The sequence below is a fragment of the Syngnathus typhle genome, linkage group LG15 (genome assembly GCF_033458585.1).
Source record: "Syngnathus typhle isolate RoL2023-S1 ecotype Sweden linkage group LG15, RoL_Styp_1.0, whole genome shotgun sequence".
Taxonomy (NCBI): domain Eukaryota; kingdom Metazoa; phylum Chordata; class Actinopteri; order Syngnathiformes; family Syngnathidae; genus Syngnathus; species Syngnathus typhle.
This window is the reverse complement of record NC_083752.1, coordinates 10,903,556-10,975,644: the sequence shown is the minus strand read 5'-3', so window position 1 is coordinate 10,975,644 and position 72,089 is coordinate 10,903,556. Positions and strand designations below refer to the sequence as shown.

At 43.8% G+C, this 72,089-nt stretch overlaps 1 pseudogene; it reads right to left on the bottom strand.

Moving 5' to 3' along the window:
* Positions 1–32,720: 32,720 nt before the first annotated feature.
* Positions 32,721–57,469, bottom strand: LOC133168079 (nonsense-mediated mRNA decay factor SMG9-like; annotated as a pseudogene).
* Between the last annotated feature and the right edge of the window lie 14,620 nt (positions 57,470–72,089).

Genomic DNA, 72,089 nt, shown 5'->3' with positions numbered 1-72,089 from the left:
TGTAGAAGTTAGAGGTGAAAAACGAAATTTTGTGAAATGTGGAATGTGCCATTAAGAATGGATGGGGAAAAATTTGTCGGAATTTTGGGAATTTTGCGGAATCGGAAAATTTTCGGAATGAGAAAAATACAAGCGCTCATGTCGTGAATATTTGGAATACGTGAAAAGTGGAATGGAGTGAATCGGATGAATTTTGTGGAAGAAGAAGCGGGACAAAAAAGTGGCGGGAATAAAATAGAATAATAATAATAACTAGAATTTTGCAATTTCTGGAGAAATTGCGTGTGAAGGCGAAATGTATGAATAACTTTTTCGGGGAATGCTGCCGAACGATGTTGAAACGTGTTGAATTACTTGAGAAATGTAGAATATTTGGAGAATTTGTGGTGAATTTCAAAATTGAAAGTTTGGAATATTTGGTAAGTGGGAAGTTGTGGAATAGGTAGGCAAAAGATGAACAGTTGAAAGTTGGAATGGGTTGAATCGGTAGAAAAATGTAGAAGTTAGAGTAGAAAAACGAAATTTTGGAGAATTTGGTTGAATTTTAAATTTGGAATTGTTGGTAAGTGGGAAGTTGTGGAATAGGTAGGCAAAAGATGAACAGTTTAAAGTTGGAACGGGTTGAATCAGTTAAAAAATGTAGAAGTTAGAGCAAATGTTGAATCCCCATAGAGAATGAATGGGAAAATAAAAAAAAGCAATTGCGCCAAAATCTTTCTAAATTTGGAACAAAACCAAAAAAAACGGCCTCAGGAGGTTCACTTTTGGGGTAAAAATGTTGAAACGGGTTAAATCGGACAAAAAACGAAGACGTTAGCGCAAATGTAGCCATTTGGGGCACTTAGTGTTGAAATAAGGTCACTTCCGGCTTGATTCGGGTCATTTCCGGTGTAATTTGGGTCACTTCCGGTTTATTTGGGTCACTTCCGGTTTAAAATAGGTCACTTCCGGTTTAGCTGAGGTCACTTCCGGTTTATTTGGGGTCATTTCCGGTCTAAAAAGGTCACTTCCGGTTCATTTTGGGTCACTTCCGGTTTGATTTGGGGTGACTTCCGGTTTACCAGAGGTCACTTCCGGTCTATTTGGGGTCACTTCCGGTCTATTTGGGGTCACTTCCGGTTTATTTGGGTCACTTCCGGTTTAAAACAGGTCACTTCCGGTCTAGCTGAGGTCACTTCCGGTTTATTTGGGGTCATTTCCGGTCTAAAAAGGTAACTTCCGGTTCATTTTGGGTCACTTCCGGTTTGATTTGGGGTCACTTCCGGTTTACCAGAGGTCACTTCCGGTCTATTTGGGGTCACTTCCGGTCTATTTGGGGTCACTTCCGGTTTATTTGGGTCACTTCCGGTTTAATTTGGGTCACTTCCGGTTCGTCTGAGGTCACTTCCGGTTTATTAGGGGTCATTTCCGGTCTAAAAAGGCCACTTCCGGTACATTTGGGGTCACTTCCGGTTTGATTTGGGGTCACTTCCGGTTTACCTGAGGTCACTTCCGGTCTATTTGGGGTCACTTTCGGTTTGATCTGGGGCACTTCCGGTTCATTTTGGGTTCATTGGGGGCACTTGAGGGTCAATCCAAGATGGCCGCCACACTGGAATTGGGGGTCAAGGGTTGAATGTGTAGGCGTAGTGGAAGTGGGGGTGAATGGGAGTGAATGTGGGAAGCATAAGGTGAATGCATTTGGAATGGGTTGAATCGGTTGAAAAATGTAGAAATTAGAGTGGAATAACGGAATTTGAGAGAATTTTGGTTGAATTTCAAATTTGAGAATTTGGAATTTTTGGTAAGTGGGAAGTTGTGGAATAGGTAGGCAAAAGATGAACAGTTGAAAGTTGGAATGGGTTGAATCGGTTGAAAAATGTAGAAGTTAGAGGTGAAACACGAAATTTTGTGAAATGTGGAATGTGACATTAAGAATGGATGGGGAAAAATTTGTCGGAATTTTGGGAATCTTGCGGAATCGGAAAATTTTCGGAATGAGAAAAATACAAGCGCTCATGTCGTGAATATTTGGAATACGTGAAAAGTGGAATGGAGTGAATCGGATGAATTTTGTGGAAGAAGAAGCGGGACAAAAAAGTGGCGGGAATAAAATAGAATAATAATAATAATAATAAAGTAAATGGAGTAGAATAACATATGTGTGAAGGCCTTCGCCTTCACACAATAATAATAATAAAGTAAATGGAGTAGAATAACATATGTGTGAAGGCCTTCGCCTTCACACAATAACTAGAATTTTGCAATTTCTGGAGAAATTGCGTGTGAAGGCGAAATGTATGAATAACTTTTTCGGGGAATGCTGCCGAACGATGTTGAAACGTGTTGAATTACTTGAGAAATGTAGAATATTTGGAGAATTTGTGGTGAATTTCAAAATTGAAAGTTTGGAATATTTGGTAAGTGGGAAGTTGTGGAATAGGTAGGCAAAAGATGAACAGCTGAAAGTTGGAATGGGTTGAAAAATGTAGAAATTAGAGTAAAAAACGAAATTTGGGAGAATTTGGTTGAATTTCAAATTTCGAATTTTTGGTAAGTGGGAAATTGTGGAATAGGTAGGCAAAAGATGTACAGTTGAAAGTTGGAACGGGTTGAATCAGTTAAAAAATGTAGAAGTTAGAGCAAATGTTGAATCCCCATAGAGAATGAATGGGAAAATAAGAAAAAGCAATTGCGCCAAAATCTTTCTAAATTTGGAACAAAACAAAAAAAACGGCCTCAGGAGGTTCACTTTTGGGATAAAAATGTTGAAACGGGTTAAATCGGACAATAAACGAAGACGTTAGCGCAAATGTAGCTATTTGGGGCACTTAGTGTTGAAATAAGGTCACTTCCGGCTTGATTCGGGTCATTTCCGGTCTAATTTGGGTCACTTCCGGTTTATTTGGGTCACTTCCGGTTTAAAACAGGCCACTTCCGGTTTAGCTGAGGTCACTTCCGGTTTATTTGGGGTCACTTCCGGTCTAAAAAGGTCACTTCCGGTTCATTTGTGGTCACTTCCGGTTTGATTTGGGGTCACTTCCGGTTTACCAGAGGTCACTTCCGGTCTATTTGGGGTCACTTCCGGTCTATTTGGGGTCACTTCCGGTTTATTTGGGTCACTTCCGGTTCGTCTGAGGTCACTTCCGGTTTATAAGGGGTCATTTCCGGTCTAAAAAGGTCACTTCCGGTACATTTGGGGTCACTTCCGGTTTGATTTGGGGTCACTTCCGGTTTACCTGAGGTCACTTCCGGTCTATTTGGGGTCACTTCCGGTTTAATTTGGGTCACTTCCGGTTCGTCTGAGGTCACTTCCGGTTTATTAGGGGTCATTTCCGGTCTAAAAAGGTCACTTCCGGTACATTTGGGGTCACTTCCGGTTTGATTTGGGGTCACTTCCGGTTTACCTGAGGTCACTTCCGGTCTATTTGGGGTCACTTTCGGTTTGATTTGGGCCACTTCCGGTTCATTCTGGGTTCATTGGTGGCACTTCAGGGTCATCCAAGATGGCCGCCACACTGGAATTGGGGGTCAAGGGTTGAATTGTGTAAGCATAGTGGAAGTGGGGGTGAATGGGAGTGAATGTGGGAAGAATAAGGTGAATTAAGTGAATAAATTTGGAATGGGTTGAATCTGTTGAAAAATGTAGAAATGAGAAGGGAAAAAGGAATTGGGTGTGAATTTCAAAATAAAAGATGTGAAGTTTTTGGTAAGTGGGAAGTTGTGGAATAGGTAGAAAAATGATGAACAGTTGAAAGTTGGAATGGGTTGAATCGGTTGAAAAATGTAGAAATGAGAAGGAGAAACGGAAATATTGGAGAATTGGGTGTGAATTTCAAAATAAAAGATGTGAAGTTTTTGGTAAGTGGGAAGTTGTGGAATAGGTAGAAAAATGATGAACAGTTGAAAGTTGGAATGGGTTGAATCGGTTGAAAAATGTAGAAATGAGAAGGGAAAAGGAATTGGGTGTGAATTTCAAAATAAAAGATGTGAAGCTTTTGGTAAGTGGGAAGTTGTGGAATCAGTAGAAAAATAATGAACAGTTGAAAGTTGGAATGGGTTGAATCGGTTGAAAAATGTAGAAATTAGAGTAGAAAAACGAAATTTTAGAGAATTTTGGTTGAATTTCAAAATAAAAGATGTGAAGTTTTTGGTAAGTGGGACGTTGTGGAATAGGTAGGCAAAAGATGAACAGTTGAAAGTTGGAACGAGTTGAATCGGTTGAAAAATGTAGAAGTTAGAGGTGAAAAACGAAATTTTGTGAAAATTTGTCGGAATTTTTAACGTGAAAACGTGAAATTTTCGAATTTGGGAATTTTGGGAATGTCGAGAATCCTTCCGAATGTGATTAGAATGTGCTGAATGATGTGAATTTCAAATTGGAACGACGTAAATGTGAAATGTCGAATGTGCCATTAAGAATGAATGGGGAAAAATTTGTCGGAATTTTGGGAATTTTGCGGAATCGGAAAATTTTCGGAACGAGCAAAATACAAGCGCTCGTCGCGTGAATATTTGGAATACGTGAAAAGTGGAATGGAGTGAATCGGATGAATTATGTGGAAGATGAAACGTGTCAAAAAAGTGTGGAGAAACGTAGAGAATAATAATAACTAGAATTTTGCAATTTCTGGAGAAATTGCGTGTGAAGGCGAAATGTATGAATAACTTTTTCGGGGAATGCTGCCGAACGATGTTGAAACGTGTTGAATTACTTGAGAAATGTAGAATATTTGGAGAATTTGTGGTGAATTTCAAAATTGAAAGTTTGGAATATTTGGTAAGTGGGAAGTTGTGGAATAGGTAGGCAAAAGATGAACAGTTGAAAGTTGGAATGGGTTGAATCGGTTGAAAAATGTAGAAGTTAGAGTAGAAAAACGAAATTTTGGAGAATTTGGTTGAATTTTAAATTTGGAATTGTTGGTAAGTGGGAAGTTGTGGAATAGGTAGGCAAAAGATGAACAGTTGAAAGTTGGAACGGGTTGAATCAGTTAAAAAATGTAGAAGTTAGAGCAAATGTTGAATCCCCATAGAGAATGAATGGGAAAATAAAAAAAAGCAATTGCGCCAAAATCTTTCTAAATTTGGAACAAAACCCAAAGAAACGGCCTCAGGAGGTTCACTTTTGGGGTAAAAATGTTGAAACGGGTTAAATCGGATAAAAAACGAAGACGTTAGCGCAAATGTAGCTATTTGGGGCACTTAGTGTTGAAATAAGGTCACTTCCGGCTTGATTCGGGTCATTTCCGGTCTAATTTGGGTCACTTCCGGTTTATTTGGGTCACTTCCGGTTTAAAACAGGTCACTTCCGGTTTAGCTGAGGTCACTTCCGGTTTATTTGGGGTCATTTCCGGTCTAAAAAGGTCACTTCCGGTTTATTTTTGGTCACTTCCGGTTTGATTTGGGGTCACTTCCGGTTTACCAGAGATCACTTCCGGTCTATTTGGGGTCACTTCCGGTCTATTTGGGGTCACTTCCGGTCTATTTGGGGTCACTTCCGGTTTATTTGGGTCACTTCCGGTTTAATTTGGTTCACTTCCGGTTCGTCTGAGGTCACTTCCGGTTTATTAGGGGTCATTTCCGGTCTAAAAAGGTCACTTCCGGTACATTTGGGGTCACTTCCGGTTTGATTTGGGGTCACTTCCGGTTTACCTGAGGTCACTTCCGGTCTATTTGGGGTCACTTTCGGTTTGATTTGGGGCACTTCCGGTTCATTTTGGGTTCATTGGGGGCACTTGAGGGTCATCCAAGATGGCCACCACACTGGAATTGGGGGTCAAGGGTTGAATGTGTAAGCGTAGTGGAAGTGGGGGTGAATGGGAGTGAATGTGGGAAGCATAAGGTGAATAAATTTGGAATGGGTTGAATCGGTCGAAAAATGTAGAAATGAGAGTTGAAAAACTGAATTTTTGAGAATTTGGTTGAATTTCAAATTTGAAAATGTGGAATTTTTGGTAAGTGGGAAGTTGTGGAATAGGTAGGCAAAAGATGAACAGTTGAAAATTGGAATGGGTTGAATCGGTTGAAAAATGTAGAAATGAGAAGGGAAAAAGGAATTGGGTGTAAATTTCAAAATAAAAGATGTGAAGTATTTGGGAAGTTGTGGAATAGGTAGAAAAATGATGAACAGTTGAAAGTTGGAATGGGTTGAATCGGTTGAAAAATGTAGAAATTAGAGTACAAAAACGGAATTTGAGAGAATTTTGGTTGAATTTCAAAATAAAATATGTGAAGTTTTTGGTAAGTGGGAAGTTGTGGAATAGGTAGAAAAATGATGAACAGTTGAAAGTTGGAATGGGTTGAATCGGTTGAAAAATGTAGAAATGAGAAGGGAAAAGGAAATTGGGTGTGAATTTCAAAATAAAAGATGTGAAGTTTTTGGTAAGTGGGAAGTTGTGGAATAGGTAGAAAAATGATGAACAGTTGAAAGTTGGAATGGGTTGAATCGGTTGAAAAATGTAGAAATGAGAAGGGAAAAGGAATTGGGTGTGAATTTCAAAATAAAAGATGTGAAGCTTTTGGTAAGTGGGAAGTTGTGGAATCGGTAGAAAAATGATGAACAGTTGAAAGTTGGAATGGGTTGAATCGGTTGAAAAATGTAGAAATTAGAGTAGAAAAACGAAATTTTAGAGAATTTTGGTTGAATTTCAAAATAAAAGATGTGAAGTTTTTGGTAAGTGGGACGTTGTGGAATAGGTAGGCAAAAGATGAACAGTTGAAAGTTGGAACGAGTTGAATCGGTTGAAAAATGTAGAAGTTAGAGGTGAAAAACGAAATTTTGTGAAAATTTGTCGGAATTTTTAACGTGAAAACGAGAAATTTTCGAATTTGGGAATTTTGGGAATGTCGAGAATCCTTCCGAATGTGATTAGAATGTGCTGAATGATGTGAATTTCAAATTGGAACGACGTAAATGTGAAATGTCGAATGTGCCATTAAGAATGAATGGGGAAAAATTTGTCGGAATTTTGGGAATTTTGCGGAATCGGAAAATTTTCGGAACGAGAAAAATATAAGCGCTCATGTCGTGAATATTTGGAATACGTGAAAAGTGGAATGGAGTGAATCGGATGAATTATGTGGAAGATGAAACGTGTCAAAAAAGTGTGGAGAATAAAATAGAAGAATAATAATAATAACTAGAATTTTGCAATTTCTGGAGAAATTGCGTGTGAAGGCGAAATGTATGAATAACTTTTTCGGGGAATGCTGCCGAACGATGTTGAAACGTGTTGAATTACTTGAGAAATGTAGAATATTTGGAGAATTTGTGGTGAATTTCAAAATTGGAAGTTTGGAATATTTGGTAAGTGGGAAGTTGTGGAATAGGTAGGCAAAATATGAACAGTTGAAAGTTGAAATGGGTTGAATCTGTTGAAAAATGCAGAAATTAGAGTAGAAAAACGAAATTTTGGAGAATTTGGTTGAATTTCGAATTTGGAATTTTTGGTAAGTGGGAAGTTGTGGAATAGGTAGGCAAAAGATGTACAGTTGAAAGTTGGAACGGGTTGAATCAGTTAAAAAATGTAGAAGTTAGAGCAAATGTTGAATCCCCATAGAGAGAATGAATGGGAAAATAAAAAAAAGCAATTGCGCCAAAATCTTTCTAAATTTGGAAAAAAACAAAAAAAACGGCCTCAGGAGGTTCACTTTTGGGGTAAAAATGTTGAAACGGGTTAAATCGGACAAAAAACGAAGACGTTAGCGCAAATGTAGCTATTTGGGGCACTTAGTGTTGAAATAAGGTCACTTCCGGCTTGATTCGGGTCATTTCCGGTCTAGTTTGGGTCACTTCCGGTTTATTTGGGTCACTTCCGGTTTAAAACAGGTCACTTCCGGTTTAGCTGAGGTCACTTCCGGTTTATTTGGGGTCACTTCCGGTCTAAAAAGGTCACTTCCGGTTCATTTGGGGTCACTTCCGGTCTATTTGGGGTCACTTCCGGTCTATTTGGGGTCACTTCCGGTCTATTTGGGGTCACTTCCGGTTTATTTGGGTCACTTCCGGTTTAATTTGGGTCACTTCCGGTTCGTCTGAGGTCACTTCCGGTTTATAAGGGGTCATTTCCGGTCTAAAAAGGTCACTTCCGGTACATTTGGGGTCACTTCCGGTTTGATTTGGGGTCACTTCCGGTTTACCTGAGGTCACTTCCGGTCTATTTGGGGTCACTTCCGGTTTAATTTGGGTCACTTCCGGTTCGTCTGAGGTCACTTCCGGTTTATTAGGGGTCATTTCCGGTCTAAAAAGGTCACTTCCGGTACATTTGGGGTCACTTCCGGTTTGATTTGGGGTCACTTCCGGTTTACCTGAGGTCACTTCCGGTCTATTTGGGGTCACTTTCGGTTTGATTTGGGCCACTTCCGGTTCATTCTGGGTTCATTGGTGGCACTTCAGGGTCATCCAAGATGGCCGCCACACTGGAATTGGGGGTCAAGGGTTGAATTGTGTAAGCATAGTGGAAGTGGGGGTGAATGGGAGTGAATGTGGGAAGAATAAGGTGAATTAAGTGAATAAATTTGGAATGGGTTGAATCTGTTGAAAAATGTAGAAATGAGAAGGGAAAAAGGAATTGGGTGTGAATTTCAAAATAAAAGATGTGAAGTTTTTGGTAAGTGGGAAGTTGTGGAATAGGTAGAAAAATGATGAACAGTTGAAAGTTGGAATGGGTTGAATCGGTTGAAAAATGTAGAAATGAGAAGGAGAAACGGAAATATTGGAGAATTGGGTGTGAATTTCAAAATAAAAGATGTGAAGTTTTTGGTAAGTGGGAAGTTGTGGAATAGGTAGAAAAATGATGAACAGTTGAAAGTTGGAATGGGTTGAATCGGTTGAAAAATGTAGAAATGAGAAGGGAAAAGGAATTGGGTGTGAATTTCAAAATAAAAGATGTGAAGCTTTTGGTAAGTGGGAAGTTGTGGAATCAGTAGAAAAATAATGAACAGTTGAAAGTTGGAATGGGTTGAATCGGTTGAAAAATGTAGAAATTAGAGTAGAAAAACGAAATTTTAGAGAATTTTGGTTGAATTTCAAAATAAAAGATGTGAAGTTTTTGGTAAGTGGGACGTTGTGGAATAGGTAGGCAAAAGATGAACAGTTGAAAGTTGGAACGAGTTGAATCGGTTGAAAAATGTAGAAGTTAGAGGTGAAAAACGAAATTTTGTGAAAATTTGTCGGAATTTTTAACGTGAAAACGTGAAATTTTCGAATTTGGGAATTTTGGGAATGTCGAGAATCCTTCCGAATGTGATTAGAATGTGCTGAATGATGTGAATTTCAAATTGGAACGACGTAAATGTGAAATGTCGAATGTGCCATTAAGAATGAATGGGGAAAAATTTGTCGGAATTTTGGGAATTTTGCGGAATCGGAAAATTTTCGGAACGAGCAAAATACAAGCGCTCGTCGCGTGAATATTTGGAATACGTGAAAAGTGGAATGGAGTGAATCGGATGAATTATGTGGAAGATGAAACGTGTCAAAAAAGTGTGGAGAAACGTAGAGAATAATAATAATAATAATAGAGAATGGTGTAGAATAACATATGTGTGAAGGCCTTCGCCTTCACACAATAACTAGAATTTTGCAATTTCTGGAGAAATTGCGTGTGAAGGCGAAATGTATGAATAACTTTTTCGGGGAATGCTGCCGAACGATGTTGAAACGTTTTGAATTACTTGAGAAATGTAGAATATTTGGAGAATTTGTGGTGAATTTCAAAATCGAAAGTTTGGAATATTTGGTAAGTGGGAAGTTGTGGAATAGGTAGGCAAAAGATGAACAGTTGAAAGTTGGAATGGGTTGAATCGGTTAAAAAATGTAGAAATTAGAGTATAAAAACGAAATTTTGGAGAATTTGGTTGAATTTCAAATTTGGAATTTTTGGTAAGTGGGAAGTTGTGGAATAGGTAGGCAAAAGATGTACAGTTGAAAGTTGGAACGGGTTGAATCAGTTAAAAAATGTAGAAGTTAGAGCAAATGTTGAATCCCCATAGAGAATGAATGGGAAAATAAAAAAAGCAATTGCGCCAAAATCTTTCTAAATTTGGAAAAAAAAACAAAAAACGGCCTCAAGAGGTTCACTTTTGGGGTAAAAATGTTGAAACGGGTTAAATCGGACAAAAAACGAAATAGTTAGCGCAAATGTAGCTATTTGGGGCACTTAGTGTTGAAATAAGGTCAATTCCGGCTTGATTCGGGTCATTTCCGGTCTAATTTGGGTCACTTCCGGTTTATTTGGGTCACTTCCGGTTTAATTTGGGTCACTTCCGGTTCATCTGAGGTCACTTCCGGTTTATTAGGGGTCATTTCCGGTCTAAAAAGGTCACTTCCGGTACATTTGGGGTCACTTCCGGTTTGCCTGAGGTCACTTCCGGTCTATTTGGGGTCACTTCCGGTCTATTTGGGGTCACTTCCGGTTTATTTGGGTCACTTCCGGTTTAATTTGGTTCACTTCCGGTTCGTCTGAGGTCACTTCCGGTTTATCAGGGGTCATTTCCGGTCTAAAAAGGTCACTTCCGGTACATTTGGGGTCACTTCCGGTTTGATTTGGGGTCACTTCCGGTTTACCTGAGGTCACTTCCGGTCTATTTGGGGTCACTTTCGGTTTGATTTGGGGCACTTCCGGTTCATTTTGGGTTCATTGGGGGCACTTGAGGGTCATCCAAGATGGCCACCACACTGGAATTGGGGGTCAAGGGTTGAATGTGTAAGCGTAGTGGAAGTGGGGGTGAATGGGAGTGAATGTGGGAAGCATAAGGTGAATAAATTTGGAATGGGTTGAATCGGTCGAAAAATGTAGAAATGAGAGTTGAAAAACTGAATTTTTGAGAATTTGGTTGAATTTCAAATTTGAAAATGTGGAATTTTTGGTAAGTGGGAAGTTGTGGAATAGGTAGGCAAAAGATGAACAGTTGAAAATTGGAATGGGTTGAATCGGTTGAAAAATGTAGAAATGAGAAGGGAAAAAGGAATTGGGTGTAAATTTCAAAATAAAAGATGTGAAGTATTTGGGAAGTTGTGGAATAGGTAGAAAAATGATGAACAGTTGAAAGTTGGAATGGGTTGAATCGGTTGAAAAATGTAGAAATTAGAGTACAAAAACGGAATTTGAGAGAATTTTGGTTGAATTTCAAAATAAAATATGTGAAGTTTTTGGTAAGTGGGAAGTTGTGGAATAGGTAGAAAAATGATGAACAGTTGAAAGTTGGAATGGGTTGAATCGGTTGAAAAATGTAGAAATGAGAAGGGAAAAGGAAATTGGGTGTGAATTTCAAAATAAAAGATGTGAAGTTTTTGGTAAGTGGGAAGTTGTGGAATAGGTAGAATAATGATGAACAGTTGAAAGTTGGAATGGGTTGAATCGGTTGAAAAATGTAGAAATGAGAAGGGAAAAGGAATTGGATGTGAATTTCAAAATAAAAGATGTGAAGCTTTTGGTAAGTGGGAAGTTGTGGAATCGGTAGAAAAATGATGAACAGTTGAAAGTTGGAATGGGTTGAATCGGTTGAAAAATGTAGAAATTAGAGTAGAAAAACGAAATTTTAGAGAATTTTGGTTGAATTTCAAAATAAAAGATGTGAAGTTTTTGGTAAGTGGGACGTTGTGGAATAGGTAGGCAAAAGATGAACAGTTGAAAGTTGGAACGAGTTGAATCGGTTGAAAAATGTAGAAGTTAGAGGTGAAAAACGAAATTTTGTGAAAATTTGTCGGAATTTTTAACGTGAAAACGAGAAATTTTCGAATTTGGGAATTTTGGGAATGTCGAGAATCCTTCCGAATGTGATTAGAATGTGCTGAATGATGTGAATTTCAAATTGGAACGACGTAAATGTGAAATGTCGAATGTGCCATTAAGAATGAATGGGGAAAAATTTGTCGGAATTTTGGGAATTTTGCGGAATCGGAAAATTTTCGGAACGAGAAAAATATAAGCGCTCATGTCGTGAATATTTGGAATACGTGAAAAGTGGAATGGAGTGAATCGGATGAATTATGTGGAAGATGAAACGTGTCAAAAAAGTGTGGAGAATAAAATAGAAGAATAATAATAATAACTAGAATTTTGCAATTTCTGGAGAAATTGCGTGTGAAGGCGAAATGTATGAATAACTTCTTCGGGGAATGCTGCCGAACGATGTTGAAACGTGTTGAATTACTTGAGAAATGTAGAATATTTGGAGAATTTGTGGCGAATTTCAAAATAAAAGATGTGAAGTTTTTGGTAAGTGGGAAGTTGTGGAATAGGTCGAAAAATGATGAACAGTTGAAAGTTGGAATGGGTTGAATCGGTTGAAAAATGTAGAAATGAGAAGGGAAAAAGGAATTGGGTGTGAATTTCAAAATAAAAGATGTGAAGGTTTTGGGAAGTTGTGGAATAGGTCGAAAAATGATGAACAGTTGAAAGTTGGAATGGGTTGAATCGGTTGAAAAATGTAGAAATGAGAAGGGAAAAGGGAATTGGGTGTGAATTTCAAAATAAAAGATGTGAAGTTTTTGGTAAGTGGGAAGTTGTGGAATAGGTAGAAAAATGATGAACAGTTGAAAGTTGGAATGGGTTGAATCGGTTGAAAAATGTAGAAATGAGAAGGGAAAAGTGAATTGGGTGTGAATTTCAAAATAAAAGATGTGAAGTTTTTGGTAAGTGGGAAGTTGTGGAATAGGTAGAAAAATGATGAACAGTTGAAAGTTGGAATGGGTTGAATCGGTTGAAAAATGTAGAAATGAGAAGGGAAAAGGAAATTGGGTGTGAATTTCAAAATAAAAGATGTGAAGTTTTTGGTAAGTGGGAAGTTGTGGAATAGGTAGAAAAATGATGAACAGTTGAAAGTTGGAATGGGTTGAATCGGTTGAAAAATGTAGAAATGAGAAGGGAAAAAGGAATTGGGTGTGAATTTCAAAATAAAAGATGTGAAGTTTTTGGTAAGTGGGAAGTTGTGGAATAGGTAGAAAAATGATGAACAGTTGAAAGTTGGAATGGGTTGAATCGGTTGAAAAATGTAGAAATGAGAAGGGAAAAGGAATTGGGTGTGAATTTCAAAATAAAAGATTTGAAGCTTTTGGTAAGTGGGAAGTTGTGGAATCAGTAGAAAAATAATGAACAGTTGAAAGTTGGAATGGGTTGAATCGGTTGAAAAATGTAGAAATTAGAGTAGAAAAACGAAATTTTAGAGAATTTTGGTTGAATTTCAAAATAAAAGATGTGAAGTTTTTGGTAAGTGGGACGTTGTGGAATAGGTAGGCAAAAGATGAACAGTTGAAAGTTGGAACGAGTTGAATCGGTTGAAAAATGTAGAAGTTAGAGGTGAAAAACGAAATTTTGTGAAAATTTGTCGGAATTTTTAACGTGAAAACGTGAAATTTTCGAATTTGGGAATTTTGGGAATGTCGAGAATCCTTCCGAATGTGATTAGAATGTGCTGAATGATGTGAATTTCAAATTGGAACGACGTAAATGTGAAATGTCGAATGTGCCATTAAGAATGAATGGGGAAAAATTCGTCGGAATTTTGGGAATTTTGCGGAATCGGAAAATTTTCGGAACGAGAAAAATACAAGCGCTCGTCGCGTGAATATTTGGAATACGTGAAAAGTGGAATGGAGTGAATCGGATGAATTATGTGGAAGATGAAACGTGTCAAAAAAGTGTGGAGAATAAAAGAGAATAATAATAATAATAGAGAATGGTGTAGAATAACATATGTGTGAAGGCCTTCGCCTTCACACAATAATAGAGAATGGTGTAGAATAACATATGTGTGAAGGCCTTCGCCTTCACACAATAACTAGAATTTTGCAATTTCTGGAGAAATTGCGTGTGAAGGCGAAATGTATGAATAACTTTTTCGGGGAATGCTGCCGAACGATGTTGAAACGTGTTGAATTACTTGAGAAATGTAGAATATTTGGAGAATTTGTGGTGAATTTCAAAACTGAAAGTTTGGAATATTTGGTAAGTGGGAAGTTGTGGAATAGGTAGGCAAAAGATGAACAGCTGAAAGTTGGAATGGGTTGAATCGGTTGAAAAATGTAGAAATTAGAGTAGAAAAACGAAATTTTGGAGAATTTGGTTGAATTTCAAATTTGGAATTTTTGGTAAGTGGGAAGTTGTGGAATAGGTAGGCAAAAGATGTACAGTTGAAAGTTGGAACGGGTTGAATCAGTTAAAAAATGTAGAAGTTAGAGCAAATGTTGAATCCCCATAGAGAATGAATGAGAAAATAAAAAAAAGCAATTGCGCCAAATCTTTCTAAATTTGGAACAAAACAAAAAAAAACGGCCTCAGGAGGTTCACTTTTGGGGTAAAAATGTTGAAACGGGTTAAATCGGACAAAAAACGAAGACGTTAGCGCAAATGTAGCTATTTGGGGCACTTAGTGTTGAAATAAGGTCACTTCCGGCTTGATTCGGGTCATTTCCGGTCTAATTTGGGTCACTTCCGGTTTATTTGGGTCACTTCCGGTTTAAAACAGGTCACTTTCGGTTAAGCTGAGGTCACTTCCGGTTTATTTGGGGTCATTTCCGGTCTAAAAAGGTCACTTCCGGTTCATTTTAGATCACTTCCGGTTTACCAGAGGTCACTTCCGGTCTATTTGGGGTCACTTCCGGTCTATTTGGGGTCACTTCCGGTTTATTTGGGTCACTTCCGGTTTAAAACAGGTCACTTCCGGTTTGGCTGAGGTCACTTCCGGTTTATTTGGGGTCATTTCCGGTCTAAAAAGGTCACTTCCGGTACATTTGGGGTCACTTCCGGTTTGATTTGGGGTCACTTCCGGTTTACCAGAGGTCACTTCCGGTCTATTTGGGGTCACTTCCGGTCTACTAGGGGTCACTTCCGGTTTATTTGGGTCACTTCCGGTTTAATTTGGGTCACTTCCGGTTCGTCTAAGATCACTTCCGGTTTATTTGGGGTCATTTCCGGTCTAAAAAGGTAACTTCTGGTACATTTGGGGTCACTTCCGGTTTGATTTGGGGTCACTTTCGGTTGACCAGAGGTAACTTCCGGTCTATTTGGGGTCACTTCCGGTCTATTTGGGGTCACTTCCGGTTTATTTGGGTCACTTCCGGTTTAATTTGGGTCACTTCCGGTTCGTCTGAGGTCACTTCCGGTTTATTAGGGGTCATTTCCGGTCTAAAAAGGTCACTTCCGGTACATTTGGGGTCACTTCCGGTTTGATTTGGGGTCACTTCCGGTTTACCTGAGGTCACTTCCGGTCTATTTGGGGTCACTTTCGGTTTGATTTGGGGCACTTCCGGTTCATTCTGGGTTCATTGGTGGCACTTCAGGGTCATCCAAGATGGCCGCCACACTGGAATTGGGGGTCAAGGGTTGAATTGTGTAAGCATAGTGGAAGTGGGGGTGAATGGGAGTGAATGTGGGAATCATAGTGGAAGTGGGGGTGAATGGGAGTGAATGTGGTAAGCATAAGGTGAATAAGGGGAATAAATGTGGAATGGGTTGAATCGGTCGAAAAATGTAGAAATTAGAGTAGAAAAAGAAGAATTTTGGTTGAATTTCAAATTTGAGAATTTGGAATTTTTGGTAAGTGGGAAGTTGTGGAATAGGTAAGCAAAAGATGAACAGTTGAAAGTTGGAACGGGTTGAATCGGTTGAAAAATGTAGAAATTAGAGTGGAATAACGGAATTTGAGAGAATTTTGGTTGAATTTCAAATTTGAAAATTTGGAATTTTTGGTAAGTGGGAAGTTGTGGAATAGGTAGGCAAAAGATGAACAGTTGAAAGTTGGAATGGGTTGAATCGGTTGAAAAATGTAGAAGTTAGAGGTGAAAAACGAAATTTTGTGAAATGTCGAATGTGCCATTAAGAATGGATGGGGAAAAATTTGTCGGAATTTTGGGAATTTTGCGGAATCGGAAAATTTTCGGAATGAGAAAAATACAAGCACCCCTTTCCTGAATATTTGGAATACGTGAAAAGTGGAATGGAGTGAATCGGATGAATTATGTGAAAGATGAAACGGGACAAAAAAGTGAGGAGAATAAAATAGAAGAATAATAATAACTAGAATTGCAATTTCGGAAGAAATTGCGTGTGAAGGCGAAGGCAGATGTTAATTTACAAACGTTAAGCGTTAAAAATGATGAGCGGGAAGAATACAAAGGGAAAATAGATAATTGTGAAATAAATGGGAAAATGTTACAAATACATGTTACAAAAAGGTACAAATGATAAACGTTAAAAATGAAACGTTACAAATGTTACAAAAAAGGTACAAATGATAAGCGTTGAAAATGATAAAGGGGAAGAATAAAGAGTAAAATAATTTATGACTCCCAATGTGAGAATCGAACCCACTACAGGAAACTGGCTCGGGTTGACATTTCCATTGTGTTTCCGACTGAGCTAATGAGGATCCTTCCTTCTTGCTGGCTGAATTTGGTTAATGTAATGAATGTGTTTGTTGAATGCGAATGCGTAATCAAAGTGGTGGAAATTGCTTAATGTAATGAATGTTGAATGCGAATGACAAAAGTTACAAATGATAACCGTTGAAAATGATAACCGTGAAGGATAAAGAGTAAAATAAATAATGACGCCCAATGTGGGAATCGAACTGACGCGGGTTTTGATACCACTCGGGAATGATGCTCGTGTACTGGAATCACTTGTGTTTCCCACGAGCTAATTGAGTCCCTTACTATGTCGTGGTTGAAATTGGTTAATGTAATGAATGTGTTTGTTGAATGCGAATACGTAATCACAGTGGTGGAAATTGCTTAATGTAATGAATGTTGAATGCGAATGTTAGTTACAAATGATAAGCGTTGAAAATGATAAGCGGGAAGAATAAAGAGTAGAATAATTAATGACGCCCAATGTGGGAATCGAACCCACTACAGGAAACTGGCTCGGGTTGACATTGCCATTAAGAATGAATGGGGAAATAAAAGGCACAAATTTGCTAATTACTTAAAAACGGTAAATGTTATGAACGCGAAAAATACTGGCAAGCGTGCCATGAATTTTTGGAACGTGTGAAAGTTTGAACGAGGTGAATCGGTTGAAGCATGTGGGAGTAGTTAGATGTCAAAAAAGTGGGAGGAATAAGTTGTTTAATAATAAAGTACAATATCAATGTGTGAAGGCCTTCGCCTTCACACAATAAAGTAAATGGAGTAGAATAACATATGTGTGAAGGCCTTCGCCTTCACACAATAATAGAGAATGGTGTAGAATAACATATGTGTGAAGGCCTTCGCCTTCACACAATAATAATAATAGAGAATGGTGTAGAATAACATATGTGTGAAGGCCTTCGCCTTCACACAATAATAGAGAATGGTGTAGAATAACATATGTGTGAAGGCCTTCGCCTTCACACAACTAGAATTTTGCAATTTCTGGAGAAATTGCGTGTGAAGGCGAAATGTATGAATAACTTCTTCGGGGAATGCTGCCGAATGATGTTGAAACGTGTTGAATTACTTGAGAAATGTAGAAAATTTGGAGAATTTGTGGTGAATTTCAAAATAAAAGATGTGAAGTTTTTGGTAAGTTGTGGAATAGGTAGAAAAATGATGAACAGTTGAAAGTTGGAATGGGTTGAATCGGTTGAAAAATGTAGAAATGAGAAGGGAAAAAGGAATTGGGTGTGAATTTCAAAATAAAAGATGTGAAGTTTTTGGTAAGTGGGAAGTTGTGGAATAGGTAGAAAAATGATGAACAGTTAAAAGTTGGAATGGGTTGAATCGGTTGAAAAATGTAGAAATGAGAAGGGAAAAAGGAATTGGGTGTGAATTTCAAAATAAAAGATGTGAGGTTTTTGGGACGTGGGAAGTTGTGGAATAGGTAGAAAAATGATGAACAGTTGAAAGTTGGAATGGGTTGAATCGGTTGAAAAATGTAGAAATGAGAAGGGAAAAGGGAATTGGGTGTGAATTTCAAAATAAAAGATGTGAAGTTTTTGGTAAGTGGGAAGTTGTGGAATAGGTAGAAAAATGATGAACAGTTGAAAGTTGGAATGGGTTGAATCGGTTGAAAAATGTAGAAATGAGAAGGGAAAAAGGAATTGGGTGTGAATTTCAAAATAAAAGATGTGAAAATTTTGGTAAATGGGAAATTGTGGAATAGGTAGAAAAATGATGAACAGTTGAAAGTTGGAATGGGTTGAATCGGTTGAAAAATGTAGAAATGAGAAGGGAAAAAGGAATTGGGTGTGAATTTCAAAATAAAAGATGTGAAGTTTTTGGGAAGTTGTGGAATAGGTAGAAAAATGATGAACAGTTGAAAGTTGGAATGGGTTGAATCGGTTAAAAAATGTAGAAATTAGAGTACAAAAACGGAATTTGAGAGAATTTTGGTTGAATTTCAAAATAAAAGATGTGAAGTTTTTGGTAAGTGGGAAGTTGTGGAATAGGTAGAAAAATGATGAACAGTTGAAAGTTGGAATGGGTTGAATCGGTTGAAAAATGTAGAAATGAGAAGGGAAAAGGGAATTGGGTGTGAATTTCAAAATAAAAGATGTGAAGTTTTTGGTAAGTGGGAAGTTGTGGAATAGGTAGAAAAATGATGAACAGTTGAAAGTTGGAATGGGTTGAATCGGTTGAAAAATGTAGAAATGAGAAGGGAAAAGGAAATTGGGTGTGAATTTCAAAATAAAAGATGCGAAGTTTTTGGTAAGTGGGAAGTTGTGGAATAGGTAGAAAAATGATGAACAGTTGAAAGTTGGAATGGGTTGAATCGGTTGAAAAATGTAGAAATGAGAAGGGAAAAGGAATTGGGTGTGAATTTCAAAATAAAAGATGTGAAGCTTATGGTAAGTGGGAAGTTGTGGAATCGGTAGAAAAATAATGAACAGTTGAAAGTTGGAATGGGTTGAATCGGTTGAAAAATGTAGAAATTAGAGTAGAAAAACGAAATTTTAGAGAATTTTGGTTGAATTTCAAAATAAAAGATGTGAAGTTTTTGGTAAGTGGGACGTTGTGGAATAGGTAGGCAAAAGATGAACAGTTGAAAGTTGGAACGAGTTGAATCGGTTGAAAAATGTAGAAGTTAGAGGTGAAAAACGAAATTTTGTGAAAATTTGTCTGAATCTTTAACGTGAAAACGTGAAATTTTCGAATTTGGGAATTTTGGGAATGTCGAGAATCCTTCCGAGTGTGATTAGAATGTGCTGAATGATGTGAATTTCAAATTGGAACGACGTAAATGTGAAATGTCGAATGTGCCATTAAGAATGAATGGGGAAAAATTTGTCGGAATTTGGGGAATTTTGCGGAAACGGAAAATTTTCGGAACGAGAAAAATGGAAGCGCTCTTCGCGTGAATATTTGGAATACGTGAAAAGTGGAATGGAGTGAATCGGATGAATTATGTGGAAGATGAAACTGGACAAAAAAGTGAGGAGAATAAAAGAGAATAATAATAATAGAGAATGGTGTAGAATAACATATGTGTGAAGGCCTTCGCCTTCACACAATAATAATAAAGTAAATGGAGTAGAATAACATATGTGTGAAGGCCTTCGCCTTCACACAATAATAGAGAATGGTGTAGAATAACATATGTGTGAAGGCCTTCGCCTTCACACAAATATGTTGTCTTTGTAGTATATTCAATTGAATATGGGTTGAGAAGGATTTTCAAATCGTTGTGTGTGTTGGATGTGAGGAGGGATCATAGCAGCAATCATGGGGAGGAGTGTATTTCCTGGAGCAAAGATATTGTTTGCTAGCGCATGGTTCATACCTCTAATATGCGCATGCCAATGTGCACGCAGCAGTGTGTAGCATCGAGCCTCCCGCCACCGCAGTACGCAGCGTGATGAACGACAACATTTGGATATACTTCAAGGAAAAGCACATGTGCGTGCGCATGTGCAAAGCGAATGGAAAAGGACGAACTAGGCCAGCATGATTTGAAAATCAGCCCTACAGGGCAATGATGTGGGCTACAAGAGGGAATATCTCTATAATAACTTTCCTTGCTCTCTCCCTTGCCCCTTGCTCTCTCCCTTGCTCTCTCCCTTGCCCCTTGCCCCTTGCTCTCTCCCTTGCTCTCTCCCTTGCCCCTTGCTCTCTCCCTTGCTCTCTCCCTTGCCCCTTGCTCTCTCCCTTGCTCTCTCCCTTGCCCCTTGCTCTCTCCCTTGCCCTCTCCCTTGCCCCTTGCTCTCTCCCTTGCCCTCTCCCTTGCCCCTTGCTCTCTCCCTTGCCCTCTCCCTTGCCCCTTGCTCTCTCCCTTGCCCTCTCCCTTGCCCCTTGCTCTCTCCCTTGCCCTCTCCCTTGCCCTTTGCTCTCTCCCTTGCCCTCTCCCTTGCCCCTTGCTCTCTCCCTTGCCCTCTCCCTTGCCCCTTGCTCTCTCCCTTGCCCTCTCCCTTGCCCCTTGCTCTCTCCCTTGCCCTCTCCCTTGCCCCTTGCTCTCTCCCTTGCCCTCTCCCTTGCCCCTTGCTCTCTCCCTTGCCCTCTCCCTTGCCCCTTGCTCTCTCCCTTGCCCTCTCCCTTGCCCCTTGCCCTCTCCCTTGCCCCTTGCTCTCTCCCTTGCCCCTTGCTCTCTCCCTTGCCCCTTGCTCTCTCCCTTGCCCCTTGCTCTCTCCCTTGCCCCTTGCTCTCTCCCTTGCCCCTTGCCCTCTCCCTTGCCCTCTCCCTTGCCCTTTCCCTTGCCCTCTCCCTTGCCCTCTCCCTTGCCCTCTCTCTCTCTCTCTCTCAGAATCTGAGGACACATGCCACAGAATCAATCCCCATCCCCACGCCCCCCGCGGCATACATTTGAACACAATAGTTTGGAAAGACTGACACTTAAGGAGCTAACAAGAAGCTTAGCGCTACTTTGTGCTTAATGTCTACGCAGCTCACCGCTAATGTAGCATTATTTACGGTTGGTGCATCATCGTGAACATGAATGGCTATAAAGTACTCCTCCTACTGTATCCAATCCAAGCTGAAAATGTGAAATAGGCAAATACGTAGTGGACAATATTCCCCAATGGAGGCTCGGCGCTGTTTCATGTCGCCTTTAAGCGGCTTAATGCTAACGTGTAGAGGAAAACATCATCTAAAAAAAGACATGATGTGATGGGAGAGTTGAAATTTACCGTGTTTTCCCATGCATAATGCGCAAAATTTAACTAATGTATTGTCCTAAAATCTGGGGGGCGCATTATGCATGGGTACAACAATTTTTGAAGAAAATCTCCCTTGAAATAAAACTTGAGATCACACCTTTCTTCTTGTTTGTTTTCAATCGCGCATCGCATTCAGCCATCCTGCCCAACACACTTAGTCAGTAAAATTCATAATTGACGACACATCGTTTGATGCGATGATGCAATCCTTGATGGTGTGTTATTGTCAAATATTGTTTGTTTAATCTCCATCGCAGACCGGATATCATATGGAGGCCGCCATGACAGTATGCGCAGAACGGATGCGCAAGACACATCACAGGGCTCGAAGCTTATTTTTTGCCCAAGTTGCCCTCGGGCAAGTTGGAGAAAATTTTACTTGCCCGAAACAAAATTTTACTTGCCCGAATTTTTTTGGAGTGGATTTTTACTTGCCCGACACATTTTTGCAATAAAAAAGACAACACTATAAGTTTTGCCTTCATATGCCTTCGTATCCGCCAACCGGAAACAAGCTCTGCTGGTGCGCAGGCGCAGAAGAGCCAGGGACGAGTGAGGGAGCATGCATTTAATTACGAAGCGCTTTGCCGTTATCAATGTATTGCAGACTTACACGAGAAACTAACCGCTCCCTAGAAAACAAAATGTCGGACCAGAAGCGGCAGAAGTTGCGAGAAATTATGCACAAAATCGTGTTTTTACAGCTTGAAAACATGGTATTATGGCAGGGCAAGTTCGGGCAAGTGAGGAAAAATTTCTACTTGCCCCTCTGCCATCGCTACTTGCCGCGGGCAATCAGGCAATCGTTAGTTTCGAGCCCTGCACATCAGCTATATAAAGAGCGAGAGTTCAGTTCTCTACCTATTAGTTTCAATTCACAGTTTAATTAGCAGTTTCAATAAGCAAATAACAAAATGCGTATTACAGGTAATATTTTATTTCACAACACTTTGCCTTGTTCCTTTCTTCTCTGCTGTTCACTTCAAACACGCTCCATACGAACACAATGCTCCCGTATCAGACGCTTGCTCGATCACCTGCTCGTTTGCTGTCACAATGTACCCTACAAAAATCCGAAACATTTGTTGCGGCTCCGAGTCATGCGCAGTGATACTGACCGCCAGAATAACATCCGGTTGTTCCCAAAGATGATCTTTTTTCTGAAATAATTTTACGTTTACGGACTTAAGTAAGAGTCAAAATTTGGGTGCGTATTATACATGGGTACAGGTTTTTTTCCCGCATCGACATGCCATTTTTAGGGGGCGTATTATGCACGGGGGCGCATTATGCATGGAAAAACACGGTAAATGTAAATTTACTGAAAAAAGGCAAAGTTTGTTATTTCATTGAGGCCGCATGCTTTGCATTGCGAGTTGCAAGCGCAATGACGGAACTGGCACGTCGAGGTGCCGCCATACTCTGCCGTATGGTGGCCGCCTATCGCCGTTTGGTGAGTGCGTTTGTGGGCAACCTTGGCGTGGGGAGAGAGTGCACGGGGATAGCCAGACCCACAGCAGGAGGAGGTGGCCTCCTGCGGAATCGACGCACAGCAAAGTCACCGGCGCCGAGTCCTTTTTTCACATCTAAAAATACACACTGCTCGAGTTTGATGTTTAAAAACACTTCCAAAGCGAATGCAGAGAGGCCAACAAAAATCAGAACACGCGCTACATGACATAAGAGGACAGGACCGTACCATTATATGCGAGGGTGGGGGGATAACTCAAAAAGAGAAATTCCTGGATCAAACCTGAACAATAAAACAGGAGACTAACTAAGGTCACCCAGAAGAGTGAGTGCTAAGGCTACATGGAGACTGTGGAGTTTAAGACTGCAATCTCTTGTAACATTTCCGTCAAGAAATGGAGGACAGCAAGGAAGCGGCCGCTGCAACCAACAGGAGACAAGTGTCAGCGTCCAGTGTCTGCGTCAGCTTTTGCGACATTTTTTCCCTCATTTTAACCAAGACGAGACAAAGGGCAGTGCAAGAAGTGAGGGCTTCTGCAAAAAAGACAAGCAGTTTGAACAATAGATACAGCGCCTACTTAGCCAAGAGGAGATTAAGCGCCTTTTTCAGCAAAAACAGCAGCGCAGAACAGCAGCGAGTGACCCGCCGTCCGCTCATGAGCACGCTGAGAGCACGGTTGCCATGACAACCGGGATGCCAACAATAATAGCTAACTGCGTGCAGGGGGGGGGGGCTTTACCTTTTTTTCTTCCTTTGCGCTCAGCCACACGTTGCACGGCGAGCATATCGGACGGGCCATCGGTTACGCCGCCGTGACACAATCGATACGGCGGTCGGCGGCGCCTCTGTGGTCTTGGGCCTAGCGGATTTGAGGGTTTCCCTCCGCTTTGTCTTAATTAAGAAAGCGATTCATGAGCAAGTGGACACAGGCGGTTCGTCGCTGCCCTGTTTGGGAGGAGCGGCGCTCATTCTGGGAACGTGAACTCGGGAAGAACTTGGCATGCATGTGGCAATCGAGTAGAGGAGCGCATGGTGGTTCCTGGCTTCCTGGCTCCGCTTATCAGCTTTGCCCCCCCCCCCCCCCCCGTCTTCTTTTCCAGGTGTGACTGGACTGTGCGAAAGGGACCCACAGGGTCAGGATGACAGAGGGGCAGGTTTTGAACGGCGTAGCCCATTTTTTCCCATTTTGCTCAGAATTTGGTCACCCGTCTATTATGGTAACGCAAGTCGCTCCCCTTTCACGCTTTTGTGTCGCCGGCGACACAGAACGGAAGGCACGCGTTTCTCGGATTCTGAGGACTGACTGGCGTATCACGTAGCACACAGTACACCGTGTTCTTATGGGCCCGCTTCCAAGCGCGTTACGAGCGCAAAGCTGGGCATCCAACAACATTTTGCATGTGGACGCTAGCAACAAGGCAAAGTGACTGTTCAATCAGGCAGGCACGGGAGGAGACTCAGCATCAGCGCACCTCTCCAAGCTGCCATTTGCGAGCACTCAGATGACATTTAGCCGTAAGCAGCCTCGTCCCTGCGCTTCCTCTGCATGATTTGAGGCACACTGCAGCATCCTTCCACCTACAACCCCCCCCCCCCCCCCAGACACCCCCACTTTCTCCCTAGAGCCCCTACTCCACCGCTTTCCCACCTGCTTTTAAATGCACGGCACAGCCCTGGTCGACCGGCGCTTTGGATTAGCCTGTGCAGCGTTTTTCTGTGGGGGGGACACAGGGAGGGGGTTGTCGGTCTATCTGGGAGGAGCAGAGCAAGGGGGGGCGGCAGTGGCAGAATGGTAGAGTCCAGCTGTTTGCTGGCTGTCCTTCACTTAAATAGGCCACAGTGGCAAAAGAGGAGATAAAAACAGCAAGAAACATGGCTGGCCTGAGGTCAGCTCTTGAGCTAAAAACAACATGGCCGCTCACATGCATGTATGATGCACGCATGCATGCATGCATAGAGGAAGGGGAGTAGCATAGCTTAGCAGCAGCGCCTGTTTCGTGAGCCAAAAAAGCGGGATTCAAATCTGATAGGGTGACGGCTGCATTACAAGCTCCACTTTAACAATGACGGGGTGGGGGTTGTACACGTGTCCATGTGTGCCACCCTGAACCTCACTTTTTGCCATGAATGGGGCCTTGTGCAATCCCCCCTCCCTAGCCAAAAACCCTACGAGCCTCCTCCTATCAACCACAATGGATGCATAACGATGGATAGCGTCGTCATGCTAAGTGGGCCTTTGTTCATTTTGGTGCCATTTTGACACCACCTGCACCAGGCAGCAGGAAAAAATGGGGGGGGGGTCTTTTATCGGCGCCATTAAGGATTAAGGATGAGGAAGAGGAGGATGAGAGGGGAGCGAGGGAGGGACGCAAAGGTTCACTTGATCAATTAAAATTCACATTAAATGGTTGAACTCCATGAACAGAAGAAAAAACAAATGACATCATCCCTTCAACGAGAGTCAAGAGGCGTCAAATAAAACATGGAGGATTCATTGTGTGTGATGGAGGTGGTGTTGGGGGGGTGGGGGCGGGCGGCCATCCACTCACCAGGTTGAGAACAGTCTCCACGATGTCCCGGTTGCTCACTTCGCCGACCTGGATGAGGCCCACCAGCACGGCGAATTTCATCTGGATATTCCTGATCGGGACGGTGGGGTTGATGACACCGGCCGGAAGCACCACGGGACCCGCGGCGGACGACGGCATCCTCTCCCCCGGAAGAGGCGGTGGCGGCGGTGAAGAGGAGGCTGAGTCTGCGGCCGCCAGCGAGCAAGCCGAATGCGGCTTGTCGCTCGACATTTTCCACCCCTCTCTTCAGAGGAGGGGACGGGAACGGGTGTCTAGCACCTGCCCTACAAGCTGAGGCTCCGCGGCGGCGGAGACAAACACATCCACCACGCGGGAGGAACCGCACTGGGAGCGGGCGAACGTTCACAAGCGACGCGGCTGTCCTTGCACCGTGCTTGGGTTCATACGGATGGGTGATGGTGGTGTGGGGGGTCGGGCTCTCTCTCCTCCCGGCCGCGTACGACTCACTTGCTCGCTCTCTCGCTCGCTCGCTCTCTGTCAGTCAGTTAGCGTCCAACAGCGCCATGTTGACGCCCCCTGGCTGCTGTGGGCCGCCGTTGACCGCCCATGCGCACTCGGACACCCTACTGGGAGCTCGCGTCCTCAGTCCCATGCGCACTCGGACACCCTACTGGGAGCTCGCATCCTCAGTCCCGAGGCGCGCGTGCACGCGCACGTAGCTGCACTAGTGCGAATGATGCAGTTGTTGATTTGGTTCCCCCGTGAGATTTTGTTCCCCCTGCCGCGGGAGCGCGCACGCCTTATTTGGAACGCAAAAACCAATGTCGTACGGCGTCAGCACTACGTTGTTTTCAATAAAAACATGAAGAACTCACGTTTGCGTCAGTGAATTTTAATTTTTATAAAGGATTATTCTCATTTGGTGTCTTTAAATTCATCCGCGTTCTGCCATTGAAGCGGGGTGCATTCAAAGACCAGTCGTACAGGCGGAGTACTCATCCACTTCACCAAAACGCAACAATGCAAAGAAACTCCTCTTTTTGGGTACAGGCTACAAGGAGTATATATCACAAAGGAGACTTTATACTTAATTGTGATCATCATTCATCCATCCATCCATTTTATTTTATTACTCAGGTATTTTCAAAGCAAATTAATATTGTTGCATTTATTAATTTGCTTTAACATGACATCCATCCATCCATCCATTTTCTGTACTGCTTAGTCCCCACTGGGGTTGCGGGCGTGCTGGAGCCTATCCCAGCCGTCATCGGGCAGTAGGCAGGGGACACCCTGAACCGGTTGCCAGCCAATCGCAGGGCACACAGAGACAAACAACCATTTGCACTCGCACTCACACCTAGGGACAATTTGGAGTGTTCAATCGGCCTACCAAGCATGTTTTTGGGATGTGGGAGGAAACCGGAGTGCCCGGAGAAAACCCACGCGGGCCCGTGGGAGAACATGCAAACTCCACACAGGGAGGGCCGGAGGTGGAATCGAACCCGCACCCTCCTAACTGTGAGGCGGACGTGCTACCCAAGTGCACCACCGAGCCGCCCGCTTTAACATGACAGCGCAATATAATTAAAAGCTGACACTATAGCAATGTCAACCGTGTTCATTTAAGAAATAGCCACACACGTTTTGTGATCAAATCTTTCATAACGAGAATGATTTGAGTGAATTGATTTGAATGAATAATAGAGAAGAAGTTTCAGTTCTGAAGGCTCCTTTTGTCCCAAGCAAAGTGACAGATGGTTGGGAGGGGGGATAAAAATTGTAACATTCCTAGGCCAAATTACAGGGGGGGGGGAACAAATCCTCACAGCTGGCCCGTGAGGATATGTCCCCCCCCCCCCCCCTCCTTATTTTGAGAACCGTGAGTGCTGGAACTCTATAAAAAATGTCAAGCCGTGAGAATTTGTGCCCCCCTCCCATTTTGAGAACGGTGAGTCCTGGACATCGACTGGCTTTTTTTCTATCTTCCTGGGGGTCTGTTCAGGTTGTGTGGAAAATTTGAACAGGTTCCCTCATTCCTAGGCCAAATTACAGGGGGGGAACAAATCCTCACAGCTGGCCCGTGAGGATATGTTCCCCCCCCCCCCTTATTTTGAGAACGGTGAGTGCTGGATTCCAGCTGTTTTTTTTCTGTCTTCCTGGGGGTCCTTTCAGGCTGTGTGCCAAATTTGAACAGGTTCCCTCATTCCTAGGCCAAATTAGACTCCAGCTCTTTTTTTTCTGATGATTTGTACAGTGATACCGTTATTACTGCACTTTATCAATTTCTTTGGCCTTATTTTGGTCAAACAACTTTGTGTCTTAATAATATAACATACATAAAAAATTATAACTTTGAACTTTATTAAGAAAAATAAATAAATATTAATTTTTTAAAATAATAATAAAATAAAATGAAAAAATACAAAGTGTAATTAAAAAAAAAAGCAAAATGGTCTTCAAGCAAGCTTCAAATATTTAGCATTTAATTTCTGTACATGCTGTACACAAGAAAGGGGGGGAACAAATCCTCACAGCTGCCCTGTGAGAATATGTCCCCCCCCACACATTTAAAACGGTGTATATGTAAATAAATGATTTGTGCACTGATAACTATACAATATTGGATGTTAAATAAATAAATAAATAAGAGATAGATAGATAGATAGATAGATAGATAGATAGATAGATAGATAGATAGATAGATAGATAGATAGATAGATAGATAGATAGATAGATAGATAGATAGATAGATAGATAGATAGATAGATAGATAGATAGATAGATAGATAGATAGATAGATAGATAGATAGATAGATAGATAGATAGATAGATAGATAATAGGGGTGTAAATCACGGGTTTTGTCACGATACGATATCATATCGATACAAAGAACTACGATACGATATTTGCCGATATCTTAAAGCCTGCTGCGATTCATTCACGATATATCGCGATATAGTGCTCTACGATCGATATATACATATTTTTTTTAAATAAAAAATATAGAACAATATCCTGATTTATAACAATTCATACGCAAAATCAACAAGGTACTGCAAACTCTTTATTTAGGAAATTACAAGAGTATTGTAGTATACAAAGTGCTTATTTTAACACTGAACTTTGATGTCGTGATTTTTCTTTAAATGTGCGGCGAGATTTGTCCTCCCTGAATATTTGATCACCGCATGGCAGGATTTACAAACTGCACGTGTCTTGTCCGTTGAGCCATCTTTTCTTTGGAATCCAAAGTGCTTCCAAACGAATGACTTGAAGCCTAAAGGGGAGCAAACTTTCTCGTCTTTTTGGACACTAGCCATAGCACCAGCCCAGGAGCCGCTTACTAGTTGTCGACTCCCCTTTCACGTGCCTGCTCTCCTCACAACACAACAACGCCGCGCGCACTGCTCCCGGAAAGAGGAAGCGAGCAACAATGAACTGGATTTCAAAATAAAGTCGCGTCTAATGTCCGAGGTCAAACACGGCGATATGAATCGATGTTTACGTTTAGCATCGATGCCAATAAATCGTAGAGCATTATATCGATTAATCGATGTGTATTGATGAATCGTTACACCCCTAATAGATAATAATGTTTTCTTTCCTTTGTTGGTCAAACAATATTGTCTTGAATTCAAACTTGTCACCAAAGCACCCATTTTACCCCACCTTGTAAGTGCGCACTTCGCGTTATTTCGCCATTGATTTCTGACAACAATACGCTGCCGCACAATGGACCCAACTATTTACCAACAAATTATTGCCTACAAAACAAAACAAGAATACCCAAATGGTATTACGAAGAAGGAGAAGTACGTATTGAGACGAAAAACTTCTTTTTACGACGTTGAGGGTAAGATATACATCGTACATAAATCAAGCGAATTAGATCCAGAGACGCACCAATAATTCTCATTGCAGAACCTGGTAATTTCTACACTAACGTCAGAAACTTAAGTTTTAGAGTAATTACTCTATAAGACAAATACCGTTTTTTCCGTGTATAGTGCGCAAAATTTAACTAATTTATTGTCCTAAAATCTGGGGTGCGCATTATACATGGGTACAAAAAAATTTTAATTCTTTTTTTTTTAATTTTTTTTTTTTTTTTTTAAAGAAAGTCATGGTACAACAAAACCAACAACAGGACTGACCGACAAAGTCGTGGAACAAAAAGACAGGGTGACATTACCAAAGACAGGAACAGAAACCAAACAGACATCATGACAGTAACACATGCAATGATCCGACGGTGAGCGAGGGGCAGACAGGACTTAAATACAAAACACGTTACATCGATTGAGGTGACACAGGAAGAGAGGGGCGACGCGAACAGAAACTATGGCAACCTAGACACATAGCAAAACTGGGGACGATACATGACAAATCTCCCTCGAAATAAAACTTGAAATCACCTTTCTTCTTGTTTGTTGTCAATCGCGCATCGCATTCAGCCATCCTGCCCAACACACTTAGTAAAATTCATAATTGACGACACATTGTTTGATGCGATGGTGCAATCCTTGATGGTGTGTTATTGTCAAATATTGTTTGTTTTTTAATCTCCATCGCGGACCGGACGTCATACGGAGGCCGCCATTACAGATGCGCAGAACGGATGCGCAAGACACGTCAGCTATATAAAGAGCGAGAGTTCAGTTCTCCACCTATTAGTTTCGATTCACAGTTTAATTTGCAGTTTCAATTAGCAAATAACAAAATGCGTATTACAGGTAATATTTTATTTCACAACACTTTGCCTTGTTCCTTTTGTCTCTGCTGTTCACTTCAAACACGCTTCATACGACCGCAAAGCTCTCGTATCAGACGCTTGCTCGATCACCTGCTCGTTTGCTGTCTGTCACAATGTACCCTACACAAATCCGAAACATTTGTTGCAGCTCCGAGTCACGACGAGGGGCAAGTTTTGGTTTCCAAATCAACGCCAACAAAAAAAATTACATCCAGCCTAGTTAAGACCATACCAAAGACTATAAAAATGGGACCCATTGCCTCCCTGCGTGTAGGACGATCATTGGGACTTAAAAAAAAAAAAAAAAAAAAAAAAAAAAGAAGAAAATTCTTAAAAATTGGGTGCGTATTATACATGGGTACAGGCTTTTTTCCAGCATCAGCATGCCATTTTTAGGGTGCGTATTATACATGGGGGCGCACTATACACGAAAAGAAACGGTAATTGACTTGTAAAATGTTGGAAGCAATATATATATATATATAACTCAAGCTATGTTTTTTTTCTTTCAAGTAACTATTTGTGTATCTATTGAGTAGATATTTGATAAATTATCAAACTAAAGTAACATATTTGGTTGTAGACCCATTGAGTGAACATTTGATATATTAACTAATGGAAATATATCTAATTATTAAACATTATTAACTAATGTTTTTTTTTTGTCCAAGTAGTAAATTTGTAATTAGGTGTATTGAGTGAGCACTTGATGAATTACCACAAGTATGGTGCTAATTCAACGTTTTATTTTTACTTCTACTCAGGAGGGGCGCTGTATTATTGCCGCAAAAAGGCACAGACCAGGCAGTCCAAGTGAAGGTTGTCTGTGGTGCTGAAGAGGCAAATGAAATTTTTAAAAGTTTTCATGCCAGCCCGGCAGGGGCACACACCGGGCAAAATAAAACAAGACACAGCATCTCTCTGAGATATTACTGGCCAGCGATGTCTGTTGACATTAATGAGTGGGTATGTAAACAATACAAAAAGAGTATACTTGTTTGTTCATTTTTTTTAGCCTGCAAACATAATGAATGAAACTATTCCTTTCTATCTTTTGCAAACAATTCAAAATCATTATCTAAGATTTCGCCCTTTTTGCATGCATTTATTAACAATGACTACTTTTCCACAAAACTTGCCATTGTCAGGTGTCTCAGTGCACCGAGTGTCAGGCAGCCGGCATATCAATAAAAAGCCCAACAAAGGTCATGCCTATACAGGTCAGTTAATCCAAATAATGTTCTCTATTTTGACTCAAGGTCTATATAGTATTTTCTATGTGGCATATTTTATATAACTATTTTCTCAGCAACATCAGTTTAACACAATTTGTTTTTATAAATATTTATTTATTAGGTGTCTCAGCCATTCGAACTCTTGGGGATGGACCTCATTGGCAAACTGGCTCAGACAAAAGATAGATACCAATATATTTGCGTGATGGTCGATTATTTCACAAAATGTCCTCAAGCCTATCCATTGAGGTCGAAGTCTGCTGCTGATGTTACCGCCTGTATCCTAAAATTCGTCTACCAATTTGAGTCGCCAAAAACAGAACACTACGAGGTAAGATTTTGGCACATCAAGATCCATGATCCATTACAAGGATATACAGTATCATGGAGAAGTTTTTATACGATCAAGGACAATTTGCTTGTTGAATTTGTTTAGTTACATCTTAATTGTAAAACACAAATATAAAACTAAAACTTGTTGACACTTTAATCATGACAGCAAATGTTTGCTTTTTCTGAAGGTTGATGGCACTGTGGAGGATGTGGTGGGGATGGAAGTTATGGCACAAGACCATAACGAACAAGACTAACTATTTGAGCAAGTTAGAGAGCACATTAGAAAAGCGCAGGAAAAAACAAGGCACCCAAAAACAACCTCAGGGACCACACCAACTGTACACATCGGAGATCTTGTTCTAAGACAAAATATCAGGTCTCAACAAAGAAAGGGAGGAAAATTGAACCCCAATTTTTTGGGCCCATACAAAATTGTGGCGATTGAGGGCAAGACAGCTGACCTCCAGGATGAGAATGGAGCCTCGGTCCCCAAAATAAACATTGACTACCTAAAACCATACAAGGAAAATAAACCAAGAGTGCCTCATAGATATGAAAACAAAAAAGGAGCATCCTCCTGGATGACACAGTCACCATCCCCACCAGCCTCAGCTCCTCCAGCCACTGCTCCTCCAGTAAACATATTAAAACATACATTATGGATATGTGGCACATAGGTCTTGTACTCACAAAGTGTTTTATAAATGCCACTTGCTGCTATCGAATGAACCACATTTCCAATTGTATTTTGAGGTATTGTTCTGACTTATTTTTGGCAGACGTTCAAGATGCCTGGAAGGGAAAGCACGTCCATGTTCTCCTATCAAAAATCGGGGCGTACAAATTGTTGTTTTGGGACATTATGAACGTTAGACCCAATTCTGAGCTAGAATCGGAGGTAAAATTATGTTTTCATATCTGAAACTTAGGTTTGTCTTAATTGGCAGCACTGTATATTTTTGTGTGTGGGGGGGGGTAATATTTTCTGTTTCAATTTGTTTGCCGTTTCAATTACAGGTTATAAACGCATACCTCCTGTTGTTGGTGAACAAAAGCAACCAAATCAGCGTGGAAAAGGTTTCCTATATAGACTCATTTGCAATGACAAATTTATGGAATGGAAAGAGCCAGAGACTCAAGGTGTGTCTGTATTAGTACTGTTTATTGAATTATATCTTGCAAAATGATCAATGAAGTTAAGAAGTTAAATGTCTTAATATTGTTGTCGAGCCAATTAGTGGCCCAACAACGTTATTAAGACATAACATTTTTATTAAAAAACTCAATTGGCATTAATTTTGTTCTTTACGCATTTTACTGAAATTATTGACAGACGTATTTTTTTCTTCTGTTTATTTTTAGATCAACCTGGTGGAATACAAACTTATTGTTGGCATTATCAATGAGCATAAGCATTGGAAGCTGTCTGTAAGGGATTGGAGAGTACAGCCAAGTGCGTGACGATAAAGAGGTTTATTGCGGGTGGGGGGTAAGGTGGGCGAAGCTGGAGCCGGAGCTGGATTGGCGATCTGCTTCGACGAACAAGCGGTTCTTCTGTTTACTCGAATTCTCCACTGACGTCAGATCGTCGTGGACCGGAGAGCGACACAACATCTCGGGACAGACGGACAATCGGGTCTGCGCTGGCGGCGTTTATATAGCGCCGTCCATGCGGCTGTGGCAGGTGGCGGCGATTCCGCTGATGGGGGGGCGTGGTCCTGTCACAGGTGGCGCCAGTACGTGACACTGGCGGCAAAGAAATGTTTTAAGGCCACAAGAGGAGTAACATTACAGCAAAAAATATATAGTTATTTGCAAAATGTTTAATAATTCATGCATATGAATAATAAAACCTCATTTTTTGTGTTTAAAATATAGGCAATCATGCCAGGAGAAAAAAGGTCCTTACTTAGGGGTGTAAATCGCGGGTTTTGTCACGATACGATATAATATCGATACAAAGAACTACGATACGATATTTGCCGATATCTTAAAGCCTGCTGCGATTCATTCACGATATATCGCGATATAGTGCTCTACGATCGATTTTTTTTTTTTTAATAAAAAATATAGAACAATATCCTGATTTATAACAATTCATACGCAAAATCAACAAGGTACTGCAAACTCTTTATTTAGGAAATTACAAGAGTATTGCAGTATATAAAGTGCTTATTTTAACACTGAACTTTGATGTCGTGTTTTTTCTTTAAATGTGCGGCGAGATTTGTGCTCCCTGAATATTTGATCACCGCATGGCAGGATTTACAAACTGCACGTGTCTTGTCCGTTGAGCCATCTTTTCTTTGGAATCCAAAGTGCTTCCAAACGAATGACTTGAAGCCTAAAGGGGAGCAAATTTCTTCGTCTTTTTGGACACTAGCCATAGCACCAGCCCAGGAGCCGCGTACTAGTTGTCGACTCCCCTTTCACGTGCCTGCTCTGCTCACAACACAACGCCGCGCACTGCTCCCTGCTCCCGGAAAGAGGAAGCAAGCAACAATGAACTGGATTTCAAAATAAAGTCGCGTCTAATGTCCGAGGTCAAACACGGCGATATAAATCGATGTTTACATTTAGCATCGATGCCAATAAATCGTAGAGCATTATATCGATTAATCGATGTGTATCGATGTATCGTTACACCCCTATCCTTACTAGTTGATCCTCTTGGTGAGTCTCAAATGGACATTAAAAAATGCCTGGAATCAACCCGGTAAGCACAGCTTCTAAAAGTCAGAGTACTATTGTGATATCAACATTTAACTGAAGATGTGCGCTTTCTTTTGAAAGTGGACTAGGTTTTTGTTTTTACCAATATACGTAAATTATGTAATTGATGGATAAAACTTGAAATTTGTGATAATATGTACTGGCTCTTATTTTTCAGGACGTTCATGCGCAAGAAAGGGTGCAATGTTTCCAGCTGGACTTGTGGCACCGTCGCCCCATCCCAGGCAACAAGATTCAACCTCTTGTGGTGTATTTGCTTTGAAAGTATGCATTTGATTTACAGACTAGATTTACCAAACTCATATCACTCAATGATGCAAAAACTTAATCAAACATTACTCAAAACTAAAAAAACTAATTTAGAGTTCATACAACAAAGGAGTAAAACAAATTATTGTCTGACATTAGAATTTTTTGTATGATATATAGGCTAAAGATGGCAAACATTTAAAGCATTCTTTATGCACTGTAAACATCTGACATTGTCTTTTTCAGTTTGCAGAACATCTTTCAAATGAAGAAATAGATTTCTCAGAACGCGGATGAATATAAAGACATCACATGAGAATAATCCTTTTTAAGAATTAAAATTGACTGACGCAAACGTGAGTTATTCATGTTTTTATTGAAAACAACGCAGTCCTGACGCCGTACGATGCCGTACGACATCGGTTTTTCGCTTTCCAAATAAGGTGTGCGCGCTCCCGCGGCAGGGGAAACAAAATCTCGCGGGGGGGAACCAAATCAAGCACAACACCGTCACTATGAGAAATGTTCAAAATACTGTTACACAATTGGACACAATAAAAGATACAGTACTTATTTCACTTAACCACGTTGAATCTATTAATTACCGTTTTTTTTCCGTGTATAATGCGCAAAATTTTACTAATTTATTATGCATGGGTACAAATTAAAAAATATATATATATTTTTTTTTAAGAAAATCATGGTACAACAAAACCAACAACAGGACTGACCGACAAAGTCGTGGAACAAAACGACAGGGTGACATTACCAAAGACAGGAACAGAAACCAAACAGACATCATGACAGTAACACATGCAATGATCCGACGGTGAGCGAGGGGCAGACAGGACTTAAATACAAAACACGCTACATTGATTGAGGTGACACAGGAAGGGAGGGGCGACACAAACAGAAACTATGGCAACCTAGACACATAGCAAAACTGGGGACGAGACATGACAAATCTCCCTCGAAATAAAACTTGAAATCAACTTTCTTCTTGTTTGTTGTCAATCGCGCATCGCATTCAGCCATCCTGCCCAACACACTTAGTCAGTAAAATTCATAATTGACGACACATCGTTTGATGCGATGGTGAAATCCTTGATGGTGTGTTATTGTCAAATATTGTTTGTTTTTTAATCTCAAAGTCAAAGTCAAAGTCAAAGTCTGCTTTATTGTCAACGTCTTCACATGCCGAGACACACAAAGAGATCGAAATTACGTTTTCTCTATCCCACGGTGACAAGACATATTACACGATAGACATACAAGTAAACGACGCAATATAAAAAACAAGAAGGCACAAACAATAAATAATAAGAGTAATAATAAATAATAAATAAATAAACAGATAAATAAACAGATAAATAAACAGATAAGAGCCAATGTGCATACAGACAGTAAAAAAACAGGACGCTACGCAGAACGGGGAAGCGAGTTCAGGGTCCTAACAGCCTGGAGTATGAAGCTGTTTGAGAGTCTGGTGGTGCGGGAGCGAAGGCTTCTGTACCTCTTCCCAGAGGGCAGAAGCTCGAACAAAGAGTGAGCGGGGTGACTCACATCCCTCACAATTGTGGTCGCCTTGCGGGTGAGATGGGAGGTGTAAATGTCCTTCAAGGAGGGGAGCGAAGCACCAATAATCTTACCAGCCGTGTTCACTATGCGCTGCAGGGCCTTCAAGTTGTAGTCAGTGCAGCCGCCACCCCAAACAGCAATACAGCTGGAGAGGACGCTCTCAATGGTGCCGCGGTAAAATGTAGTCATGACGGCCGGAGGAGCGCTTGCTCGCCTGAGTTTCCCTTGGTGACGAGACCCACCAGAGTCGTGTCGTCAGCAAACTTCACTATATGGTTGTCGCTGTAGGTTGCAGTGCAGTCATGCGTCAGGAGGGTGAAGAGCAGCGGACTGAGCACACAGCCCGTGCTCAGCGTGATGCTGGCGGAGATTTAGGCGCCAACACGTACTACCTGTGGCCTCTGACAGAGGAAGTCCAGTAGCCAGTTGCAGAGGTAGGTACTGAGGCCCAGCGTGTAAAGTTTGCTGATGAGGCGTTGTGGCACAATGGTGTTGAAGGCAGAACTGAAGTCCACAAACAGCAATCTCACATACGAGTCCCTTCTCTCCAGGTGGGTGAGGGCCGAGTGGAGGGCAGAGCAGATGGCATCCTCAGAGGACCGTTTGGCTCGGTACGCAAACTGGAAGGGGTCAATGGTGGGGGGGAGAACGGATCGGATGTGCTCCATGACAAGCCGCTCAAAGCACTTCATGATGATGGGCGTAAGTGCCACAGGGCGGTAGTCATTGAAGCAGGACGGAGCGGGTTAGGGTTAGGGTACGATGGTACGATGGTGGCAGCTTTGAAACATGACGGGACGATGGCCTGCTGCAGGGAAGTGTTAAAGATGTCTGTGAAGACATCTGTCAGCTCACCAGCGCAGTCCTTCAGCGCTCGACCCGGGATGTTGTCAGGGCCCGCCGCCTTACGGATGTTGATAGCGGCAAGCGCCCTCCTCACGCTGTCGGTGGAGAGGCACAGGGGCAGCTCGTGTGAAGGGGCAAGTGCTGTTCTGAGCGTCGAAGCGAGCAAAGAAGCGGTTGAGGTCATTGAGCAGACGGACGTCGCCTTCACAGCTCTGCGGCGCGGTCTTGTAATCCGTGATGGTCTGAATGCCCTGCCAAAGGCTCCGTGCGTCCCTGCTGTCCCTGAAGTGGGCGGTAATTTTGCACGAGAACGCCTTCTTTGCATCTTTGATGCCCCGGGACAGGTCAGCCCGCGCAGTCCTCAAGCCAGCCTCATCCCCCGCTCTAAAGGCTTTGTCCCTGGCCCTCAGCAGCCTGAAGACAGCCCCCGTCAGCCATGGCTTCCGGTTAGCCCGAGTGACGATGGATTTTGAGTGAGTCACATCATCAATGCACTTCCTGATGTAGAAGGAAACAGAGTCAGTATACTCCTCAATGTCTGTCCGATCGTCGCAAGTGGCAGCCCTCCTAAACATGTCCCAGTCAGTAGAGCCAAAGCAGTCACGCAGTGCATCAGAGGCACCCTCAGGCCACACCCGTACCTGCTCGCGAACTGGCCTGGACGCTCTCACCATTTGTCTGTATGCAGGCAAAAGCATAACAGTGATATGGTCAGAAAGTCCAAGATGGGGCAGGGGGGCGGCTTTGAAAGCTCCTTTATGCGAAGAGTAGACCAGGTCCAGGTCTACTCAAGCGAGGCCGTGCTGATATTGTTTCATCATAGTTTCTCTAACCAACTTAAACACACCATCGTCCACTCCTTAATTTCCTTATTATCGCTCAACAGCCTCCTGAACATTCTCCATTACTGATTTCTTTCATAGGACACACATCACACAAACACTCATATACACACCAGCACAAAAGGATGACGCACAACATATAAAACACACATCGATCCCACTAACAGACTTTTTTGTTCGTCTTAATTTTCTGATTTATTCTCTATTTCACTTTTAGAAGCTATTTGTAATTCTTTTCCATTTATTTAGCAAATTTTAACTTTAGTGTTTATTTATCTTACTTTATCCTTTTAACACAAATATCTCCTGTATATTTAAGCTAATTTCTCTTTAATTTTGGCAGCCGGGTTCCCACTTCATTACATGGAAATCTGATTTGATTTTGGCCTGGTCATAACTGTCTTTGTTCATTTGTGCAGTCACGTGCCATGTGACCGTTTTCCCCGCAACTCCAGCATTCTATTGGAGGTTGCACAACTCCTCTTCCTCTGCCTCTAAAGCCTTCTCTGTTGGGTATTGCTCGCGCTCTCTGGCCTTTCTGTCCTCTGCCTGCATTTTGGTAAAAAGTGTCACTATCCTGGTCTACCAAAAAAGTGTCTTTTGAAGCTTTCATTTGTTTTTGTTTTTGTTTGTCTATTACTACTCTTTCTGCATGGAGGGCGTGACTTATGTATTCCTCCAAAGTTCCGGTGTTCATTCCTATATAAGTATTGATCAACCTAATTCGTATTGCAGGCCTGGACCCCACGTGGATGGCATTTTTTAATTGCTGTTGATAAGCACCTTGGGGTGCATTATCTTCTACCAGTCCATTGTGTAATTTAAATACTTCTGTCATGCGCACTCAATATTCATCAAAGGTTTCATCATCATTTTGCTTTGCTCTCCCTATTTCTGTATATTTTGCTCTCATTTCCTTATCTTTTGGTACCCGATTAATCAGCCCTTCCACTTGATTAATTAATTCTGGGCTGTTACAGGGCAAGGGTTACCGTTTTTTTCCGTGTATAGTGCGCAAAATTTAACCCTAAAATCTGGGGTGCGCATTATACATGGGTACAATTTTTTTTATTTTATTTTTTTTTTAAAGAAAGTCATGGTACAACAAAACCAACAACAGGACTGACCGACAAAGTCGTGGAACAAAAAGACAGGGTGACATTACCAAAGACAGGAACAGAAACCAAACAGACATCATGACAGTAACACATGCAATGATCCGACGGTGAGCGAGGGGCAGACAGGACTTAAATACAAAACACGTTACATCAATTGAGGTGACACAGGAAGAGAGGGGCGACGTGAACAGAAACTACGGCAACCTAGACACATAGCAAAACTGGGGACGAGACATGACAAATCTCCCTCGAAATAAAACTTGAAATCACCTTTCTTCTTGTTTGTTGTCAATCGCGCATCGCATTCAGCCATCCTGCCCAACACACTTAGTAAAATTCATAATTGACGACACATCATTTGATGCGATGGTGCAATCCTTGATGGTGTGTTATTGTCAAATATTGTTTGTTTTTTAATCTCCATCGCGGACCGGACGTCATACGGAGGCCGCCATTACAGATGCGCAGAACGGATGCGCAAGACACGTCAGCTATATAAAGAGCGAGAGTTCAGTTCTCCACCTATTAGTTTCAATTCACAGTTTAATTTGCAGTTTCAATCAGCAAATAACAAAATGCGTATTACAGGTAATATTTTATTTCACAACACTTTGCCTTGTTCCTTTCGTCTCTGCTGTTCACTTCAAACACGCTCCATATGACCGCATTGCTCTCGTATCAGACGCTTGCTCGATCACCTGCTCGTTTGCTGTCTGTCACAATGTACCCTACACAAATCCGAAACATTTGTTGCGGCTCCGAGTCACGACGAGGGGCAAGTTTTGGTTTCCAAGGGTGTTTTTATTCCTCTTCAACGTCTCTCCCATACAGAGCCGCCTTTTTCACGTCCGCACGCCTTTTTCACGTCCGCACGCCTTTTTCACATGCGCGCACGGAGCACGGTGGTGCGTTTACGGGCAGTCAGAGAAATCAACGCCAACAAAAAAGATTACATCCAGCCTAGTTAAGACCATACCAAAGACTATAAAAATGGGACCCATTGCTTCCCTGCGTGTGTGACGATCATTGGGACTTAAAAAAAAGAAAAAAAAAGAAAAAAAAAGAAAAAATTATTATACATGGGTACAGGCTTTTTTCCAGCATCAGCATGCCACTTTTAGGGTGCGTATTATACATGGGGGCGCACTATACACGGTAATCCCGGGCATTAATGGGTGCCCAGTCCCCTTTGACTAGGTGCCAATCTGGACCCAAAGCAGTCATCCAAATTTGTTGGACTTCAGTCCCATTCAGATTGTAAGATCTCCTCAAGTCTTCCATACCTGCACAGAATTGTTCCACGTCTTCTTTACAAGGAACCACCCCTTCTAATGCTCTCCTTACAACCTCCATTGTCCACGTCCTGTAGACCAGTGGTCCCCAATCACCAGGCCGCGGACCGGTACCGCTCCGTGGGTCACTTGGTACCGGGCCGCCAAGCCGCACAGAAAAAAAAAAAAAAAAGATCGACGATCAATTAAGTCAGGTCAAGACACTCGTCCCGGTCACGTGACATGTTTTCCCAGTCGAGCCCGCAAAGCTAATATGTGGCGACACGCTAACTAACCAGGCAATGAAGCATTCAAAACTGCTTCAACACATGGAGACCAAGCATCCTGCAATAAAAGACAAACGTTAATCACTTCGGGTGTCATTGTCTCCAATTACGTCTAGATGGGACCGGCTCGTTTCTGAGAAACAAACTCAGTGCTCCCCCTGCATTCAACGTAATGGTGAGTTTTATTTTTGTCATTTGTACTTGTCAATCGTATCATTTTATTTCATCGTATTTATGTATTTATTATAAATGTTTTATTTATTTATTTATTTATTTATTTATTTATTTATTTATTTATTTATTTATTTATTTATATAAATGCATTATTTATTTATATAAATGCATTATTTATTTATATAAATGCCGGTCCGCGAAAATATTTCTGACATGTAACCGGTCCGTGGCGCAAAAAAGGTTGGGGACCACTGCTGTAGACCATTACCACCCAGGGGTGAATATTTTCATTACCTGGATCATAATTTGGGTTGGCCACTTGTATCATTGGATACAATGGCATGTTTTGAGTTAATTCAGAATCTTCAACACTAGTTTCTTCAACTAATGGGGCTGAAGGCATAGCTTTGTTTTTAGGCGACAATGGATAATCTGCTCCCATTTTCTTTAACCAATTCATTTCTAACCCCCTCCTCTTCAGCCCTCTGTGTGTTATCTATCCTCCTTGCCTGCCTGCTGCGAGGCCCCGTCTCATCGTCTTCCTGCCTGCAATACAGCGCTTTCTGAGTTTTCTTTTTTTCTCCTTTCTCTTTCTCTCCTGCTACTTTCAACCAAAACACTACATCCTCCTCCTTCATCTTTTTGGGGTTTCTTTTTGTCTTTTCTTTTATGGCACCTCTAAGTTCGGTCAATTTGGTTGTTTTAAGTTGACCCTCAAATTTATATTTTTTAACCCATTTATCAAGATTTTTAAGTCGGTCAGGATCCTGCCTTTCAATTATTTTCCAATCCTTACATTTAAGTGCATCTCGGATCTTATTTTTGGTCTGCAAGTTCCCCATTTTAATCAATTTGGTCACAACTGTAAAACCATAGGGGTTTCTAAAGTCGGGTGTTCCCAGTGGGATAACGAAAAGATCTTGTGGTGATTCTCACTTCAACCAGCGTTCTGGTGGAGAATCCTTGCCTATTGCGTCCACAGAACCACGTTGTGCTCCCCACTGCTTTAATATGGAATACTATATCTAGTGATACGTATTCCCATTCACACTCTCAATCACAGTTTTAGACGGACGTCTCCGTTCTGTACCTTTAGACGGAATTTTCATTTTCAGCTTTTTGTGGCTCCGCAACCTACTACTTGGACATGGCTGTCCTACACGGATTTTCAGTTATGCAGGGTCTGTGGACTTCCGTTGTCCTACTTACACACCTAGGGTTTTACAGGGCATGACAAGCCCTCGGCCGCACCATACTTTTAAACAAAAACAAACTCACCCTCTGGTTCTCTTCACCTCTGCACCTCGGATTGCCTTCAACATTTAGATCCCAGCTGACGAGCCAGCCCTTGAAAAGGATTCTAGGACCCCACCTAGGGAGGTCCTGCCGCGCGCGGTCTTTCTGGATCTCTGCTGACGCCCGCTGGAATCCTCAGGTGTATTGGCATACACTCCAATAAACGTTAAGTAGATGTGAGATAACTTGCATGAAGTCTACTTAAACAAATATGAGTAAATATGGGATAACTAAAAAACTGTCTTGGACAAAAACAATCAAAGGAGAAAGGACTTCTCTTAAACTAACAAAGAACAAAGGTGTTCTGTTCATAACTAGTGAGGGCCTCTCACAGATAAGACAAGGAAGGGAGTATAAGGCTGGCTGGCAGATATGTTGGCTTGAGCGAAGATATGTGACCTCCGGTTTCAGGCCGACCAGCGCTTCAGCAAAACTAATTATTCTAACACTATCCCTTATACCAGGGGTGTCAAACTCATTTTTTCACGGGCCGCAGGGTAGTCATAGCTTCTTTCGGAGGTATGACTGTCACCCCAAATAAATGTGTGAGCACCTCATATTATATACAGTAAAAGCTACAAAACAAACTGACAAGTAACTCGTTTTTAAATCAGACAAGTAAAAACTGGTCTAATATTTAAAAATAAAATATTAAAAGTGAAGATTCGAGTAATGACACATGAATATGAAGCACAATTTGTCTTCGCGGGCCACATAAAATGATGTGGCAGGCTGCATCTGGCCCCCGGGCCTTGAGTTTGACACCTGTGCCCTATACAAAGGTAATGTAGGATTAGAATTTGATAAAACTGATATGGACATCCACATATTCCATTAGAGTTTAAACTGGTTGCAATACAATTACAAATTAGTTAACACTTGTGAGTGAGTGGGATTGATGGATGGATGGATGGATGGATGGATGGATGGATGGATGGATGGATGGATGGATGGATGGATTGATTTATTAATCGACTGATTGACTGAGTGACTGATTGATTGATTGACTGACTGAATGACTGAGTGACCGAGTGACCGAGTGACAGAATGACTGAGACCAAATGACTGAGTAACCGAATGGGCGATCGTTCGATGTCTGTCTGTCTATATAGAATAGAATAGATCTTTATTTGTCATTGTCACATGTACAACGAAATTTATATGTATGTATATACTATGTATGTATGTATTTCGTTTTTTGTTTATGTATTTTTCTCTCACATTTTCTTTCTCATCTTCCTGACTCGTGTGTCTGACTTCATAAGACCAAGTCGGGTTGTTATGATGCGTCTAGTGCAGGGGTCCAGTTTTTATTGGCCCGCAGCAAATTCTGAAAACATAATTGAATATGGCCCGCACAAGAAGCTTGACCTCAACTCTGTTGCACTTCTCAGTTTCAACACTAGATGGAGCCCGCCACACAAATGAAATCAAGGGAAGCGTTCGACGTCCCATTAGCACTCCCCCCCCCCCCCCCCCCGAAGAGAAGCGAGCGCGCAGCGTTCGACGTCCAATTAGCACCAGCCCCCCAAGGAAGAGAAGCGAGCGCTCAGCGTTCGACGTCCATTTAGCACTGGGTACAACACGGACCCAGGCTAAACTACAAGGGACTCAGAGGAGGTTTGGCCCCTAGACGTGCGGCACGCAGGCCCACCGATGTGTGGACACGCCCTGGTGCCCACAAACCAGCCCCCAACTATGGGTTAAATAGTACCACTGCCCTGTGGGCTCCTCGGGAGAGGAATGGGCTAAGGGAGTCAACCCCTACAGAAAATCAATTTCCCCTTGGGTCGGTGTCAGGAGAGGGCATCCGGCTGTAAAAAGTTTTGCTCCAAAAATGTTCGCGGTATAGGACTCTCAACCACGAGATGGCCATGGACTGTCCCGGGTGAAAGAAAGCCATACTGAGAATCCAGTCCAACCCAGCGGCGCCTGGAACACGGACTTTAAACCGATGATGATGACGATGATGATCTTCCACTTCTTTCGGCTGCTCCTGTTAGGGGCCCGCGACAGCAGAGCAATATTCCATATCTTTCTGTCCAACCATCTGCATGTCCTGCAACATCTTCATCTATGCCACACTCTCCATTATTTTGGCCAGTAAAGATTTCCAAGCCTCGCTTCTCACATTCTTTCCCATAACTTCATGCTTTGTTTAATCAACATAACAACACCTCTGTAGCTACTACAGTTCTGCACATTGCCGTGGTCTGAAATAAAAAATAGGAGTCAGCACCTTTCCAGGACTTTTCTCGCTTTTTAAGAATCTCCCCTGCCATCTCTCCTTGATAGTTCCATGCTGTCACTGGAATGTCCTCTAGGCCAATTGCCAATTTTCACTCTCCATCTTTTACAAATGTCTGGGTATGAATTTTATCTATATTTATTCTTCTCACTCATTGGCGGCCCCACAGAGGGACTTGAAGCGGCTCCACAGAGGGACATGGTGTGCCAACAGAGGGACCCTGGTGGTATCAACGGTTTTGGTGACCTCAGTTAAGTGAGGTCAACAGAGGGAGTGAAGGAATGGGGTCGAAATACAAAAAGTCCTGCCTCGCTACAAAAACAGATACGCTCAAACCTCATTGAATAAAGTACATAAGCAGAAAAGTATATTCACATATTAAAGCAATAAAAGAAATATTTTAAGCATATAAATGAAGACATAACTAGACATTTTTAATAGGTGGTAATGACAAAGGTTTTTATACCTTTATGATCTGATATATATTTCTGAGCACTGTGAAATAACAAATGTTTTTTGATATATTGCCTAAATAGCTTAATGACCCTTAAGGAACTGTGTAATGCATGCCTGATGTTTTTTCTCTAAATCATGGACACGGCCAGAGTCGTCTTGACCGTTCAGTACTTGATTATATCTTGTGTTTTGACTAAATGTCATGTCGCTGAAAGCGAGACGCCATCTTTTTGATTCCTACTGAACGCTCTGCACAGATGGAAATATTTTGCCTAACAAAGAAAAGATACGGTTGGAAGCATGATTAAACTAAGAATATAATGACGTAAGCAAAGACATGGAGTATCAAAAGAACAAACAAACAAAAACATGGTAAGTGGTGAGAACAAACTTTGCCCAGTCAGGGAACATTAATAAATTGATGAGGTCACAGCCAAAAGCTCACATAATAATAATTCCTCCCCCGGTTGGGAAGCGTCGAAAGCGGTGTGCGAGGAGGCTGAAGAGGGGCAAACGCGGGGGCGTCCGGGCCAGGCTGGCGGCCAACCCTGCTCGCCCGGCCGTGCCTTCCATTCTTCTGGCGAATGTTCGATCGCTGGACAACAAAATGGATCACATTCGCTTGCTGCGATCTACAAACCGGACAGTGCGGGACTGCTGTGTGCTCGTGTTCACTGAGACTTGGATGACTATCAACATTCCGGACTCTGCCGTACATCCGGAGCGGCTAGCGTGCTATCGGGCGGACCGGGCCATTGTACAAGGGGGGAAATCTCGTGGAGGTGGAATATGCGTTTGCATCCGTGACGAATGGTGCCGGGACTCTGTAACGGTATGCAAGCACTGCTCGCCACTGGCGGAGTTCGTGATCATTAAGTGCCGTCCTTTTTACCTGCCAAGGGAATTTACCGCGATTCTGCTAGTCGCGGTTTACATCCCGCCTTCCAACATCGAAGGCGACAGGATCGCGACTCTTAGTGAACTGTACCAGGCTGTCAGTGAACAACAGACAGCGCACCCTGACGGTTTCACCATCTTCGCTGGGGATTTTAACCTGAAGTCTGTTTTTCCGAGGCTTCACCAGCATGTTAATTTTCCTACGTGCGGCGACAGCTTCCTGGACCTGGTCTACTCTTCGCATAAAGGAGCTTTCAAAGCCGCCCTCCTCCCCCATCTTGGACTTTCTGACCATATCACTGTTATGCTTTTGCCCGCATACAGACAAATGGTGAGAGCGTCCAGGCCAGTTCGCAAGCAGGTACGGGTGTGGCCTGAGGGTGCCTCTGATGCACTGCGTGACTGCTTTGGCTCTACTGACTGGGACATGTTTAGGAGGGCTGCCACTTGCGACGATCGGACAGACATTGAGGAGTATACTGACTCTGTTTCCTCCTACATCAGGAAGTGCATTGATGATGTGACTCTCTCAAAATCCATCGTCACTCGGGCTAACCGGAAGCCATGGCTGACAGGTGCTGTCTTCAGGCTGCTGAGGGCCAGGGACAAAGCCTTTAGAGCGGGGGATGAGGCTGGCTTGAGGACTGCGAGGGCTGACCTGTCCCGGGGCATCAAAGATGCAAAGAGGGCGTTCTCGTGCAAAATTACCGCTCACTTCAAGGACAGCAGGGACGCACGGAGCCTTTGGCAGGGCATTCAGACCATCACGGATTACAAGCCCGCGCCGCAGAGCTGTGAAGGCGACGTCTGTCTGCTCAATGACCTCAACCGCTTCTTTGCTCGCTTCGACGCTCAGAACAGCACTTGCCCGCTGAAGGCCACTCCCCCTTCACACGAGCTGCCCCTGTGCCTCTCCGCCGACAGCGTGAGGAGGGCGCTTGGCGCTATCAACATCCGTAAGGCGGCGGGCCCTGACAACATCCCGGGTCGAGTGCTGAAGGAATGCGCTGGTGAGCTGACGGATGTCTTCACAGACATCTTTAACACTTCCCTGCAGCAGGCCATCGTCCCGTCGTGTTTCAAAGCTGCCACCATTGTACCTGTGCCGAAGAAACCCGCTCCGTCCTGCTTCAATGACTACTGCCCCGTGGCACTTACGCCCATCATCATGAAGTGCTTTGAGCGGCTTGTCATGGAGCACATCCGATCCATTCTCCCCCCCACCATTGACCCCTTCCAGTTTGCGTACCGAGCCAAACGGTCCTCTGAGGATGCCATCTGCTCTGCCCTCCACTCGGCCCTCACCCACCTGGAGAGAAGGGACTTGTATGTGAGATTGCTGTTTGTGGACTTTAGTTCTGCCTTCAACACCATTGTGCCACAACGCCTCATCAGCAAACTTGACACGCTGGGCCTCAGTACCTACCTCTGCAACTGGCTACTGGACTTCCTCTGTCAGAGGCCACAGGTAGTACGTGTTGGCGACAAAATCTCCGCCAGCATCACGCTGAGCACGGGGGCCCCCCAAGGCTGCGTGCTCAGTCCGCTGCTCTTCACCCTCCTGACGCATGACTGCACTGCATCCTACAGCGACAACCGTATAGTGAAGTTTGCTGACGACACGACTCTGGTGGATCTCATCACCAAGGGAGACGAGACTCAATACAGGGTGGAGGTTTACCTTCTGACCACGTGGTGCAGGGACAACAACCTCCTGCTGAACGTCGACAAGACCAAGGAGATTGTTGTGGACTTCCGGAAGGGATCTCTCCTGGTCCACCAACACCGCATCACTGGCAAAGAAAGCCCAGCGCCGCCTGTACTTCCTGCGGAAACTCAGGCGAGCAAGCGCTCCTCCGGCCGTCATGACTACATTTTACCGCGGCACCATTGAGAGCGTCCTCTCCAGCTGTATTGCTGTTTGGGGTGGCGGCTGCACTGACTACAACTTGAAGGCCCTGCAGCGCATAGTGAACACGGCTGGTAAGATTATTGGTGCTTCGCTCCCCTCCTTGAAGGACATTTACACCTCCCATCTCACCCGCAAGGCGACCACAATTGTGAGGGATGTGAGTCACCCCGCTCACTCTTTGTTCGAGCTTCTGCCCTCTGGGAAGAGGTACAGAAGCCTTCGCTCCCGCACCACCAGACTCTCAAACAGCTTCATACTCCAGGCTGTTAGGACCCTGAACTCGCTTCCCCGTTCTGCGTAGCGTCCTGTTTTTTTACTGTCTGTATGCACATTGGCTCTTATCTGTTTATTTATCTGTTTATTTATCTGTTTATTTATTTATTATTTATTATTACTCTTATTATTTATTGTTTGTGCCTTCTTGTTTTTTATATTGCGTCGTTTACTTGTATGTCTATCGTGTAATATGTCTTGTCACCGTGGGATAGAGAAAACGTAATTTCGATCTCTTTGTGTGTCTCGGCATGTGAAGACGTTGACAATAAAGCAGACTTTGACTTGGACTTTGATAATACCGTACAAAATGATAAAATTGAAAGAAAGGCGAATGGATGAGGTGCTACAGTGTAAGAATGGAGCAGAATGTTTACAGGAAGGTCACTTGGAGATAAAACCAGCAGAGGGAGACAGCCAAGGACTCGGCCAAAGATGATCACCAAGGCCGAAAGACGGGATGGAAGACAACAGCCCTCCCACACACACACCGAATCGCCCATAACCAGCACCCAGTCCTATGGAATCAAACTCTACTGCGAACTTGCCCCACCCCAAAGACTCATCACCCATCAAACTCGGCCCACACCGACCGGCATGTGCAACTGAATATAAGCTGACCAAAGAACCTTGAACGTTGCCTTTTCTGAATGGAGATTTTCTGCTCTTGAAAGGCCCAGCGCTGTATTGTACTTTCCTGAAAACAGAGCTTTCTTCACAAGAATTGTGATTGAACTCAACCAACCTGTGTAAATCTAATTTCTGCTTCAGTGTCTTAGCATTTTCCTAAATCTGAAGAAATCAAACGAGCAAGCAGTGAGTAAATTGGATAACAGGTGATTGGCAATGGCTTTTGCCGTGAGGCGCAGATAGCGCGCTCCCTAAAATGTGGACAAAATCCAACAAACCCATTCCAACTTTCAACTCTTCATCTTTAGCCTACCTATTCCACAACTTCCCACTTACCAAAAATTAGTTTTCTTCTTGCTAGGGGGGGCGTAACAGAAAATAATTGAGAAGCACTGCGTTAAATGAACATGTCATATGAGACGTCATATGATGGCGCCGCGGATGGGAGCCACGGTGAGTCGCTCTCTGTTTCTTTGTCTTATTTTGTGTGTTTTCTGTGTCCTCTGCTGTCCATCCCGGATCACTTTTACCAGAGAAGCGCTGTTAAACATCGGACAGTCTTCTTCTGGTATTTTCTCTCCCGTTCTCTTCGATTCGGACTGTTTGTCGGAGATTCTAGCCGGAGCGGCGGTGCTATACAAGCTAGCGCGACAACGGCGGCGCGGAAAACGAGCCGGAGCACTCGTAAGGCTGAGGCAGAGAGGGTTCCGTTCTGCCCTACCGTCAATTCATCTGGCGAATGTCCGCTCCCTGGCGAACAAGATGGACAAACTGCTGCTCCTCACTTCAAGGAACACGGACTTCAGCAGATCCGCCGCGCTGTGCTTTGTTGAAACGTGGCTCAGCGAACGAACCCCCCACCACGCCGTGGAGCTAGCGGGGTTTCGGCTAACGTGCAGATTGCAGCGCGGAGCTCTCCGGAAAATCAAAGGGAGGTGGTCTCTGTTTCTACATTAATGAACGTTGGTGTACTGATGTCACGGTGTTGAAAGAGTTTTCCTCCTAGAAACACTTTTCATAAACTGCCGGCCGTTCTATTCACCACGGGAGTTCTCCTCGATCGTCATGGCGGCTGTTTACATTCCACCACACGCACGTGCGAGTGAAGCCACGCAGATGCTGGCTGACCAGGTAACAGACATGGAGAAACTTCTACCAAATTCACTAATCATTGTTCTGGGTGATCTTAACAGGGCGAACCTCGCACACGAACTCCCCAGATACAGACAGCACGTAACCACCAGAGGGGCACAGACTCTGGACCACTGCTACACCGTGATCAAGGATGCATACCACTCTGCGGCTCGTGCAGCTTTAGGACTCTCGGACCACTGTCTAGTTCATCTGATCCCGTCCTACAGGCAGAAACTAAAAACTTCTAAGCCTGTGGTGAGGGCTGTGAGGAAGTGGACAGGGGAGTCAAGGCAGAGCTCCATCGAGTGACGCGCGACGTCGCGCTGCTGACGTCAGCAGCCCTTCAGCAAAGCGTCAATCACATGTGCTTCTTCTTCTACTACTACTACTTTGGGATTTGGCTTCATAGAGATACAAAGAAACACTAGATGATCGCTTTAGCTGGTTGACGATGTGCAGACCTGTCCACCATCTTGAACCGGGAGTCACGGGAAATGGTCATGCTGACGTCAGCAGCGCGACGCGACGTCGCGGTCGCGCGTCAGCAGCGCGGCGGTTGTTTACATAAAGGACAAAGATCGACTCGTCCAGGGACGGTGAATGGGGCTCGGACACTTCCGTGGATGAAAGTCCACGCCGCCACACGCCTGTAAGTTTGTTTTGTTAAATAAAGAGTCGTTTACCAAACCCACGTCTTTCCTTGAACTTTTTTCACGCTACAATATAGTTATATAGTAGATCTGTGGAATAACGACAAGGCTGACGTCAGGGCGCACGCTCTCGTATCAGACAAGGCTTGCTCGATCACCTGCTCGTTTGCTGTCTCACAATGTACCCTACACAAATCCGAAACATTTGTTGCGGCTCCGAGTCACGACGAGGGGCAAGTTTTGGTTTCCAAGGGTGTTTTTATTCCTCTTCAACGTCTCTCCCATACAGAGCCGCCTCTTTCCCGTGCGCGGTGGTGCGTTTACGGGCAGTCGGAGAAATCAACGCCAACAAAAAAAAATACATCCAGCCTAGTTAAGACCATACCAAAGACTATAAAAATGGGACCCATTGCCTCCCTGCGTGTGTGACGATCATTGGGACTTAAAAAAAAAAAAGAATTAAATTTTTTTTTTTAAAAAAATTCATAAAAATTGGGTGCGTATTATACATGGGTACAAGCTTTTTTCCAGCATCAGCATGCCATTTTTAGGGGTGCGTACTATACATGGGGGCGCACTATACACGGAAAAAAACGGTATATATCGTTATATGGGCCTGTGGAATATTTTGAAGTGCAAGAGCCGTCAGCGGCGCGCACGCATTGTTGACAAAGGACGATTGATGGATTTAATGAATTGGAGTGACGCAGATGGTTTTATTAACGTGTTATTTATGTAATAGTTTTTTGAATAACTCTGAATTTTACGTCAGGGCCGTTCTCAGCTCTTAGTTTGTGTTTATGTCACGTTAGCATACCTATCGTTTAGCCTGTTGTTGCTCACGTGTTGTTGCGACACTGCGGCAGCTGCGCGGCGGTTGTTTACATAAAGGACAAAGATTGACTCGACAGCTGCTGCTGACGCGACGTTGCGCTGCTGTCGTCACTTGAAATTCAAATTAAAGTAATCCCTTGCTACATTGCGGTTCCACTTTTTTTTTTTTTGAAAATCTTTGAAAAAAAAGAAAACATATATGTCGCTCCTGAGTATAAGTCGCCCACCCAAACTATGAAAAAAAAACGTGACTTATAGTCCGAAAATTACGGTAAAACTATTTTGAAAAGGTAGCTGGACGAGTGAGTAAATAAGTCCCACCTATATGCGGATAGTGCTCTGCGCCGTCCTCACCACCAGACAAGCCCGTGCTGTCATGGTTTGCAGATGGCGTGGAAGGTTTCAATATTTCGGCCGTTTGGAGAAACCTGAAAACCCAAAAATGACCACTTCTAGATTTTGATTTTTAATAGTGGTGGAAAATCTGCAGAGCATGAAATTGCAAACAGAATCTTCTGAAATACCGTTTTTTCCCATGTATAATGCGCCCCCATGTATAATACGCACCCTAAAAATGGCATGTTGATGCTGGAAAAAAGCCTGTACCCATGTATAATACGCACCCAAATTTTGACTCTTAAGTCAGTTAACGTAAAATTATTTCAGAAAAAAGATCTTTGGGAACAACCGGATGTTATTACTGTTATCACTGCGCATGCGCTAGCAAACTCGATAGCGAAGAAATGTTTCGGATTTGTGTAGGGTACATTGTGACAGCAAACAAGCAGATGATCGAGCAAGCGTCTGATATGAGAGCATTGTGTTCATATGGAGCGTGTTTGACGTGAACAGCAGAGAAGAAAGCGCATCTGTAATGGCGGCCTCCGTATCATATCCGGATTAAAAAATAAAATAAGTCTTTTTTTTTTTGTACCCATGTATAATGCGCACCCCAGATTTTAGGACAATAAATTAGTTAAATTTTGCGCATTATACAAGGAAAAAAACGGTACTCAAATTCCCCATGGGAAATCTTGTGGATAATTGCATAGCCAAGAAAGTAAATAATAAGACACATCTGATGTTGTACACTAAGTTCTCAACAAGCCCGGGATTGTCCTCGCGTCTTCCTTTAGACCAGTGCTTCTCAAATAGTGGGGCGGTGCTATACCTGGGGGGGCGCGTGTGACCCTGGGGAACAGGCTTTTTTTTTGGCAGTACTAGAATAAAGTGTAATTGCGCATCTTCACAGCAGGGGGCAGTGGCGCTCTCATTGTTACTTCTGTGACGTTTGCGACAGTGCAACATTTTACGACTTACAAGACAAGTTAGGATAGTCACGGTGGGGAGGGGGGGGCGCGAATAGTTTTCTTCTTGCTAGGGGGGGGCGTAACAGAAAATAATTGAGAAGCACTGCTTTAGACCAACTGCGAGAACAACATAACTGAGCTTATGAAAGGAGCAGAAGACAAATATCCTGTCACAGTACAAGAAGAAATGCACAACATTCCAGGCGGGAAGTTTGGATATCTCCTTCTGTCACTACGCACGTTATTTTTATTTATTTTTTTACACACAGAGCGGTATCGGATAAACAAGTACCCACCAGGAAGTAAGATGGCGGCGCGTGCACACGCAGCGGCCTCTCTCTGTCCCGAATGGTGTTTTGTTTTGTCGTTTAATGTGGGTTTGTCCGACAGTTTTGTGTGTTCGTCTCGTCGTACTGGGTTGTATTACATGTGCAGCGGGCTGGTTCTGCTCGACATCGGCGAAAGCGAGTTTTGTGGCGTTCTGGACTTTGAAGCGGGGACATTAAAGGCGCTCGGTCTGCTCCGTCCTGAAGTGTCGCCGGGCTCGCCTGCTATTCCTCCCCCGGTTGGGAAGCGTTGGAGGCGGTGTGCGAGGAGGCTGAAGAGGGGCGAGAGCGGGGGCGTCCGGGCCAGGCTGACGGCCAACCCAGCTCGCCATTCTTCCATTCTTCTGGCGAATGTTCGGTCGCTGGACATCAACATGGTTTGCTTTCGCCTGCTGAGATCTACGAACCGGACTGTGCGTAACTGCTGTGTGCTCGTGTTCACTCGGACTTGGTTGACCGTCATCATTCCGGACTCTGCTGTGCATCTGGAGCGGCTAGCGTGGTATCGGGCGGGCCGGGCCATTGTACGAGGGGGAAAGTCGCGAGGAGGTGGGATGTGCGTCTACATTGGTGACGGAGGGTGCCGGGACTCTGTGGTGGTATGCGAGCACTGCTCGCCACTGGCGGAGTTTGTGATCTCCAGGCTGTTAGGGTCCTGAACTCTCTCCCCCTTTCTGCGTGGCGTCCTGTACTTTTGAGCTTTGTTCTGATTGTCTGCTGTGCGCTCTTGCTCCTCTTGTTTACTGTGTTGTTTGTTTATTTATTATTTATTCATCACTCTTATTGTTCATTGTTTGTGCCTTCTCGTTTTTATTCTGCGTTGTTTACTTGTATGTTTATCGTGTACTGTGTCTCGTCACCGTGGGATAGAGGAAACGTAATTTCGATTTCTTTGTGTGTCTTGGCATGAAGGAATTGACAATAAAGCTGACTCTGACCTGTAGAGGTTTAAGTCGGTAAACCAGTCTTGAACCACAATGACCACATGGCACACTGTAAACAGGAAGGAGGCAATCTGAAGAGACTGTAACAAAGGAAGTTGTCATGTTAATTCAGAATTCCCTCATTGTCTTCAGGTACGGATTATATTTTTAACAACGGCTGGTCTCTAACCTGCATCTCCACATATGTGTAAGGCTGGTTGTATTCCGGGGCAACTTGCGATCGTTGTTGATGAGGTGGTCCAGAATAGCGGGGCTGAGAACTGGCTGAAGGAACAAAACAAAAGAGAAAAGTCGAACTTGTCACATTCCAAAGTTCATGACTTTGATTCCCACCTGAGTGTCCAAGAAGATGATCCTCTCCTGCGTGATGAAGAAGTCAATTCCTGTGCTCTGGTTTCCACTTCGCTCCTTCATCTCTTGAATTTGGGCTCGGAATACGTAACCCCTGTGCACAGCAACAACTGGGTTCAAAAACATACTTTTTTTTTAAACTTAAAAATACATTGCCAACATCCCTTCTCTGTTTTTCCCCTCTCATACGCTTTATACAAATAAATAAAAGGCTGTAGTGTGAGAAAATGTTTAATCCAATGGTGATAAAATGAGGGCATTGTGCCAAATGGGCAATTGGAAACCTTGTGGCACTAATCTCACCTTGGAAACTAGAACCTGTCTGGCTGGGTTCTTTTGTTTACATTTTGAGAAAACCACACCCATGGTCTCAAATGTTACATGAATGTCCTGAGTCCAAAAAAGACATAAAAAGAGCTGAATGTATTTACTATAAACTGTAAATCCGCAAACTCCGGATTTTTATCAACCAAACAGATGACATACATTTTGTGGTCTTATTTACCTTTGGTCTTCTTCGGGGGCGTTGGCTCATAGCAGAGACATGACAGTGGATTTTCCTGTTCCCTGCAGGCCAATGACTCCAAACACCAACATATCAGTTTGGTCCCGCAGATACTGCATAACAAAAGGCAGCATATAAATTATTGATGCTTAGGCATGAAAAGAAAAGCAGTCTATGCAGTCATGATTTCACCTCCATGGCACGGTCACACCAGTTCATCTGCTCATCCACCAGCTTGATGCTGTGCTTCATCTTCTCTGGTGGGATGAGTTTAGATTGGCCAACCAAAGCTGCAATCAGATCAGTTTATGTTGAATTCATTTGTGAATTTTATCTGCGATCTTCAGAGTGAACTGGTTGATAACTTACGGTCCACAGCGCTGCTTGCAGATGCACTCATTCCTTGGTTTTGAATCTGGTAAACGGGCTGGGTCGGTCTTTGGCCTTCCCTCTCCACTTTAGAGGGCCCGGGACCGGAAGGCTGGGTTGTTGCTTCTGGAGGAGTTGGCGGCTTCATTGTGTCATCCATCCCGAGCCTTCATGAGCATGATTGGCTTATCAAGGACTGGAGCTCCGCTCACAGACGTATTTTGTAATGGCTTGGCCTACAGCAATACACAAAGACCATGTTGGATTTTGGACTAGTAAATTTTGCATAAGGATAAGTTACTGCAGTACTTGTTGTCTTTCATTTGCTTATTTTACAATCAGGGCATCACTGATACTATAAAGCAGGGGTGGCCAACCAGTCAGAGACTAAGAGCCACATTTTTACTGTGTCATCGCAAAGAGCCACATCATACACATGAGCACACATGAACCCCCCCCCCCCACACACACACACACACACAGTGTGTGACATTATTATGTCACGCACCAACATGATAATGACAAATTGACTCCTACAATACTAAAACCACAGACCACATTTTCAACAATGAACATTGTGTGCATTGTCTCACACAGACAAACTCTCAGTTCAACAAATTCCACAAACAAAAATATAATAAGTTTTTTCACTTACTATGTGTGGCGGGACAGACCATTCGTTTTAGTTTGTCGTTTTCAGGAGACAAGATTTCGATAACGTCACTGAGGCATCTTTTAACGAACTCCACTTCATTGTATGGCTTTTTAGCCCGTGCAATGTTCCAAGCCAGTTGAAACAATGCAAGTGTGACAGTCTCTGAGTGCTTCGTAATTTTTTTGAAAAACTGTACCTATTTTTCTGCCTGACTTTTCAAAGTGTCCAAACTTGTGCTTGCGAAATTCAGTCCCTTTTGCAAAGTCCTTATCGATATTGCCATGAAGTGAGCTGAAGTGGCGCTGAACATTTGAAGCTTTTAAATGCGCTAATGACGTCCGACATATCAGGCAGAATGGCTTGCCATTGCGTTCAACAAAAAACAACTTTAACTCTGTTAAAAACGTCCTGTGTTCATCGTCATATATTCGTTTAGCTGTGCATTTTTTCCTTGCCATTTTGGCCAGGTTGGCCACCCCTGGTTTAGCGTCTTGTCAGCTTTTCTGGACCTAATGGGCCCCCGTAGTCACAGTCGCCATTCATTAAAAAGCCAGCAAAACCAATCGCTCTGCCCTGTGTTCATCGTCATATATTCGTTTAGCTGTGCATTTTTTCCTTGCCATTTTGAGAGCGAAATTGACACTCCTCAAATGGGTTTGTCCCTCCTCCTTTGCGGGATTTCACCTCACGCGCATGCGCGTTTGACCAAAATACCATATTGGACTCAAGCGAAGCAAATACGCATGAAAAATAAACACAAATGTTGATATGAACGTAAAAGAGCCGCATAAAACCAGCCAAAGAGCCGCATGCGGCTCGCGAGCCGCGGGTTGACCACCCCTGCTATAGAGTAACCAACACCTGCCGCTGACCATCGACGGTGCTGTGGTGGAGAGTGAGCAGCGCCAAGTTCCTGTGGGTGCACATCAGTGAGGATCTCTCCTGGTCCACCAACACCGCATCACTGACAAAGAAAGCCCAGCGCCGCCTGTACTTCCTGCGGAAACTCAGGCGAGCGAGCGCCCCTCCGGCCGTTATGACTACATTTTACCGCGGCACCATTGAGAGCGTCCTCTCCAGCTGTATTGCTGTTTGGGGTGGCGGCTGCACTGACTACAACTTGCAATAGTCACCCCGCTCACTCTTTGTTCGAGCTTCTGCCCTCTGGGAAGAGGTACAGAAGCCTGCGCTCCCGCACCACCAGACTCTCAAACAGCTTCATACTCCAGGCAGTCAGGATCCTGAACTTGCTTCCCCGTTCTGCGTAGCGTCCTGTACTTTTACTGTCTGTATGCACACTGGCTTTTATTCGCTGTGTTATCTATTTATTTATTATTTATTGTTACTCTTATTTATTGTTTGTGCCTTCTTGTTTTTTATATTGCGTTGTTTACTTGTGTGTCTATCGTGTAATATGTCTTGTCACCGTGGGATAGGGAAAACGTAATTTCGATGTCTTTGTGTGTCCCGGCATGTGAAGATGTTGACAATAAAGCAGACTTTGACTTTTGAGTAATGTATTTGTGATAAAGAGGTTCCTTTATGAATAAGTAGAATACCCTCTCCCCAGGGGGCTTCGCTAGAATGATGGGGGTCTTCTGAATTAGAGGAGCTGGGGGGTCCTCACTTCCACCCTGGAATAACGAAAAGACAATCACATATTACAGCAGTGAAGGTGAAAGTCAGAATAATCGACGTTACTGTTAAGCGTTACCCTTCGTTCTCGTGGTAGGTAATCGCAATCCCGACTGGGACCGGATAGGTTAAACATGCAGGTCCAATGTCCCGATCACCACGACGTTGTCTTCTCCTACGTCCTGGTCCATACATACCAGGTTGACTGTGGCCCGATTCTGACATGTTTGCCACACACTTAATGGTAATCACTTATAACATTGGCAGTTGTCGTAATATCCCATTTTCCTCAGGGCTAGCTAGCGCCACCTGATTTAGCCTGGAAGAGAGATCAAGACATTCTGCTTGCCTAGAATGCGATCACAATATTAAAAAATCGTTGCTCCTAATACATTGAAGTTGATGGGGAGGTATTCTGTAAAAGAAAACAAAAAATACACGCCAGTCAATAGACACAAACTACGCTAACGTGCTATGAGTGAGTTTGAGATTAAACCAATGTTAACCGTTGGGAACGAAAGTGTCCCCGATTACCTTTCACAAAGAATCTCCGCCCGCTTGGTACGCTTTAGTTTAACACATCAAACGCGCGTGTGTCTGATAAATGTTGATGTTAAGAAACATATTAGAACATCGATAGTTCCGACACATATTAACAATTTAACGGCAGTGTTTCAATTGAACGACACATTATATATATTCTCTTTCATCTTATAATTATTTAATTCGTTTTGCTTAATTTTACACGCTTTAAAAGCGTCGTTCATTTCTGATTTTGTACCAACACGGTGCATTCTGGGAACTGAAGTAGACCGCGTTATTCTTCCGCTTTAAAGTTTCTCACCATTCGTTAATCGCTGTCTTCAAATAAAGCGACGTAATGATATTGTCTTTCTTTTATAATGTTATATATATGTGACGTTTAATCATATGATTGTCGTTTCTTTGTAATAATACCAAGGCAATTGTGCTTGGCGTCGTCTATTTACTGGCAAAGAGATGTGCTTTTCGCTGTAATCTTGTCATCAATGTTAAGACTCGTTATCAAACGAGCCATAACCACTGCGTTTACTTATCTTTCTTTAATTAATCTCGACACAGTCTCTCATGGCCGTTGGAAAACGTTTAATGCAATGCTCTGCTTTCAGATTATTCCTGGGTTGCTTTCGTCTGAAGACCTGAGCAGCGATAAAAGTGGTGAGGTCGAACAACCGCAATGGCATTCCGCTCAGTGACAAGTAAAATGCGGTAAATGTTTCCACAAAATTGATGTCCCACCACACCAGCCACACAACATCATAGCCACTTGCCACATCTGCAACACCACCTTCCAACGCATGTCGGCGCTTTCTTCACACCGACGTTGTGCTGGAATTGCTCTCAGTGTTTTAGTAATGTATGGGAGTTTAACAAGCTTGAGGAACACTGCTTGAGCTCAGCAGACGAAAGTAGTGACCTAGCGTCGGACGTGGAGCTGCGAGCCCGGGGACATCTGGAAACAGCGTGGACTATGAACTGGGAAGACCGCTTGACTCTGATGACGTGAGCACGGATGAGTCAACAAACGGTTCTTCTGATGATGATAGTGAGTTTGACGCCAAAACGGCTCAAGTTGATCTCAGTGACACAGAATCAGATGAGGAATCAAACTCAAGCACGATGAATCCCGCTGGTTTTGCACATATTGCCCGTCGTGGCAACCTTATCCTCCCTGTTAACACGAACGCCATCTGCAAAGACTGTGGCCGAGGCCCCTTCAGTTCCATCAAGCTACATCTGCGCTACTGCACTGGCTACCCGGGGAGATTATTTCAGTCCTCTTGTTGCAAGACTTTCTTTCCCAGTCAGGAGGATCTCAAGGCGCACCGCATCGTCTTATACTCCTGTGAAGTTTGCGGTCAGGTGTTCAATAAGTGGGTCTCGCACCATCACCACCAGCCTACCTGAGGGTGGTTTCCTTCTGCCCCGAATCAATGCCCAAAACGTGCACCATATGCAAGTCGTTCTTTCTCAATGAAAAGTTATTTTTGGCCCACGTGATCCGAGTTCACACGTCAGTGCTCAGCACTAAGTTGTGCATCATCAACAAACCGTCGGGCTTGACTGACAATAAGTTGCCGGCTAATGTGGCCACAAAGTTAATTCCCAAGTCTGTCATCAAGACCGAGCAGGACGATGAGTTCTCGGTCAATGCGGCCGCAAAAATTACGTCCAATCCTGTCATCAAGACCGAGCAGGACGATGGGTTGTCGGTTAATGCGGCCGCAAAGATTACGCCCAATCCTGTCATCAAGACTGAGCACGACGATGGGTTATCGGCTAATGCGGCCGTAAAGAATACTCCCAAGCCTGTCATCAAGACCGAGCAGGACGATGGGTTTTTGGCTAATGTGGCCGCAAAGATTACGTCCGAGACTGTCATCAAGACCGAGCAGGACGATGGGTTTTTGGCTAATGTGGCTGCAAAGATTACGTCCAAGACTGTCATCAAGACCGAGTAGGACGATGGGTTTTTGGCTAATGTGGCCGCAGAGATTACGCCCAAGCCTGTCATCAAGACCGAGCAGGAAGATGGGTTTTTGGCTAATGTGGCCGCAGAGATTAAGCCCAAGCCTGTCCTCAAGACTGAGCAGGTCTTGAATGAACAGCCCCTTTCGGACCAGACGTATTCTTGTTCGGTGGAGTTGGGGACAAAGCGCCCTGACTTAGCATGCTCAGCTCCACTACCCACCATCGTGGCCTTGTTGGAGAATCAAAGGCAGGTCTTGACAAAGCGAACAAACACAAGAGCGCAGCGCACCTGCCGATAGTGCGGCACCGTCTTACGGCAGCCCTACCTTGCTGTTAGCCATCGCTACCTCCACCGGGGCAGCCGCTCGCACCGGTGCCAGTGCGGCCGGGCCTTCAAGCACCGTCTGCACCTCCTGCGCCACCGGGTGCAGCACGCCGAGGCCGAAAGTTACATCTGCGTCAACTGCAGAAACACATTCACCGGAGCGAGACTCTTAGCCGAGCACCTGAGAGGAAATACATGGAAAACCCAAAAATGCCGGACTAAGTGCAATATGCCCCTTGCATGCAGCTGTGGACATTTCTTTTATAGAGCATCTGCCTACATATAGCATCAAATTAAAAACAATGTGAAAACCAGGAATTTGTAAATGACAATCAGGACGTCTTACACCTTATTTCACTTATCACAATTTTTTGTAACGTATGAGTGATGAAGCTCATCCCACACATGACAACTTTCAATTCCAAAATGTCCCAGACAGTTTTAATGTCATGCATAATTTCAATTTAATTTGAAAACAGCAGAGTACAAGAAATGTCACTCATTTCAGGAATACATAAGAAAGTTGTGTGAGATTTGCAAAGTACTTCTCTTCCAATGAGACATTTGTTTTTAGATTGATAGTTTGAATGGAAGATGTACAGTGAACTTCCGCTATTAGAGCAGGGGGAAAGAAACTCTTCTTTGCAATGAATAGAGAAAGTCTGTGACTAATTCCTCCCCCTGCAATTTAAAAATAAAAAATAAAATTATAATGGAGGAGAGATGCCACAACGTGGTAGCAATAATATAGACAAATTGTAATGGCAAACTTTTGACAGTTCACAAGATGCATTCAAAATCAGCCAACATAACAGGACATCTCAAATGTGGATAATAAAACTGTTTCCCTTACAGCACAAAAACGGCAACTAGCCAAAGTTCTCAGCAAATAGCTGATAGGTAGATTCCAAAGAAATTTGCAAAGTTGAGAATGTTGATTGCAAATGTGCAGGGGTTCACCGTATGTCAAATATTGTGTGGTTCAATTTCTCAACTGTGTTTTGATGATTTAGGATTTTTTGAATTAACTAATGACGACGTAATCACTGTTGTACTCAATCTACTCAATGTCCGCTAGAGAGAGCACTTCGTCCATCTTGTACCCCGTTGTCAATTCCCCACACAAACTAGATCGTCATCCCATCAGGACCGTCTTACATTTGAGATGAACATGCTAAGATGTTAAACAATTTAAAGTAAACTTGTCTTTGAATGCAACACTTCATTTTGACTTCTGCAAAGCTTTCATAAAAGTGAAGACTAACACCAATTAGTTTAAAATAAATAAGGCACGGATGAGTCCAATAAAAAAAAGCAGGCACTTGAAAGGGGAGTCGACAACTAGTACCCGGCTCCTGGGCTGGTGCTATGGCTAGTGTCCAAAAAGACGAGGAAATTTGCTCCCCTTTAGGCTTCGAGTCATTCGTTTGGAAGCACTTTGGATTCCAAAGAAAAGACGGCTCAACGGACAAGACACGTGCAGTTTGTAAATCCTGCCATCCGGTGATCAAATATTCAGGGACCACAAATCTCGCCGCACATTTAAAGGAAAAACACGACATCAAAGTTCAGTGTTAAAATAAGCACTTTGTATACTATAATACTCTTGTAATTTCCTAAATAAAGAGTTTGCAGTACCTTGTTGATTTTGCGTATGAATTGTTATAAATCAGGATATTGTTCTATATTTTTTATTTAAAAAGTATATATATATCGATCGTAGAGCACTATATCGTGATGTATCGTGAATGAATCACAGCAGGCTTAATATCGTATCGTGCTTCTTTTTATCGATATGATATCGTAATATGACAAAAACCGGGATTTACACCCCTACAAATGACGCATCAACCACAACGTAAAATTTGACGAAAAATGACAAAGTGAGTGACTCCGTAGTTGTGCTCTTTGCAAAAAGTTTGGACACCCCTGTTGTAGTCCTTAAAAACAGACAGTCTCTTGGCAAATTAGGCAGACACAGTTGTTTCGTATTTCAGTGAAAAAATAGTCCAATTTCCACTTGTCCTGGAAGCGCCTGCTCTCACGGTCAACTTTCCTTTTTTTTACTCGCGGTTGCCATTTCAGAACTTGGCAGGAAAGGGTCACACAGGGATCATGCAGCCAGAGTTCGACCGAGTGCTGCTGCCCTCTTCTGAGTAAATATAACATAGCTTTTGTACGTGTGTATTTTATGCGCTGGTCAACAGTGGTGGCGGGCCACATATTATAGATTTTATGAGAGAGGCTGCGGGCCTGATGAAATTTGACCACGGGATGCAATTGGCCCGCGGGCCAGACTTTGGACATGTCTGCTTTATGTGTTCCAAGGCCTCAGAACATCTTTTTTCACTGAAATACGAAACAAGATTTGGGCGCGTTGGTGTCGTCGTCGGCTTTGCCCAACATCGTCCCGGACCACAACTGTACCGACTTAGCCTGCCACTGGGCGGCGCTGCAGACCGCATTAGCACAGCTGAATGAAAGCCACACCGTGATTTCCAGCGACCTGGAGAAGAGTCTGACCACATTCGCAGACCTGAAGGCAAGTCAGACCGCGATTACCAGCGACCTGGAGAAGAGTCAGACCGCATTCGCAGAGCTGAAGGCAAGTCAGAACGCGAGTCAGAGCATGCAAGCCAAAGTCTGGGAGGAGATTCGCAGCGACCTGGAGAAGAGTCAGACCGCATTCGCAGAGCTGAAGGCAGGTCCGACCGCATTCGCAGACCTGAAGGCAAGTCACACCGCGATTTCCAAGGACCTGGAGAAGAGTCAGACCACATTCGCAGAGCTGAAGGCAGGTCAGACCGCATTCGCAGACCTGAAGGCAAGTCACACCGCGATTTCCAGCGAGCTGGAAAAGAGTCAGACCGCATTCTCAGAGCTGAAGGCAATTCAGAACGCAAGTCAGAGCCTGAAAGCCAAAGTCTGGGAGGAGATTCGCAGCGACCTGGATAAGAGTCAGACCGCCTTCGCAGAGCTGAAGGTAGGTCAGACCGCATTCGCAGACCTGAAGGCAAGTCACACCGCGCGATTTCCAAGGACCTGGAGAAGAGTCAGACCGCATTCGGAGAGCTGAAGCCAGGTCAGACCGCATTCGCAAATCTGAAGGCAAGTCACACCGCAATTTCCAGCGAGCTGGAGAAGAGTCAGACCGCCTTTGCAGTGCTAAAGGCAGGTCAGACCGCATTCGCAGAAATGAAGGCAAGTCACACCGCGATTTCCAGCGACCTGGAGAAGAGTCAGACCGCTGAAGGCAAGTCAGAACGCGGGTCAGAGCCTGCAAGCCAAAGTCTGGGAGGAGATTCACAGCGACCTGGAGAAGAGTCAGACCGTATTCGCAGAGCTGAAGGCAGGTCAGACCGCATTCGCAGAGCTGAAGGCAAGTCAGAACGCGAGTCAGAGCCTGCTGGCCAAAGTCTGGGAGGAGATTCGCAGCGACAAAGGGCTTCTGAATCAGACACTGAAAGACCTGGAGACGGACTACAATAGCAATAGTCACCCCGCTCATTCTTTGTTTGAGCTTCTGCCCTCTGGGAAGAAGTACAGGAGCCTGCGCTCCCGCACCACCAGACTCAACAACAGCTTCATACTCCAGGCTGTTAGGATCCTGAACTCGATTCCCCTTTCTGCGTAGCGTGCTGTACTTTTGCGCTGCGCTTACTGTCTGCTGTATGCACACTGGCTCCGTTTTCCTCCTCTTATTTATTGTGTTATCTGTTTATTTATTCATCATTCTTATTATTTATTGTTTGTGCCTTCTTGTTTTTATATTGTGTCGTTTACTTGTATGTCTATTGTGTAATGTGTCTCGTCACCGTGGGATAGCGAAAACGTAATTTTGGTTTCTTTGTGTGTCTTGACATGTGAAGAGATTGACAATAAAGCTGACTTTGACTTTGAATGCCTCAGGTGAGGTGGACATTTCAGGACTTCCCTTCCTCCTCTTACACACAAACTACTATCTCCTTTTAATAAGAACAAAAGTATTGTTGAAAGATGCAAACAAAGTGTCCCAGTTGGAGATCTCATTTCAGTTCTTTCAAACGCTTGGTGCGCAGGTGCTGTCACAAGAGAACGCGGAGTTACACAACTTCAGTTTGGCCTTGTCCAGCCTGCAGCAGAAGGTGGTGGATCAGCCCACACTTAACAGGGAACTCCAAGGTAGCTACGTAGCTAGCGAGCGTGTCGAGTTTGTTTAAAGCGGGCATCTATTTTGCGCTCTCACATATACGTATAGTATTTTTTGGGCTTCAGCTATCATGGCCAGAGACTGCAGTCAGGTCATGGCGGCAGGAATGTCCCAAGATGGAATCCATACCTTCTTTATTGGGTCCGACAGCTTTGAGGCTTACTGCAACATGAGCCTGGGCAGGGGAGGGTGGACCGTAAGTGCTTTACCTCCTCCAAAAAAACACCCCAAAGTTCCCCTTGTGATGCGTTCACCAATAAAGTTGGCACTTTTCTTCAATGCTGAATGTCCAGTTGGCCAGTCATGCTCATTTGCTCCGCTGATGGTGTGTGTGTGTTTGCAGGTGATCCAGAGGAGAAAGGACGGACGGCACTGTTGATTTCTTTCGTGGTTGGAACGAGTATCGAAAGGGATTTGGTGACCTCGCGGGAGAGCACTGGCTCGGTCTGAAGCACACACCTCAAAGACATCCTTCTTGTCAAGCCTTTGTGGTTTGCGTCGGTGACACTTTGTCTGACGGGCACGTGACGTGACGCCGCCATTGTGTGTTTGCAAGCCTGCGGAACATCCACACTCTGACGGCCTTGGGCGCTTATCAGTTGCGGATCGACATCACCATATTCGACGGCAGAAATTACTACGCTCTCTACGACGAATTCTTGGTGGGCCGGAACTCGCTGGACCCCGACAAGGATGGTTGCCCGCTGCTTGTGAGCGGCTACTCTGGAAACGCAGGTAGGACGCTCAAGAGCCTGCGCCGCCTGCGTGTGCTCAAAAGCAAGTTTGTGTGCTTTGCAGGCGATTGCCTCACCTACCATTCTGGGATGAAGTTCACCACCAAAGACCGCGACCAAGACAAGTCGAGAGCCAATTGCGCCAACAGCTTCAAGGGCGCTTGGTGGTACAACGTCTGTCACCGGTCCAAACTTAATGGGCTGTACAAGGCAAGTGGCAAATGCGATACTACCAATGTGGTCTAGGAGGAGTTGGCCAACACCTATACTGCCTGCCTGAGATTCGTGGAGATGAAGAACTGGCCCAGAAAGTGAGCAGCCAGCCGGCGGAGCCTGGGAACGGCATCCCCGTGGGATCACGTGGGTGCTGCCCGACGTCACCCATTTGTGCAGCGCGTTTAGCTTGTCAGGTAAGATGGTGGTGCACAAATGTGTATCGGATTTGGCCCAGGCAAATTGGCTCAAGTGCAATTCCAAATTTCACCCAAAGCTTAACATGAGAGAGACCTGACAAACGGTTAGTTGGAAGTCAGTTCCTCAAAATGAACTCTTATTAAAAAGCAGTTCGGCGCTGTTGCAGTTCCAAATTTAGACTGACGTGACATAGTAAATCCTTCGTTAGATTAGTAGAAGTTATTGACTGGGGTAACACGACCTGTTTTGAAATACACACCGCAATACACACTCACTCACTCACTCACTCACTCACTCACTCACTCACTCACTCACTCACTCACTCACTCACTCACTCACTCACTCACTCACTCACTCACTCACTCACTCACTCACTCACTCACTTTTGGATAGTTTTAGGATATTTTGCTTTGCTGTCATAAAATCCCTTACATCTGTTAACATAAAGAGTACCCATAAGCATAGGTTAGCTATGATTATGTGTTGAGTTAATGATTGTTCGATGAAGTTGTGTTTTACATTCTTGTGCTTTGCCATGAAGTTAGTGCAACAGCTTAAGCGTTACAATGACATCCGTTAAAACAGTGGTTCCCAAAGTGGGCGGTACCGCCCCCCTGGGGGCGGTGGAAAGCTCTGGGGGGGCGGTGAGGAAGAAAGGGGCGGTAGGGGGGCGGTAGGGGGGCGGCAGTCGATTTGTACACAACACGCACGCCGCTCTGGCCCAGTCAGATACGACAGCATAGCTACAAAAGCAAAAGCTCAGGTTTGTAATTTCAAGCTTGTAATGTTCAGAATTTTATCTTATAATAAAAACCGCATTCTGGCGGTCAACATCATCTTGAGTTCAAGTCAACATGAAATTGGGGACTCGCCAGAACGCGCCGTGTTGTGTTGTGTTGAGCTGGTTAGGGCAATGGTCCCCAACCACCGGGCCGCGGCCCGGTACCGGTCCGTGGGTCACTTGGTACCGGGCCGCCAAGCCGCACAGAATTTTTTTTTTATCGACGATCAATTAATTCAGGTCAAGACGCTCATCCCGGTCACGTGACATGTTTCCCCAGTCGAGCCCGCAAAGCTAATATGTGGCGACAGGCTAACTAACCAGGCAGTGAAGCATTCAAAACTGCTTCAACACATGGAGACCAAGCATCCTGCAATAAAAGACAAACCTTAAATCACTTCGGGTGTCATTGTCTCCGATTACGTCTAGATGGGACCGGCTCGTTTCTGAGAAACAAACTCAGTGCTCCCACTAATTCAACGTAATGGTAATGATATTATAAATGTATTATTTATTTATTTATATAAATGTATTATTTATTTATATAAATGCCGGTCCGCGAAAATATTTCTGACATGTAACCGGTCCGTGGCACAAAAAAGGTTGGGGACCACTGCCTTAGATCACGTCCGCCACCATTTTCTGTGAATAAATGGAAGAAAATGAATACATGAGAGGGTAAACTTGCTTTTCATACCTTCAATGTTGTCATTTTTGTCTTTAAGTAGGCCTATTTATGAAATGCGGGGGGGGGGGGGTAGGAGGGGGGCGCTAGGAATTCACTGGGGAGCCAAAGGGGGCGCCAGCCTGCAAAAGTTTGGGAACCACTGCGTTAAAATAAGGGTACATTCTGTACCAGCTGAAACATTACAATGACATCTGTTAAAGTAAGGGTAGCCATAACCGTCGATTTGGTATGTTGCGTTGAATATTGAACTTGAATATTTGAGGTTGACATTTTTTTAGTAGTTACGTTTCATTTTCTTTGTTTTTGAGTAGTTTCAGTTGAATATTTTGAAACATGGCTTGTTGTTGTAACAATGTTGTTGATGTCACAAGGTTGGTTGGATGAATTCTTATTCAGATGATATTTGTTAGTAGTTAGTCTGAACTGCGTTAGCATTAAGCTAGCAGAATTTAAGTCAGAGTTGCGCGCTCGTGGCGCGTCCAAGCCTTTCGTGGAGATCACGCAGGATGGCGAGACTCTGTCCATCAAGACCTCCACTACGGTCCGGACAACCCACATCACCTTCACCGTGGGACAGAAGTTCAACGAGAGCACGATGGACGGCCGGCCCTGCACGGTATGCCCCGGAGCATTCCCTGCAACATCGCCCAGCGCATCGTACCAATCCGCCTCATGTTTGTTATATAATAATAAAGATAATAATAATAATTTAAAAGATAAATAAATGATTTGCTGGTATTCTAGTCATTTTGAGCAACGTCACCATTTAAGGTGCTTGTGTCCTAAGCAGAAAAGGTGTTGAACAATGCAGAGGTTGCAAAACAAGCAAGCAACAGGAAGCACTTCTTCACTCCTGCACAAGTGTGTTTGTCTTTCAAACCGTTCCACTGTAAAGCCACATTCTCTCATCGACACCTCCGCACCCCCAAAAGCATGTTGGGGACCCTCAGGGCGGCGTCACACCTTAAATAATTCTGCCAAACTCCGACCGCACGCTGCTCATATGGTGTGCTGTTTGGGACTTTGCAGACTGCTGCACATTGCTAATCAAATATGTTGCTTATTAATAGCAAGACTTTGGAGAACGCTACCTGGAGAAATGTTGCAGGGACGGAGGGAGGAGGAAAGTGAGGGGGACGAGGGGGGGCGCTTGGAACGCTTTCCCAGGGAAAAGAGCTGAGGATGCACTTTTAGCACCACTAAACTTACAATATTTAATTCAATTGCCCAGCTCAAATTTTTTTTTATCAGAGTTTGTTGCCTTATTTTCAGGCAACACAGTGGTTAGTGGTGAGCGTATACGCTTGACAGGCTAGAACAGGGGTGGGCAAACTACGGCCCGCGGGCCACATCCAGCCCATGGGACCATTTAATCCGGCCCGCCAACCCTGAATAAATTGTATTAAACAGTGCCGGCTCTACGCAGGGGCAAGAGGGGACAACGCTGATAGAAACCCACGTTAATCAGCCCCCTCTCTTCTCTCATGTCGGTGCAGTGTGTGTCCTCCCTCACACAGCCTGCCCCTTCGTAAATATTCAAGATTCAAGAGTTTTTATTCGCCATGTTTGAGCGTGCCGAACAAGGAATTTGACTTCGGTAAATCACACCCTCTGTTCAACATTTAGGTGACTAACAACACAGGACATGTGAAAAATGGCAAATATTCTCAAACATCCCCTGATCTTAAACTCCTAAAAGGGCAATGAAAAACTCAAAACTCCAGCTAGAGGAAATGAGAAACCTTGAGAAGAGACCACTGATGGGAAGGTCCCTCTTCCAGGATGACCAGGCTGCAATGGATGCAGAGAGGACACATAGTACAAACAGTGTAGACAAATTCAAAAAAGGTGTGGAGAACCGGATGTTATTGCACAGTAATGACTCTGAGACTCTTAAGAGTGGTGTGAGTTCATCATAGCAACAGCCTGGGGGAATAAGATCTCTCTGTGTCTGCTGGTTTTGGCGTACCGAGCTCTGTAACGCCGTCCGGAGGGGAGTAGTTCAAACAGACTGCAACCTGGCTGAGAAGGGTCTGTAAAGATGTTCCTTGCACGTTTCCTGGTCCTGGACAGGTACAAGTCTTGGATATATGGGAGGTTGATTCCAATTATCTTTTCTGCAGTCCTGATTGTCCGTTGCAGTCTGTGCTTGTCTTGTTTGGAGGCCGATCCAAACCAGACAGTGATGGAGGTGCAGAGGACAGACTGGATGATGGCAGTGTAGAAGGTCTTCAGAAGCTCTCGCGGCAGGTTGAACTTCTCTAGCTGTCTCAGGAAGTACAGCCTCTGCTGGGCCTTCTTCCGGACAGCGTCTATGTGGCCGGTCCATTTCAAGTCCCGAGAGATTGTGGTTCCCAGGAACTTGAAGGTGTCTGTGGAGAGAATAGTATTACTGCGAATAGTGAGGGGTAAAAGTGGTGAAGGGAGTCGCCTGAAATCCACTGTAATCTCCACGGTCTTGAGCGGGTTCATCTCCAGGTGGTTTGGGCTGCACCAGTGGACCAGTCACTCCACCTCCTGTCTGTACGCAGTCTCATCACCATCCTGGATCAGCCCGATGAGAGTGGTGTCGTCTGCATACTTCACAGGAGAGTCACCTGAGGAGAAAACATTGGTGTAAAGAGAGAAGAGCAGTGGGGAGAGGACGCACCCCCGAGGGGCTCCGGTATTGGTGGTCCGGGTGTCAGATGTGATGCCCCCCAGCCTCACACGCTGTTTCCTGTTGGTCAGGAAGCTGTAGATCCACTGACAGGTGGAGGCAGGCACCGCAAGCTGGATGAGCTTCTGTTGGAGGATGTCAGGAGCGATGGTGTTGAACGCCGAGCTGAAGTCCACGAACAGGATCCTGGCGTACGTTCCTGGGGTGTCCAGGTGGTGCAGGATGTAGTGCAGTCCCATGTTGACCGCATCATCTACTGACCTGTTTGCCCGGTAGGCAAACTGAAGGAGGTCAAGCAGGGGGCCCGTGACCTCCTTCAGGTGGTTCAGCACTAACCTCTCGAAAGATTTCATGACCACAGATGTCAGTGCGACGGGTCTATAGTCATTCAAACCAGTGATGGCGGGCTTCTTGGCCACTGGAACGATGGTGGAGCTCTTGAAGCACGAGGGAACCTCACACAGCTCCAGAGAACAGTTGAAGATCCGTGCAAAGGTGGGCGCCAGCTGCTCAGGACAGACTTTCAAGCAGGAAGGTGACACACCGTCTGGGCCCGGTGCCTTCCTGGTCTTTTGTCTCCGGAACATCTGGCGTACTTCCTCCTCACGGACCTGGAGTGCGAGCGCGGCCTCTGCAAGAGAGAGAGTGGGTGACAGCGATGATAGAGGTGTGGACAGAGCAGTTGTGGGGAGAGGTGAGTATGTAGATTGTGCTGCAGGATGTCCCGTTGTGTGGGAGGACCGATCAAACCTGCAGTAGAACTTGTTTAGCTGTTTAGCAAGCCTTGGGCTCTCCACAGGTCGGGGGGTTAGTTTCTTGTAGCCCGTGATGCTCTGCAGACCTTTCCACATTGTTGAGGGATCAGGATTGGCGGAGAGGTGTCTCTTCAGGTTCTCCCCGTAACACCTCCTGGCTTTCCTGACCTCTCGGTTCAGTGTGTTTCTGGTCTGCCTGAACAGGTCGCGGTCGCCGCTCCTGTAGGCCTCCTCCTTGACATTGCGCAGCCTCCTGAGGTTCGGTGTAAACCAAGGTTTGTCGTTGTTGTACGTGCAGAAGGTCTTAGTCTGCACACACAGATCCTCACAAAAACTGATGTATGATGTGACAGTGTCAGTGAGTTCATGCAAGTCTGAAGTTGCTGTTAGGGTGGTGCTCACTCTAACTTATCTTGCAAGAACCACACTGGAGACAAGTTAGTCGTTTTAGACACATGCAGGCGGAGAGTTCACTCGTCGCTGTGCTTACAGCGATGGTCGAATAAAGTCTGACTCAGGCCTCGTCAGGTGCTTATTTATTGAGAGAAACAGAGTGGGGTTGAAAGTGGGGGTGTGGGAACACACAGGATAGGGTGGAGACGCTCCCCTGCTGATCAAAGCATAGCAGGGGGCCTTTTACGACTTTCTGTAAACAAAGTAACTTTGATTGCTTCCTCTGCGTCTAGTCAATCAGTTGAAAGGATCTCAGCACTTTGGTAAACTAATTTTGTCTAGACAGGACAAACTAGTTAAATTATTACAGGTTGCATTCCAACATAATCATACGATGAAGATATTCTGCAAACCCTAACATATCCCTCCTGTTTTATCATATGATTATGTCAAACCCGAACAATCAAACATAAGTAAGAAAATACAATGAAAGCAATAACTTCCAGTGAGTTTTTTCCCTCAATACTCCAGTCCAAAGTATGTGCAACTTAAAAACCTGCGGCCAGATTAAATGCAGGAAAAGAGTTACACGGTCCCTCTGCCTTAGGCGACCAGACTGTTATCAATTAAAAAAAGAAAAAGAAAAACACAGAAACGGTACATCATTGTATCCATCACTTGCAAGGCATTTTCGATGGTCAAATCATCAAGTTTCCGTAAAATAATGCCGAGTCAAACAGCATCTACCCAATCCACGTTTTGCACCACATCATAGTCATCACATCCGTCATCCCGAAGAAGCTGTATATGTACTTGTTGGGTTCACAACATTTTTCTGAAAAGAATCTCACAGAGGCATGATATCTCTTTTTGGCGAGCGATCATCTGCAGATGGGCTCAATCCCAGACACAGCGAGTGTGGTTGGGATCTGTGCCCTTCCTTCAGTTTGGTCCTGCCTTTTATTGAGGAACAAACAAAGGGGCAAGTGTACATGTACATGAATGCATAGCTTCTTTAGACGGGAAGGACATTCCACAATTACATCTCATGACCACCGCGCAACAGCGATACTATTAGGACAGAAACGGTATGGTCGTCCCATGACTTTAGCTAGACAAAAGACGTAGTCTTAGTGCTCATGGGATGGATACCTCTGTTGGAGTTCTCATGACTTCTACTTAAATAAGACGTTTGTCTGCTTCAGTCATCCCATGACAACCTCATGATACGTACATGGATAGCTAACTATGGGCTCATTGTATAGCGCGGCTCGTGACTCCACACATGAGCTCCTTAACCAGCCATCTGCTCCCAAGTCATTATCACGAGGCCAAACTATCACATGTTGCGGAACATCTTGCACACATAAGTAGATACGTAGAATCCAATGATAAAAAAGTGTATTTTTCCCAACATTCCCCCCTGTTTAACATTGGAATTCATGGGAAAACAAAACATCAACTAATAACTACATATGTGTAAATGAGTATATGCCTACACGATATAGTATAGTAACATCAAAAAGTATGAAAGTTTACGTTCCGGAGTTTATCAGAACTACAGCTCTCCATTCGGCTTTGGCCATGTTCGTCATAATGGAATGTATTTTGTTCGGGACCATCAAAAAGAAAACCAAATAGGTAGGCGATTTACGCAAGGTAGTCCCACTCATATTGTTCACGCTGGACCAACATGATATTCTGGACAGCAAACGCTGATGTCAACATCTTAG